The 71,575-nt window shown below is 42.9% G+C and overlaps 2 protein-coding genes across 5 annotated transcripts; one reads left to right on the top strand and one right to left on the bottom strand.

Annotated features, from left to right (window-relative positions):
* Window positions 1-24,048: 24,048 nt before the first annotated feature.
* Window positions 24,049-50,697, bottom strand: SUPT7L (SPT7 like, STAGA complex subunit gamma). 4 transcript variants are annotated; one of them, XR_012622445.1, is made up of 8 exons: window positions 50,618-50,697; window positions 49,627-50,292; window positions 42,350-42,674; window positions 40,264-40,501; window positions 36,468-36,761; window positions 31,507-31,594; window positions 26,222-26,334; window positions 24,049-25,307 (listed from the first exon to the last, which is right to left on the bottom strand). XR_012622445.1 is itself a non-coding variant. In XM_074818108.1 (6 exons), exons 2-5 carry the CDS (start codon window positions 50,037-50,039, stop codon window positions 36,499-36,501), a joined length of 1,239 nt encoding a protein of 412 aa, XP_074674209.1. In that variant the 5' UTR covers window positions 50,040-50,292; window positions 50,618-50,697; the 3' UTR covers window positions 25,851-26,334; window positions 36,468-36,498. The 4 variants fall into 4 exon arrangements, 2 of the variants coding, with proteins under 2 accessions (XP_074674209.1, XP_074674208.1); XR_012622444.1 differs by lacking the exon at window positions 24,049-25,307 and having other exon boundaries at window positions 25,850-26,334; XM_074818108.1 differs by lacking the exons at window positions 24,049-25,307; window positions 31,507-31,594 and having other exon boundaries at window positions 25,851-26,334.
* Window positions 50,698-50,806: 109 nt separating this feature from the next.
* SLC4A1AP (solute carrier family 4 member 1 adaptor protein) lies at window positions 50,807-68,292 on the top strand. Its single transcript, XM_074818106.1, has 14 exons — window positions 50,807-51,431; window positions 52,267-52,450; window positions 53,166-53,288; window positions 54,188-54,248; window positions 55,121-55,260; window positions 55,396-55,556; window positions 56,294-56,363; window positions 60,054-60,243; window positions 61,089-61,200; window positions 61,807-62,047; window positions 62,780-62,854; window positions 63,911-63,981; window positions 66,564-66,636; window positions 67,858-68,292. Exons 1-14 carry the CDS (start codon window positions 50,910-50,912, stop codon window positions 67,905-67,907), a joined length of 2,073 nt encoding a protein of 690 aa, XP_074674207.1. The 5' UTR covers window positions 50,807-50,909; the 3' UTR covers window positions 67,908-68,292.
* Window positions 68,293-71,575: the final 3,283 nt, after the last annotated feature.

Here is a 71,575-nt window from a genome sequence, read left to right as displayed (position 1 = left end):
CTGTACCACTGTTTTAGACTGTGCCTGGGAGTAGGTCTAACACATAGGCAGGTTCCAGAAACTGAATTGTTTGGCTGCAGGCTAAAGCATAAAGACAAGAAGGAAGGGGAGCAGAGCTAAAGTGAGGATGAACAATAGGAGGGACCAGGAATCAGTTTCCTAAGCCACAGATAGACTACACAGCAGAGGAGAATGCCACAGCACCAGACATCAGCATCTTTCCCATCAATCGATGGGAAAGCTTCTGCTCCCAGGAGAGGCAGAGCCAGGTCTTCCCCTGCCAGACTCGCTGCCACTGTTGGTGTGGTCTCCCCACAGGAGGAAGGGAGAGGTGACAGCAGTGACTGCTGCATTCTGCCAACAGATTTGTTGTCTCCGTCCCTACCTCCCGCTGGGCATCCACATACACCTGCACATATGCGTGCAAACACACACACGCACGCACAAATGACAAGGATAAGCTGCCATACATTAATAGCACTATTAGTAATATGTAATGGAATTGTCAAAGCCACCCAGTGCTGGCATAATAGGTAATTCTTCATCATTAACAAAAACTGCCAGCAAAACAGCTACCAGCATCCAAATGTTTAATTTTCAGACTGAGGAAGCACAAAGCTCTCCATGGGCTGCTCGACAGGGAGGTGACCCCGTGGCCAATATCTCTCAGAGTCATTAAGGAAGTGTTATTGGCGGAGATAATGGCAAACTGATATTGACCAGATCAGAGCTAATCACCAGACCCCAAAATGAGACTTTACTACCTATGAAGTAGTTACACCTTCAATAAAAATGAAAAATAATCATTTTCTTTGTCACATCTGTGTCCCCTGGTCCCAGTCAGGACAGCAGCATGGCAGCACTGGGACACCTGTAGTGTCAGCTCAGCTGCCTTGAATTCTCCATGCACTTCCAGACTGGAAAAGGAGCCAGGGAGAGTCTGTGCTTCCTACAGTTACCATTAATACTGCAACCTGGGGCCCTGGCCAGGGCTCCATTTTGCTCATTTTACAGACAGCATCTCAGCCAAAATGCTGGAGACCCAGCCAGAAGCCTCAGCAGCCAAAATCATAGGTTGCTTCTGCCTGAGCTCATGCAAGCCCCAGGAGCCTGCTCCCAGGCTGCAGCCCTGTCCGTGGGGTGCTTGGCATGCAGGGTGGCTCCCCGTTTGCAGGACATCTGTTTGACCATCAGGCGTGGGGGTTATCCTCACCGGAGACGGATCTGACGTACCTAACGGTGTCGGATTTGGGGCAGGAGTGCTGTCAGATAACAGCTGGCAGATGGCATCAGAGCAAAACAAGGACCTCTTAGCATGATGGGCAGCAATCTCAGGGTATACAGAAATATGGCTCTGAAAATTGAGATAATCAGTCAACACAAATGGTTGGAGTCCCTTAGCTGCCCAGCAGACAGTCACAAAATTGTTTCCAGTGCCCAGCTGGTGCTGTGTCATCAATCCACCATGATACATCACAGGCTTGTCTGTCTCTCTTTCTTGTCTGAAAAACCTCTAGGAGTTACATTATCCAGAGGCATGTAACAGACAACAGGATGCACTAGTTTCCCCAGGGTTTCCCAATCAGCAGCAGTTCCCCACAGCAGCATGACTCCCCTCTTCGTCCTGCCCTCCTCCAGCTCCTCTAGCAGCTGTACCACCACTGTAGACATTTTTTGTGTGCAATTAGAAATCAGCTGAACAGTGAGAGGGCAAAAACTCACCAGCTACAGTCTCATGGGCTGTACTACATGATTTTTAAAAAGCAGCATTTGCCAGGGTGCCCCTGCCCCATATTCAGTGGCCTTCTTCCCCTTTTACATCACCAGAGCATCTTCCCCAGCCCTCCTCATGGAACTCCTCTTGACACCTTCCAATGATTTTTTTTTTTCTCATCCTATCCCTCTCTGCACTCTTTCTTCTCACTTTTTACACTCTTTTCCTCTCCCCTGCCCTATTTTGCATTCTTTCCATCTTTCTCTTCACCTCACTTCCTTCCCTTCCTTCCCACTTTTCAGCTGGGAACACAGTGGATTTTCCCTGCTCTGTTTAAAGCTCTCCTGGATATGTACCAGGAAGACAGGAGACAAGGAGAGGAGAAGGTAATGCCCCTGCTTATCAGGGTTTTTTTAGTATGGTTTTTTATTTCTTCTTTTCTTAGTTCCTTCCTCCCACCCCAGATAAAGAGAACTGGTCATATTAAGACAAGCAAGGATAAAATTAAACTAAAAACGAAAAGCACAAATATATTTCCCTGACTTTTTGCAAATGCAGCTAATAACATCACAGGATCTGGAGGATGAATTCCCAGCACCTTCTGGGGAAGCTGGGGAGAGAAGATTAAAAAAAATGAAGTGGGGTAAGTTGTACTTAGCAGAGGAAATCACTAAATTATAGTACCAGCTAAATACTTTCTATAAAAGCCATTTTACAGAAAAATAGACATTTGTCCAGAGAAGTGTTCTTTTCTCTATGTTTTAAAGGTGCTATTGCAAAAAAAAAAAAAAAAACCAAACCCCAAAACCAAACCAAAAAACAACTACTGGAAAATTTCCAGAAGAGAAGGAAAAATAAAAAAGAGAAAGCAGTTGTTCTGTAAGCAAAGCATTTTCAGTTTATCGGAAAAATTTCATGGCAGATACTAAAATGCTGGAGGTTTTTTTGATTGCTTGTGAAAAACAGTTAACAGTTTCTACTCATATGCTGTCCTTTAGCTATCTATAGGACCCACTTTTGCTCCCAGGACCACACGGGTGGCTGCAGGAAGGGTGCATTCATCAGGTAAACAGCAAAAACATGCTCCTGCACACTCGCCTGCCCACCTCTGTGTGCCAGTGGCTTTTCACTGAGTCAGTAAGATACAGGATCAAAACCTACTGGTGAGGAAAAGTAGAAGGACATGGTGTATGGAAGACATGAGATGTCAGACGAAGGAGTTACGAGGGCAGCTGCAGGACAGGTGAGTGGCCTGTACACGCTTGGGGAACATAAGAGATAGTGAGGAAGAATGTGAGCTCCTAATAGGCAGTTACAGAACAGGTCACTGATGATGGAGTACCACTGGGATGTTGGAATGGAAAAGTACAGACTGCCCAGGAAAAGACTGGCAGAATAAAAACAGATGGAAGGTTGCACATAACCTGACTCTGAAGTCAAAAAAAAAAAAAAAAAAAAAAAGAAAGAAGCCAGTCTATTAATTTCCTTAAGTGAAGCAAAGACAAAACTAAGGCTGAGATTAAGATACAGTGCTACAGCATCCCATCTCACCAAGGAGAAGCTGAAGCTTGGCTCTTTTGTGTTTATAAATTAACAGAGGCAGCAAAAGGGCAGAACTGTGGCTGGCAGCAAGCAACAATATTCATCTGGCATTAGAAACATTAGAAAAGGAGTAGAGCAGGAACAGACATTATGACAGGTTGTTCAAATGTTTGGGGGATTTGTTTCAAACAGTGAAGGAAGATGCTGGTGGAGTCACTTTTCTAGGCTTGATTGCAATCAGTAGGTATCTACTAGTTAAAAATCTCAGCTGGGAATTCATTTGGGTGCAGTCATTCTGACATGCTGGCTCACTCTTGTTTGAAAGAGAGGCAGAATTAGCAGTAGCCCAAGGAAAATACAGACTCTCCCTCCCAGACTCCAACAAACTCAGCAACATGGCAGATAAGGTCTCCTGAGAAGGGAATTTAAGCATAGAGAGCAAAGAAATTGGCAGTTACTGAGAAAGACCATGTTAAAGAACAATGGCAACCTATCCTATTGTGATAGAAAGATAGGAAGCAGAATAAGAGACCATTATAGCTGTGTCAAGAGCTCTTTAGGGACTTGAAAATCAAAAAGAAATTACAGAAAAAGTGAAAACTAGACCACAAAGCTAAGGACCAGCATAAAAGAACAGCATAAAAATCAGAAACACTAAAGCACAAAATTAATTACAATTAGTAATGGACATAAGGCCACAAGTAAAAGTGCTAGGGTATCAGCAAAGGCAGAAAACGACAACATACAGGCTATTATTTAATGGGAAAAGAAGAAACAATGGTTGATACAGAGAAGGTTGAAGTAGCCTAATCCATCTCTGCTTCAGGCTTCATAACATACTTAAAAAATTAATTTGAACAAGGGGACAGAAATGTAAGCCAGAGCACAAAAAGAAAAAAATCTTGAGATAAATGAGATATGGTCAAATTATCAGTGCCTTCTGAAACCCACCTTCAAGGATTGAAAGGTACCAGCTGTAGAAATCTCTGATCTGTTCAGAAATCATTCCTGAAATTCATGGAATATCTTTATTTAAAGTAAGGGAAAAAGAGAACAGGGAAAAATGTAGACCAGTCAGTCTCCCTGGAAAAACACTAGAACAGACTATTACCTGATCAATATATAAAAGCCTAAACGAAAACCAGCTGATAAAAAACAGCTCAGCATAATGAATTTATCAAGAAAAAAATCATTTCAGTTGTTTATTTCAATGAAAAGTATGTCAAATCAGTTGTTCATTCCAGAGAAAACGAATTTTCTTCTTTGATAAGGTAACTAGCTTTGTGGGTAAGGAAGAAATAGTTGAAATATATGTTTTCTCAAAACTCTCAATATTGTCCCATGTGGCCATAAGCAAACCAAGGAATTACAGTCTAGCTTAGCAGTTCTTTAGCTTTTTGGACCCTTGAGCATAGCTGGCCATAAATTCCCTTGCTGTCTGGTCTTACCATCAAACTTTTAATAGGAAAACATTCATAAGAAAAAACACTTCCTTGGCTTGACTGCAGGCCATGGCTTTGTGGCTCATCAGCAATTCAGAGATGATAGCATGGGAGTCACTGGCCTACATGAAATTGCCTGTAAGTGCAACTAGGTAGAAAAAAACCTAAACAGACAAAGCGTCCGTGATTAACTACCAGTGTGAGATTTCATCTGGATCCCAAAAGAGTCTGTCCCAGTCCTGGATCTGTTCCAGTTCTTCATCAGTAACTTGAACAACGGAAGAGAGTGTGCATTATAAAATCTGCAGATCACTCCGATTTAAGAGCACATTTGTGGAACAGGACCTGAATTCAAAATAATCTCAATAAATTTAAGAAATGGTCTGAAATCAACAACCACAATAAAGCCTTCAGCAAAATATGAAACTAGGAAAAAAGAAAGCAAATGCTGAGACATCAGACAAGGAATAACTGAGAAGTTAAAAACATGTATTTCAGGATACAGTGAAATGCAAATTCAAGGTGAATCCAGTCTCACTTTCGCAACTCTTGCTCAATGTCATCTGCAAAAATCATGAGGAAATCTCTCTGAGCTATCCCACCCCAGTGAGGGCTGGGCTGGTGTCTGGTATCCAGGAGTGTGGACCAGACGTGAAGATCAAAGCAGATGAAAATGTAGAAGACAGCTGCAAGAAAGACAAAAGCTAAAGATGGCACAAAAGGCACATGGCACAAAAGGAGATGGTGAAGAACCATTGTTTGGCCTGGAAAACAGGAAAGGTATTTTTAAAAAAAAATGGTTGTTAGAAAAAGGTTTCCAATTGAAATTGACCTTTTTTCCTTTTGGGGGGTTTTGATGTTTAAAAAATAAATTTAAAAAATACACATTCTTTCATCATATCTGTTTCAGAGCTTAGTAGAGGGTTGGATTCACTCCTTTATTATTTTCACTCCACTCTACTGAGGAAAAAATAGGATGATGAAAATGAAAAGAGCAGGTGAGCAGGATAAAGAAAAGTCAAAAAGTTAGAACTAAAAACTTGCTTTCTTTGTCAATTTTCAAAGATGGCAGTTAAACAAGAAAAGATAAAATCAAAATAATTGATGTTATTTCCTCTTAATTAAAAAAATATGAAAGAAATAAGAATACTTCCTATTATTTTCTATTTCTAAGTATAACTGGATATTTTTCACCAACTCTGGATGCTTTAGCCCTCCAGCTGCCTCAAGAGCTGAGATTATCCACCTCTGTCACGAAAGACAAGTGCAGATATCACAGGTCCCTCTCCATGACACTCTCCTCTTGGCTTCCTCCCAACACAGGCTGAGACTTTATCAGCAGTACCACAGTATGGATTTTTTTCTGTCATTCTGTATTGGTTTGGCCACCCTATTAGCAACAACACAGTTCTTCATCAGAGCTAATGCATCATCTTTGATCATCCTCCTAGTTTACATTTCTCATGCCTTTTATTCACATCTCACAACCCTCATTATTATACACATTTCCAAACTTTCATCTCCCAAAGGGCAGAGTGGGAATAACAGGGAAGTTGGAATTTAACAAGATTTGGCACTAAGCTTTGATTTATTGAATCAAAGGCCAGGGGGAAGGAGCACAGAGAAAAGAAAGGGCAGGAGAGGAGCAGCGCACAACAATAATTTGCAAAGATCTTAGGTGCCAGAAAAACCTTGATTGTTAAAGACCGTCTGCTTTCTGGAAGGCAGGTGGTGAGGAGAAATCTCTTCAGCCTCCCAGCCCCAAACTTCCCCCAGCACGTAGAGCCAGGAAGGCAGATGAGATGGAGCCCAGCCAGCAGCTCCAGGGCTGTCACCCTCCCCATGTGCAGATGCGGACACCCCCTGGGAAAGTGCCCCCCCCCACCCCCCCCAAGCTCAGCAAGGCTGGGCTATTGCCCAACCCACCACCACCTCTCTCTGCAGGGTGAGACCACAGGTACAGCCCAGCTCGCTCTCCCTCTCATCCCACCTCTCTACTCAGCTGTGTGGGAAAACTACTGACCTCCCGTCCCTCCTGCCACATCCCTTTTTGCCTAACAAAGCAGCTCCACTGGTCAGGGAGAGCAAGGTCAGTCCAAGGGGAGGGAGCCCTGATACACCCCAACAACAGCTGCATGTCTATGGCAGCAAAACAGGGCTGCAGGAGGGGTGCTCAGGTGGGACCAGAGAGGGTAGCTGACTCCACTACCCTTCCACCACCCAGCAAGATTGCTGCTGCTGGCCCTGAACAGCTGAAGATGGTGGTTTGGACACAAATCCATCCTCCAGAAGTATGCCAGGAGAGCAGCAATATTTAAGGTCCCATGCAAACCTCCTGCTCCTCTCCTGATAGGAGCTGCTGCTCCCCATGAAAGCTTATCTCTAGCATTGCTGACTTCAGTCACCCCTTTCACAGATTAAGGATGTGAAAAGTGAACTGCACTTGGAAACGCTGTCAGCTCAAGCTAAAAACCAACAAAACTGCCCAACAGTTTGCAGTTGTCAGGACAGAGGTAGCAGCTACCAGCAGCCCACTGTGGGGTCACAGAGGGAGACAACACTATTGCTCCTTGTTGCACAGCTATCTGTCAAGTAAAAATAATAACGACTCCATCTGCAAGAGCCCTCTAGCTGTCGGCACTGCAGATACACAAACGCTTTGCAAAAGACAGACAGACACCCTTCCCAATTTACAAGTCGTTACCCAGGACACCCGAGGTACAGGCAAAGAGCCTGCATCGTCAAAGAAGGCAGAAGCTTTGAGATCCTCTGTGCAAATGTACTAACCATGTGCAAAACAGAGAGGATAGACTGAGCACGGGAAGAGACGGCATTACCACTGCTTGTGTTGTCCCTGTTTACTGGATAAACAAAGGACTCCTGTAGATAAACAAAAGATTGTGAGTCTAGCACTTTTCCCAGTACCAGATTAAGAGATAAACACACAGATGAAAAGGGTTTCTTAAAATAAACTGCACTCTTTTGGCTTTTGGCACTGGAGATGGCAGAGACTTGTGTCAGTGGGGCTCTGGAGTACATTAATCCTTTATAAATGTTTTTTAAATAATACATGTGCCCTGAAAGAACATGTGAGGACTGCCTTATTAAACTGAGATCCAAATTTAAAGGCTTATTTGGGAAAGGCATCACTATATTAAGATATTCCTGTGACTTTTGCCATGGCTTTTATATTCATCAGCTTTGGCTTCTGAACTTCTGAGCTAGCAAACTCTGTAAAACATGCTTTTTTTAAGCACCTGGACAATTTCCATCATTAAGGCAAAGCACACAGTAAGTGTTTTGCTCTGTCAGGGACCTGTTCACCTACCTTCAGAACATCTAGGTCCAGAAGCTGAGTTCTCCAGACAGACCCTATCATCCATCCTGGTCCCCAAGTAGGCACTGGGCTGGTCTCTTGTAGTTGACTCCAAAACCAAAGTTTGGTCCTGACAGCACTGTGCTGCCCAGATGAGTTCATTGACGCCTGACTTCATCTCTTCCAGGGTACATGTACGTACACCTGGAGCTGTGTCTGTGCACCTCAGGCCTGGTCTGCAGCAACGTCTGCTTTTCAGGTATGGAGTCTTCCTCTTCCCCACTGTGCTTGTGGGGTCCTTTAGCAGTGGGCAAATGGGGATGAGGACTACCTGCAAACATCTTTAATCCGCTTGTGCTTTACAGAAGTCTCAGGCCAGCAAAGATTAAGAGCTTGTACCTCTGGGAATTAATCTAGATAAAGACATAGCATGGATGGATCTTCTAGCCACCACTAAGCCATACTGGTGATTCCCCTTTAGTTCTGGTACAACCAGCAGGAACACCAGCCTCCTTTTCCTAGAGAAGCAGCCTCTGGTCAGAGGGTGCGTTTGGGAATCTCCAAGTGCTTGAGCTTTAACCTCCCTGTACTGGAGGAAGCACTATCCCTGTTTTAGTCTCGAGAGGAGACTGGAGCAATTAGAACCCAGCCTCCTGCCATGAGGCCATGGCAGATTGGGGATCAGAGCATCAGAGATCTAAGCTGCAGACCTGAACCCCTTCCTCTTCCCCTTGGACCAACGCAGTGTCCGCCTGTCATGGGGCTTGCTGCCAGCACCTGGCATCCTAGTTTACCTGCCCAGCAGCTACAGTTTGACAGCGTTTATTATCAGGTGAGCAATCCTGTGCCCAACAAAAGCATCAAAAAATAGAGACAGAAAAAGAGCAATTCCTGACATGGCCTAATTTGAGGTCTAACACCAAACAGGTCCGCAATAAATTGGAAATTTTCTTCACATAGCAGAGATCAATAAATGTAATTATTTGGACTTAAACCTCATGAATTCTGAAGAGCTTCTCGGATTACTTGGAGAATAAGTGCTATTTTATACGATGTCAAAGCTGATCAGAATAACAACACTCACAGCAAAGACCCCATCAGCAGGAATGAAAGCTTACAGTATCTCACTATGCCTTGCTCTTCTTAAAGGAATATTACCAGGGTAGAAATCATGTTAAAAGAATTGATGTCTTCTCTCTTGAGCTATTAACAAAGCGAGCTGGGCTTGTAAACCTCTCATCATTCCAGTCTCCATCTCTGATCTTAAACCTAACTTCAAATTTCATTTGTTTTCCTCGGTGACACTGGTTGTTCAGGCTTATGCTTTCTTTAAGATGGATGGTGAAGTTAGACAAGACTGGCTGTCAAAGATGGGACCCAAATCCAAACCATATTTCCATGGACCTGCATTCTGGGATTTGAGAAAAAGTAAGTTTGGCATCCAAATCACCCTTGATATTAGAAAATTAAGATGTGAGCAGCAAGCTAAGTCAGATGCAAAACCCACCCCGGTTTGGTCTGTTTCTAGGACCTCTGTGTACACTGCTATGAATCAGAGGTAATTCCACTAAAGTCAAGGTACTGCTCAGCTGGAAAACTGGCATTAGACGAGAATTTCTCGGGCCCTAGGGTTGAATCACTTTCACTTCCCATTAATCCTCCCCAGTTTTCTGGCACTGCACAATGTGGCTGCACTGAGCTCACAACAGTACACAACAAAGTCTGAACAAATTCGTTCCCAGCAGCAGCCTACCAGCCCAGAAGTCTATGCATTTTAACCAAGGCTATGTGCTGGAGCTGAAATGCCATCCTTAGAGATCAGAGTATTTAGGCTGCACTTGCCCCAGTTGCAGTAAACAGAATTTTAACCAATTTAGATGGTGCATGACCTTGTCTAAGCAGAAAAAACAAGTCAGGCTCTCCTGTGAACCCTGTGGCTGAGCAGCCCCTTTCTTGCTGCCAAACCCACATGTCCATCTCTGTGCACCACTCCTGGGCCCTGGCACCCACAACCTGCCTGCATACAACCTGATAGTCACTGTTAGTGCTCTGGTGTAGATTTCTGTATATTCCAAGTCAGCATCTGAAACACTCAAGCAGAGACAGACCCCAATCCCTGGCTTTTATAGTTCCTGCAAGACAGATCTCGTGCCACACTATGTGCAGAGAAGGCTGTTCTTTTCCACTTAACTAAAATGTGGGGGAAAATTCCATCCCAGTCCTTTGGCTAGAGGCCAAAGAAGCTGTCACTCCACATGTTTGAAAGTTGCATGTGCAGTGAAAGGGGCTGGTCAGTATACATGCAGAGCTGTAATTACGCCAGCAAGTCTTCCTGCTAAAAATACAAATATCTTTGTTATTGTCAACCTGGTTCAGAGCAGCTCCCAAACTGAAATAAGCAGCAAAGTCCACAATACAAGTTTTTTAACTGGTAGAACAGTGTTGTTGGTTTGATTCACCCACCCCACCTGGCTGCAAGGCCAGAGCCAATAGGCAAAGAACAGGTCCCTCTGAGATGATGAAAAAAGATAAAATGCTTGGAATTTCCCATACTTCAGGAAACAAGCTGGAAAAATCTTCAAAGCAGGAATAAACCTGAAAGAGTAAACTAAGTAGTGCCCTTCCTTTGCATTTCCAGCCACTGCAGGACAGGCTACCTTACAAGGCTGCTACTGAAGGTGGACCCATATTGGGATGTGAATCCTACCACTTTACAGTGCCATGGAATTTTTTACAGAGGCAGGAAGAAAAAACAAGCAGGACCAAGTCAGGCAGAAGACACGGAATTGATTTACTTTGTGCCAGAGCCTTTATCTACCCTCAAGAAGTCCAAAACAGGTAAGATATCAGGCTAGCTGATGGTTACCCTAGCCTCCCTTCCTTGGGACTGGACGTATCTGTGCACGTGTGGTTTACTTCTTGGACCCAGCTCTCTAGACATCACCCACTGTTTGCAAAGTACCGAGGCTGTACGCAGGCTACCAGTGCACAGAGACTTAGCTGGCAGCTCCTGGCAATAAGCTCTGCAAAGCGCCCCTCTTTGTCCTCTGACACACTGCACTGGGACGCCTGGCACTATATTCACCTCAGCTCAGGTTTCTCATCTGAGAAGTGGTCCTGAGGATGCTTTATGGTGTTAACTGAAAGACTTCTGTTGCCCGTCTACCTGGGCACACCTACTGCACTGACACTCTCAGCACAGGTGGAGGTGGGGACGGCCCCTGCACAGAAAGACACAAAGATCAGGGATTTTAGAAGAATAAAAAAAACCCCCAGATTCAAAATAAATATTAAAACAAGCTCAGGAAACACCGGTTTCTAAGTAGATAACATTGCTCCATTAACCACTGTGGCAAAACCATGCTGTGCCTTCTGTCTCTGCTGGTTGCACTAATTGCTCTTATAAGTCATCAGCTTATCACCTGCAACTGCATCTGATAAGTCAAAGAGGCTGTAAGGCTTGGTTACAAAAGCCCTCAGGAAGCAGGAAAACAAACAGGATAAGGCTAAATTAGTAGAGGAAAATGTTGCTGATTTTGTTTGTTTTTAAAACAGGATCCCAAAAATGCCACAGGTGACCAAATGAGGAACCTCCAACCTTCTGCATGGCACCAATCTTACCCCACTGATCATATTCACTCCAGACATGGGCAAATGTCTCCTGAAATCAGAGAAATGGGAAAGATGATACATGACCTGGCTGACTGTGGTGGTTTAGTCCCTGCCGGGGTCCGAGACCACGTGGCCGCTGCCCTTCCCCGACAAAGGGAGTGAAATACAAAGCCCTGGGGCTGAGATAAGGAGAGGTTTAATACAACAGTGCAACAGCAACAAAACAAACAACAACAATAACAATAACAATAATAACAATGAACAGAGCAAGATATGTACCGATACAGCAGTGAGAGAGAGAGAACGCATAACACACATGCTCACTGATTCTCCCGCACTCCTGCGCTTTGGTACCAGGAGGTGAGGTCAGCATGGTATTGAATAACCCGGCTAGAGCTTCCCCCCCACTGCTGGGGAAACTTAACCCTATCCTAGCTAAACCAGGACACTGACCAAAGTACACCACGTTCTGTCCTTGGCAGCCCCAGAGAAGATGCAGGTCAAGCGCCTGACTTCACTGGTGTAACTGTGGTAGGAGTTGGGTTCAAGAGCTGACAAAACCAATAATATCAACAGTCTGATAAAATGTAAAAATGTCAACTGCTACCTGTCATTAGGAGTTATACATTTTTAGATACCCACAACGGTGTCCAGCTGTGTGAAAGGGATCAGCTTTCCAAAAACCTTGGAGATGATGGGAGGGAAGAAGAACATTTCGCTTCTTCAGCCATACAGTTCTTTGTTTCTGGGTTTTGGGTTTCTTTTCTTTTTTTCATCCCCAAACAAGTAAATTGAGTTTTTTGGCAAATAATGACAGAGGATCATTGGGGGACAGATGTCAGAAGCATCTCTGTATGTGTGTGTCACGTTTCTATTATTCTTCTACATCTTCTGTTTCAACCTGTCTGCATTACAGACAGATATTGCTTTCTGTTCTGCGGAGATCATTACATTTGTAATTGGAAACCTCAAGAAATTTTTCTTCCCTCATCCCCTCTCAGGAACAACTGACAATAGAAACTTTGGTGTCAAATTGTCATTCAGATTATGGGAAAGGAGATATAGCTATGGAAATGACCTAGAATTTTTTCTCCTCTCTCTTCCTTCAAGTACAGTTAAGAGCTGATAAAGACGTGGCATTAAAAGCCCTGAGTAACTGGGACCAAGGTGAGCACAGCAATGGTAGGTAGAGACAGATGCTCTAATCGAGTGCGATCCAATTTTAAAACCATACAACTTTTATATGCTGCTGATTTTCTCTTCCAGTCCATTATGAGCTGATTCTGCTCCAGGTTTCAGCTAAGAAGGAGAAATGCCCTTCCATAGGGGAAGGTGCTGAAACCACGCTGACCATATCTGCTTCATCATGCCACCTCTCTCTGTTTTGTACCACATAGTATAAACTGAGATTTTTTTGCATCCGGGAGCAATAACTGCCATTTTGCCCTATGTCTGTGCAAAGCTTGCCCAAAGTGACCTTGGCCACAGACAGGATCTCCTCAATGCTCTTGCTCTGCCAAAAGCTGTATTTTGTCATCCCAAGAAATTGCAGTAACCATTAATAATAGTGATTCATATTTGATGTTCCTTCTTTTACTGGTTTCACCACCTTGTGCTAAAAGTCTCTGAGGCTGTGAATGGAAAAACAGAGCAAGAGTGGAACCTGGAGTGCATCCTAATGAAAAGGTCAGCCCAAAGGGAGGTATGGCAAAGAAATTTTCCTGGGTAAAAAGGAAGAGATGAAGTGGAAAAAAAGGTAGAGGAAGGGTTTTCCACTTCTATCAAAAAAATATTAAATTGGGGCTTAAACACCTCGTTGTATGCAAACACCAAAAACTGAGGCAAAAGAGCTTTCTGTCGTTGTGGTGGAAGAGCAGTGGAAATACTTAAATATATTTTTTCTATATAGTTGAAACATAGAATAAGGATTACATTGAAGAAATGTAATGTAATAAGGATTACAAATGAGGAAAGCATTATGTAATAGTGGAGAAATTTCTAACGGGAAAAAAATTATGAGAGTTTCATCAAGATACAAGAGAGGGGTAGTGAGGAAATCTCCCTGCATCACTAGTCAGCTTAGAAATCTTCTGCAGTACCTTTTGTATTGATAATTTCTCATTAAAAGTTCTGTCCTCTTGAAAGATAAGGAGCCCTGAGCTGGACATTGTGTCCACTGTCTCTTCAAACCAGTTCCAAGCCCAAGCTGTAACCCATCGTGCTGTACTTATTTATCACGTTTACCGCAGCCTGCCATGCATGCTGAGCAGTTTCCAAACACTGAAGAAGAATGGAGCCAGAGCTCAAGATCTTATACTCTGAGAGAAAATGACAGAGGTTAAGAGAAGAACAACAATTTGCAATTTAGGTTTTAAGACTCATTTTACAGTCAGGACAATTTTCATTGCTTTGGCAGTGTAAAGAGGACAACTCCACATAGTAAAAAATGTGATTTATTATTATTTTACGGCTCCTTTATATTTTCAAGATAGCAAAAAGGACCTTTCTAAAACTAAAAATCAATCTCCAATGTACAGATCCGTTCAGAGTAAACAACCCAGGAGAAACATGTCTCTAAAAGGACAAAAAGTGGAAAGGGAAATGCTACCATACATCAATGCTACAGGAAATGCTACCATACATGGAGACCAGTGACAAATGGCATTCCTCAGGAGTTGGTATTGGGATCAGTGTTTAACATCTTTGTTGGTGACATGGACAGTGGGATGGAGTGCACCCTCAGCAAGTTCACTGACGATACCAAGCTGTATGGTGCGGTCGACACACTGGACGGAAGGGATGTGCCATCCAGAGGGACCTGGGCATGCTGGAGAGGTGGGCCATGCAAACCTCCTGAAGTTAACAAGGCCAACTGCAAGGTCCTGTACATGGGTCAGGGCAATCCCAAGAACAAACACAGGCTGGGCAATGAGTGGATTGAGAGTAGCCCTGTGGAGAAGGACTTGAGGGTAGTAGTGGATGGAAAACTGACTATGAGCCCACAATGTGTGCTCACAGCCCCGAAAGCCAACCGTATCCTGAATGCATCAAGAGAAGTGTGGCCAGCAGATCAAGAGAGGTGATTCTCCCCTCTACTCCCATCTCGTGAGACCCCACCTGGAGTATTGCATTCAGCTCTGGGGCCCCCAACATAAGAAGGACATGAACCTCCTGGAACGGGTCCAGAGGAGGCCACAAAGATGATCAGGGGACTGGAGCACCTCTCATATGAAGACAGGCTGAGAGAGTTGGGGTTGTTCAGCCTGGAGAAGAGAAGGCTTCAGGGAGACCTTATAGCAGCCTTCCAGTACCTAAAGGGGGCCTATGGGAAAGATGGGGAGGGACTTTTTGTAAGGACATGTAGTGAAAGTACAAGGGGTAATGGCTTTAAACTGAAAGAGTGTAGATTTAGATTAGATGTAAGGAAGAAATTCTTCACTGCAAGGGTGGTGACACACTGGAACAGGTTGCCCAGAGAAGTTGTGGCTGCCCCCTCCCTGGAAGTGTTCAAGGCCAGGTTGGACAGGCCTTTGAGCAACCTGGTCTAGTGGAAGGTGTCCCTGCCCATGGCAGGGGGGTTGGAACTAGATTATCTTTATGGTCCCTTCCAACCCAAACTATTCTATGATTCTATGATCCAATGTTTTCCACACACCTTTGGCTTTTTCTGCTTTTAGGTGTGCTCTGGGCAGACTTTCTATCCATTTAACAGGGATTTGCTGGCAAAGCCAAGACATGCACTCTCTGCTCAGCATCTGCACTATACGTTAGTCTGTCTGCGGTCAGCGCACAGAGAGCTCAAGCCGCAGGCAGTGAAATGAACTGCATTATGCATGCAACCTGCTGTGGTCTGTGGGCTCCCATGTGGACAAAAAACTGAGGACAAATGCATCCTAATGTGAGCATGCAGGATGATGCCTGCTTGTACACCCTGGGGGACACATGGTTGGCTCTGGGCAGCACCTAGAACCAGCCAGAGCAGGCAGGTGTGCAGAGCTCCACCTACAGCTGCTGGCAAGTCTACAGACAGCCCATTCATTTTCCTGTGGAAAACGCTGGGAAAACATTTCTCTGTTCAATTACCTGTGCAGATCTAGTGATCAGAAGTTGGTCTTTTCCATGATTGACAACCCTGGTCATCACAGGCCCCCCTTTGTAACACCAGTCTCTCCAAAATCCTTCCCATACACCTTGTTCCATCCCTCCCAGGACCAGACACACCATCACCATGTAGCCAAGCCATGCTCTACCCCTGCAAAGATACACAGCTTGCTCCATGGCTCAGCAAGCTGTGCAGAGCAAGGTTTATCACTGATTCATGAGACTGTCATGCTGCGGGCCAGATTCCCATCACCTAGTTTGTAAGTCTGTGTAACCAAGCCCTGCCTCAGCGCATTTCTCCAGCATATGCTGCTGCAGTAGATGTAGTTGTCAGCATAGGATTCTTGACAAGAAACAAAAGATTTTTACTGGGTTCTCTAATGCAGTGATTCATCTTTTTTCAGGTTTCATCTATTATTAATTGTTATTATTATTTTTATAATTTGTTAAGCACTTGCAGCATATTTCTCCACACAGAAGACTAAATTATGGTCCTGATCTTTGAGAGGCTGTATTTTAAGTAGACAGATTTTTCTCACAAACTGCTATGAGCTCATCATAACTTCTGCAATATTTACAGTATGTCTTAAAGGCCTACCACCTAGATCTTCAGCTTTCTTTTTATTTTTACATACATTTCTTCTCCTTCTGTTTGCAATGAGATAAAACAGATTTAGAAACTTAACAGATCTTAAAAAAAACCCCAACACTTTCAGTATTTTCTTATTAATCATACGATTTCTCAGCCAATCCCAAGATTTTTCAAGAACTACAGAAAAATCATGAGAAAACCAAATGAAAGCCAATGGTGGTAAAATTACAGCAAAAGGAGATACCCCATGTTTCATACATGTGACCGTGTTTCTGATACTGTGGCTTGTGCTACATGAGGGTATATGGAAGAAATGTTCTTTGACCTCTTCCAGATACAGTTTATGCATCTGCTGTGTTGCCTCTGATCTGGGGGGTCTGGATTCGGTGTGTATCCTGCCCACCCTCTCCGTCTGACTGTGGTATCTCAGGACATGTGTAGTCCCTGTGCACTGTAAAGCAAGAAATGATCCAAGCTTTGAGGCAAGGACTGTGCTCACTAGGAGATATTTTTACTTATTGCCTTCACAGTCCTTGCACCAAGCATTGGAGTTTCTGGTTCAGACACTTCTTTTAGATGTAATGAATAGAGAAAATAATTTCCATGGCTGTGGACTGGGGCAGTGAATGCTGGGACCCACTATGCTAAAATGACTAGAACAGAAAAAGCAGCTTGCAGCTTGGAGTAATGATGGATGTGAAAGCTCAGGTCAAAGAATGGTATTGCAGCTGCTCCGTGCATCACCTTTGAGAAGCGTGATCTCTTTCCAGTGCCTGGAGGCAGGAAAAGAGTTCAGAGAGCACTGTAGTGCCTGATTCTGCTAGCCAAACAGCACAGCACTGCACCTTTCACTCTCCCAGCCAAGAGCAATACTATAAATGAGGCAGGAGAGAGACCTGTGGTTATTTATCGTTTTAAAATGAACTGGACATATTGATTATTTCTCCCCTATTCTTTCTGAAAAGACGATTAAGTTGGTATAACAAACAGCTCCACTAATGGACTGTGTCAGTAACTGATGCCCAACCTGAGCTGAAGTGAACTGCATCCTTCTCTGATTGTTTGACCCTGGTGTTCCCTGCTCCGGCAGTGGTCCACATACTGACTCATGAAATCCTTCCAGACCCACCACACATGACTCCACTCTCAAACCGAGGAGAGCCCTGCAGTGGGTCTGGAAGGACTTTTCCCCCCAAAGAGCTTCAGTGTGTGCAATGAGCAGATGCAGTTCCTTCATCTGACACTGACTCCTTATCCCATTTAAACAGTGCAGGACAGCCAGCACCAGCCAGAGGCTCAAGAGAGTGTTCCATGTCCATTTGGAAGTTTTCTGCTGGGGAGGCACAGGGAGGCAACCAGCCCCCTCCTGCTACCTCTCCCACTCCCACACAGAAAACATACCGGGAGTGGAAGACACCTCTCGCAAAGGTAAATCAGAAAGAGGACAATGGAAGACATCCAGCCACCCAGCCGGTGCCCCAGCCACTGGCTCTCTGGGACTCATCCCAGAAACCAGCCCCTGTTTCCTGAGTCCAGAAATGAGACTGAATTGAGTGGTAATGTCCCAGCAAAGCTCCTGCAGGCAAGGAGGGACACTCCTTCCCTTCCTGCTGTTGGATACTTCTGGGACCACATCCCCACGTTTCCATCACCAAAGCGTCACGGTGCTCTGCCTTCAAGCCTATCTTGGGGGTTAGCAGCTGTTGGGCTCATGACAGGCCACAGGATGCCCTCTGCGCTTACAGCCAGTGTGTCCAAGCAGTGCTTGAACAACAACAGCATCGGCATGGACTGGCTTTGCATGGAGCCGTGCACTGTGGCTGCCCAAAAGTCTTCTGCTGGTCCACGATGTGAGTTTGGTGGAAACGGCCGCATCCATCAACTGAACCACAAACTGGTGGGGCTGCTTGCATGCCTAAGATTCAGCACATGATTCAAAGTGCCATTGAATCAAGGGCCTGTAAGACATGGGGAGTGCCACAGCTGAAAGCACCCCCACCCCATGCTGTTTAGGGGGATGGAAGTACCTTCTGCAGAGAAATGAGTGGCAGGCTGAGCTGGCAGGGCTGAAGGCGTCAGTCATCTCTCTGAAAGGATTACAGAGAGTGGCCTTGCATATAAATAACAGAAACGCACAACCCAGGACTTTCTGTCTCTGTCAGACAACCCTTGATAAGCAGTTGCTGAGAAATACAGCAGCCACATGGTAAAAAAACAGGCTTCCATTTGTCACCTCATTGAATTCAAAACAAGAAATATAAAATATGATACATCTTTCTCCAGCAGACAATGTGTTCCATATCACCTGTGGGCCAGGTTCAGACCCACTGAGGAGGTTCAGGTCCCTGAAGGTTCAGGCCGCTGAAGGAAGGGATAAATTACACCCACACACGTATGCACAGGGGTACCTCCACAAGCACCAAACACGGTGAATTCACCACCTGCCTGTAGGGAAAACTACTGCACAGAGTATTAAATAGCCTGTCCCACTCCACTTTTCTGCCTATTTCTTTCTACTGCCTTCAGTGAGAACCATGGATGTGTACTTACATATAGGTTGGCCTATAACTCTCCACCTTACCTGTCTAATGAAGGAAAAACCTGTATTTCAAACAAGCCGACTGTCATGCAGCATTGCCTTCTCATCACACTAACAGCCCAGATACTAGCAGAGCTACTGGTGTGAATGAAACTAGACTTGTACACAGTGACTTTGCCAGAAGAGCCATTCAGTGTTTCTGCACGGACAAGGCACTGACAGGGAAGATGCACCTATTAGTAACACTATGCTTTTCAGATATTTTTCTACCAAATTATGTCAGGAATAGGGCAGTTCTTCCTGAACCACAGTGGGGCTGCAGAGCTGTGAGAGCACAGCTCCATACTCCTATACCTCCGACCACTGTAGCCACACAACCAAAACCCTACAAACACAAATATTTGTCAAGGAAGGCACAGTTTAAGTCCCAAATTTATAACTGAAGATCTGATGCTCAGAACCTAGAAAGCATGGATACTTTCCCCAGATCACCAAAAGAATATTTCTCCTGGATATCCTAGGCTCTGCCAACACTGCAAAAACGTGCACGGCTGGAATCATGCTTACTGGATTGAGTTACATGGCTAGTTGATCTTCTTTACATCAGGACAGTGTGACTGCCTCAGAGGACTGATCATCTCTGATTTGTACTTAAGAACCTCCTGTGAGTGTCTAAGGTTGGTTTCATACAGGTAATGCTTCACGCAGTTATCGCAGTCAGTCTGATGCTACAGTTCCCCTCAAAGAAATACAATGGAGATGTGAAAGTGGTTTGCGAGGGACTGGGTTACACTGCCCACCTTGTAGGTGGATGACAGGGTTCCAAAATCTTGAGCTGCACTCTTTGAATCCAGCCAGAACAACTGTTATAGTATGTAACTGGGCGTTTTACTCTTCTGTTATCTATGTAACTGGTCATTTTACTCTTCTGTTATCTTTGTTTTCTTGTTTCAAGAGCAAAAAGAAGATGGAGCAAAAGCAAGCTAAGAATCAACCCACTTCCACACTTTGGTTTGAATGAAGTCAAACCTTTTCACTTTCATCACATTTTTCATGGAAAAGAATTTTAATTCATTGACCATCTATTTTAACCATGTAGTTGCAAATGCAATGAGATTAGATGGAGAGATATGACTTAAAATTATCTTTAAATAAAAGTCCAAGGCTATCCAAGAGTACCCTGAGACTGATAGATGACTTCCATTGAACTCAACACCCATTCCCCACACTACCAGGACCCTGAAAGTCTCCAGTGCTTCCGTGCCCTATGATGGGACCTGTGAGTCCCGAACCTGAGCCAGGCATCCTCTGAAGGGCCTGCTGAGGAAGGAGAGAAAAGCAGTACTCTGGGGAAGAGGGCCATTGGCACAGGTCAAGGCCAGGAAGGCAGGTAGTGCCAGGCAGGTATTCCTAGAAATTGTTCTGAAAGTCCAGCTTTCAGTTTGAACAAATATTTGTGTTGGTACCGAACCACAGTCACCTCTCTCAAGTGCTCCCTGGTAATGCCTTCATTCATATTCCTCTGTACTGTTCTGTGTTTGTGGTTAAGAGCCTCCACAGACTCTTCTGCACGTACCACTGAAATGGGGTTACTTCATGCTTTTGCAGATAGATGGGATTGTACTGTGTATATTTACATTTTTTAAAAAGATATCGCTAATGCATTTCAGTAATGATAATAAAAAAAGTCTTTCTCGCCATTACAGTAATGGCTTTGAGCTAATTGCTTGCATTTGCACTCAAATATGGTTCTCCCCTCTCTGACTCATTTCCATTTTTATGTAAATCAGCCTGCTTCCTAGACTTTTAACTCACAGCCCTTGAGGACCAGCTGTTGCCTGACTTCCTCACTCAGGTAGGAATTTACTCCACTGATTGCAGTAGGGACATTTATGGAGGAAGATGCTACTTAGCATAGGTAAAATTGCCAGAACCCAGTTTACAGTTCATAGGCTGTGCTGGGAGATGCTGGGTGCTTTCAGTGCCTGAGAAGGTACGCCCTGAGGGATGCAGACAGTCAGAGCCATCTCCCCTGGAAATTAGCTTTCCTGCAGCTCTGTCTATTGCCCAATGGCATTAGAAAATAAATAGGGGAGCTCTTAGCAACTTTCTCATATCATGGGCACTACAACTGCTACAGACTACTACTACTTCACAGTGTAGTGGTCCGTATCCCTTCAGCCTCCTGGCTGATTGCTGGCACAATGTGCCTGGTGGCTAATTAATCTCCATGTTAACAGGCCATCGTTCTCCACAAGGGTCTATGCTATGCTTGGCACAAGTCAAAAAAGGTGACCAAGGTTGCTTTAAATTCCTTTGAATTTCCTGTTGGACAAGTTATTGGAGCCATGGGGAAAGACAAAGGAGTATGAAGTTGGAAACTTGCTTTGGCCAACCTACAGATAAGACAGCCAGTTCCACAATGGATAAGCTGAGGCCGTGGTCTGACAGAATCCACAGCAGCTGGCAGTCCTGCTCCAGTAACTACGGGATGGCTTCTTTTCTCTTGAGCACCAAGGCAAGAAAAATGTACCTAGAACATGCATTTGGAGTCACCTTCAGGCATTTGCTGACGAACACAGTGACTGACTCTGGTCAAGGATTGTTACACTTCTCACAGAGGAGCACAAAGTCTATCAGAAAGTGTCTGCTGCCTAAGTGCTGCAAGGCTGCCTCTGCTTGGAGCACACCCAAACTAGCTCGGAAAAACTGAGAACCACGAGCAACAGACCCTGAACACATGGAATGAGAACTCTGGCTCTGAAACATGTGTTGGACACTGACCTGCAAAGGAGGGGAAGATATTCCACTGCCTCCCTGATGTTCCACACACAATCTAGTCACAAAGAATCAGAAGATAGGAAGGGAGAGTTGCCTGAAAGACATTTGTATGCTGTGCCAGTGTCTTTTCTTCTCCAGGATGATTGAGAGACTCATTAACACCTGCTGAGCACCTGTGTTTCATTTCTGCTCGGCCATTGTGAAGTCCTAGTAACTAGCATGGGGAGGGGAGCTGTTCCTGAAACACCTATTCATGTTGCAGTCAGACTCAAGTTTGGGCTTGAGTTCCCAGAGCTAAATGACTATACTCAGGGGCAACTCTAGCACGATATTGGTGATATTGGTCGTGTTGGGTGAATTTCCCTAGGTGCCTGTGCCAGAAGAGCAGGGTCTGCTCTGGTCACCTTCCCTTTCCATTCAGCAGCTCAGCTGTTTGGAGTACCACCATTATATTCCCTACATCCCACTTTGCACAGATCCACGTACTCATTGTCCCCATCTCTTTGCATGTTATTTACCAGTTCTTTCCACCATTTCATTCATTCAAGACTTCCAGTCCTGCTTCAGGCAAAGCATCTACAGTTGTCCCCAGGAACTTGGTCCAAAGGCTGCTGTGTCGACTTCAATGCTGGACATAAATGATGTGTCTGTACTCCTGAAAACTGAATTACTGTGTCCTACTGCATAGATGTGGCCCTTTTTTCTCACTTGTGAACCAGCTGAGTGAAAAATTAAATGAGTATCTTATAGATCTACATTCCCAACACAGAGTTTGTTGCTCTGTCCCTAAATCTATCTGTCAGCTTTTATCACACATCAGGGCCCTTGCTGGAACAATGGCTCCACCATTCTTAAATTAGCTTTCCTTGTTGGTGTTTAAATGAAAAGAGACATCTAATTTGTGAGTGAAAACGTTTGTCATTTCTTAGGGGGATCCAGACACACAAAATACAATTAACATCTCTGAAGAATGTGGCACAGAGGTTCAGCAGCAGCTGACAGGGAAAATGAAATGAAAACAAATAAAATCAGTTGTTCTAATACCATAACTCGAGTGGCAAGTGTAATCTTCTCCTTTTATCTGAGGTCGGAATTGCTTTCCTGAAACAGCTTTCATTATGAAAATGTGGCACTTCTCAGCACCAGAATATTAAGACAACACATGCCCACAGGGACCCAGATCATTTTAACAAGGAACAAACAATCCAGAATGCAGCTTTTATGTTTTTTTCTGAGCTAACACCTGCTTTGCAGCAAATGAACAATGGTAATGATAAGCACGACAGCTCACACATATCTGAGCTGAGATGTTCGTTGCCAGCATCTTTTTCTTCCTAACAGCTAAAGAAGGGCCCGGTGGCCAGTATTCCTTTTAGGGTTGTCAATACCCTTGGCCACAGGCTGGGGAAAAGGTCTGTGTTTCATCGAGCTGTTGATCTTGCGGGATGGTCCTGAACTCCTCAGGAGACTGTAAAGCTACTGAAGGTCTCCCAGTCTCTCAAGTAATTTACTGAGGGCTGGCCGGATCTTTACCCCTATTTTAGTTCTGGGGCTCAGGATTCATAAGAATTTGCTTATAGTCACAGACTGAATTAATGACCCAGGTAGAGGAGAAACCAGAAGGTCTGATCCCTGCTTTGTGGCAATTCCCCCAGGGGTCCCTAGCTGCATATTTTCCCTGCCTCAAGTTGGGAGTAGGAAGAGATGGACAAAGAAGGAAGCTGCATACCTACCTGTAGTTTTCTGCAAGTAGTTATTTCAGATACCTTTCTTAAGGACTGAGTGAATGACATCAGCAGCCAGGGAAAAAAGAAAAATTCCTTGTGAATTTACTAATTCTTAAATCCAAGTTTATTCTCTGAATGAGCAGGTATCAGCTATGGCTGTGAAATTTATGTGCCAGAGCTCCTCAAAGTGGAATCTCCCATCCAGACCAGATTTGTTATCTTGGGGCTGAACCCCACCAAGATTTACACTGTGGCATATTTCCCATCTTCCTGGGAAGACCCTGTGTTTTTCACCACTGCCATCTGTCTCTCGGAGAAGAGCTGCCATCCGCTGTTCCAGTTGTGGCTGGTGAAGGCAGCACAACATGGGCTGGCACAGCCAACCTGGAGCCAGTGCAATGCTTCCTCAGAGAGATGCAGCACACTTCAGGGACAGATAAACCACCTGCACTGAAGTGACCCAAGGGCTGATCCAGTCTATGAGTTGAGCCATGCTGTCGTGTGCAATAATTTAAGAATAGTAAAATGTAACCTGGTGATTGAGATCCAAGTGGTATGACAGCTAGTTAAAATATTAATAATAAACATCTTTAATTCAAACAGGGATTTCCCAGATAAAAGCATCCTGGCACTTACTGGAAAAACAAAAAGTATTAGCTTTGAGAAACATACAACCTGCCTTCAGTTATTTGCCATCATTGTTTTTCCAAAACTGTTCTGCATGTCTTGTCCTCGGTTTGCCTTTATCCAGATTTTTCCACTACAGACTGGATGATGGAAGAGAGATCATACTTATTAAATTTTCTAGTACTAAGCTGCAAGGAACTGCATGTACAATGGAGGACAGGGTCAGGATTCAGAATGACCCTAACAGCCTGTAGAAATGGTCTGGGGAAGGAACAGGTTAGAGAAGGGGTATGCATGAGACTTTACGCTGTTGAATAACCAGCAGCACAAAAACAGGAGGGAGAGGTATGGGTTGGGTAGGAGTTTTACAGAAAATCAGCAACAGACCCTATGATACCTTAACCTGCAGCAAGAAGCACACAGGCTGCTCATTAGAAAATACTTTTTAAAAGGTAAGGAAAGCAGCTTGGTCACATAGATTGCCTGGGAGTCTCTCACCTGTAGAGTGTCCCATCACTCAAGAGCTTCAAGGAGAGATTTGGACAAATGTTGGTCAGGAATGATTTGCGTACCAGTGATCCTGGATGAGACAAAGGCAATGGACTACAGGACCTTCTACACCTCTTCCAGCTCTATATTTCTATGGAGCTATGAGGTAGACCTGCTGCAGGATGGCTCTGTTGCTGCAAAGGGAACATGGGAGAAGGAGTACCCAGTTCATCCAAGGCCAGGAGATAGCCAGAGGCTTGAGATTTGGGACAGCCACGGGCACAATTAACCTTTTAACCATGGCAGAATCATTACCATAGAACAAACCGGTGAATTTGCCAGTAGCATCTGCAGAGAATCTAAGACTAACTTGACCTAAGGATTATTTTTCTCTAGTTTAGGACCAAATGGCAGTTTCTAGTATGGCCAGTAAGATGACTGTCATCACTTAGGTACTGACTTGCACAAGATTTGCAACGCTGTAAAGCCCAGACACTTGGAAAGAGTTCATTTTCAGAGGAAACCCATGTAACTGAGCAGCCAGTCTGTGATCTAGCTCTCCCTCTGCACGTCCAGTCCCTAGAGCTTACAGGCTTCTTACAGACCTCCTACCTTCAGCTCAGGTTATAAAGTGGGTTACACTTTTAAGCTCTGGAAGTTCACCAGTTCAGTCCCTGGTGTTAGCCAGCATAGGCATCATCCCAGTCACATTGCTGCTGCATTATTTTTGCTTTGTGGATGAGAAGAGGATTAAAGTCTTCAGAGACGCCAATCCAGATTCTTTTGGTAGCAGTCCGCTCATTTATGCAAACAAAACCTGCAAAGCTGGAAGGAGACTGACACGTAAAACTTAGAATGGAGTATGGAATAGTGATGATACCATAATCATCACTATAGCGTTTTTGCCAGATAGCAAATCTATGTGCATCTCATCAGGAAACCAAGCGGAGACCTTAAAGAAGATGGACAAGAGCAGAAAGGATGTCACAATTCACCCACACACATTGAAAGAAAAAGGACAGGAAGACCCCCAGGGCCTGGAACTGATAAGATAAAGAGAAAATGTAAATAGCTTCGACTGAGAACAGGCTTTGAAAGCATGTGAAATTATTTCTGTGCCTTCTAGTTACTTCTTTTTCCCTTAGGGACTCCACCGTAGTTAGTGGGATGGCATCAGAAGTGACAGAGTACAAAGAGCACTGTTTCTCCTGGCAGGACTCTGGTTTTCCTCCCTTATTTTCCTTGGAACAAAATCATGACACTTCCATTCTCCACAGCTCGCTCAATTTCTCCTTTCTCAGAAGCAGATCTCAAAATTTTCTGGCTATATAAATAATGGAATGCAATTCTGATACATGAACTACAGATGTCAGCTCTGCTTCTCCCCTTCTCCCTCTGTCTTGTCCTTATTAGGATGAGAAGCTCATTGCTCTATTTGAAAAGGATAGAAAAATTTCTTTGCAAGACAAAGGATGTATTTTTACTTGGTCTTCAAAGAATTATTGCTCAAAAATGAAGATCTGTTGCAGGATTACACAATGAACATCTACATGTAAAACAGAGAATTTCCAGGACAATTAGGAATTTCTCAGAAGGGTTCTGAAAGAGAAATTTTTGTAAAAAGACCTACTCCTGCATGAGCTTTGTTCAGTCTGCCAGAAAATTACTAGCTTTGTCTTATCCATCAGAAAGCATGACACAGCTTAAATGAAGGGTGGTATTTTGTAAAAGCAACTCACCTCATGCCAACATCCATCTGCATTCCCACTCCGCTCACATCCCCGTTTTGTTTCTCCTGTTTACCAGGGGCTGGAGCCAGCCCAGAGCACCAGACTGCACACACAGGCATCCACTAGCAGAAAAATATGATTGAAAGCAAACGATTACTAGTGGCTAGTATGCTTTAACTTCTGTGTGGACAAACTCAGTCCTGACAGAAAATGGTGAGAGTAACAGACCTGGCTTTTGAAAGCCTCTCTGTAGAGAGACAAGGGAGCAGAAGTTGTTATACATTCACAGGTTATCCCAGTGCCATTCTGTGGGGAGATGGGCCTTCAGCTTCCATTCAGACTTTTCATGCTCCTCTGAGGTTACAGCAAGGGAGCCAATTAGCACTAACGATGGCAGAGGTGATTTAGTGATATGGACACTTGTGTATAAGAAAATGACAGGTGCTGTCAGATCAGTGGAATAAAAAATCATTCCTGGAGCAGCCCAGTCATGCCAGTTAGCTAGAGGCATCAAGTGTCCAGAGACATGAACTGCAGATCCTGACCTAAATTTAGCCTGATGAGCTTTTTTTTTTTTAAAGTTTGCTCATTACTCTCTTGTACTGCTCTTACCCAGCAAAGCATTGAGGTATATGCGTAATTCAAAGCACATCCACACCCTGTTGTTCATATACTTAAAGTTACAGATGTGCTTATCTGAATTGCTAGGTGAAAGACTAGGAGCATTACATGGTTATCTCAAGCACTCAAAACTCTTCTGGTAACACATCCGACAAAGCCAAAATGCTGACAGAAGGACGAAGCCAAAATGCTGACAGAAGTAGCATGGAACCACTCATAATACTTTGGGAACTGTAAATGATGTGATGGTAACTGCATAGCCACATATATAACTGTTCTGTACCTCTTTGCATAGATAAAAGCATATACAAATACTAACTACATCAGTATTTCCCAAATACATATCTACATAGATTGCCCTCTCCATCTCTTCAGCCTTTCCTAAGTCACTTTGAATCACTGAAATCTCATGGAGGCAGCAGGATTCAGGGCAGGGGGAGAGGGAGGAATCAAGACTTGTAATTTTTAACTCTTGCACTTCCTAGAAGAATTTGTCTCATCTTTGTCTTCTCTCTGCCCTTTCTTTCACTTTTAGATCCTTCAGCCCAGTACGAATTTTCAGCAGACACTCCAAGAGCTCACACTTTCCCTCTGGGTGAGGCTGCTCACAGATTTTCTGGGCAGACTGTCACTGTCTCTTCCATCTGCCTTTCCAAAAAGAAACTTCATTTCTTTCACAGTCCCACGCTGGCACTCACGGGTGCACATCTACTTGCAGCATGACTCTGCAAAATTACCTCTGTGCCTCATTAAAGCACCCTAGAAACTCCCCTGAACAGCATCAGCATCTGCATCTATAAGCTCTGAAACTGCTTAAGACTCTGGAAGGTGCAAGACTCATGAAGAATTTATGAAACAGAGTAGACAGAGTCTATGCATAAGGGTCTGTGCCAAGCCAACAAGCAATCTCCTTTCTGTCCCGCAATTACAAGACTAGGCATCTTTAATTCCCACTTGCTTCAGAAGTACTCGGTAGGACCGGGCCATTAGTTAGTACCTTTTCAAGGGGTGATTCTGTCTAATTAGATGCCCTATAAGATAGGCATCTTACAGTGTACCTTATTAGATGCTGTATAAGGAGAAGTACATACATTCATTATGGAAGTACATTTTGCACCCAACCCAAGAAGAACACAGCTTATCAAAACTGAGCATGCAGACAGAATTGCAAGACACAGAGAGAAAAGGAACAGAAATCACTGCTGAGAGCTGTAGGGCTCCCCCTGATCTATTGTGCAAAGCTCATTTTTTTAAAGACTGGAAATGGTGCAGGAAGGTCTCTGAGCTTTGGGCTAGAGGATCTGAGTACATGAAGGAGAGTGTCTTCTTACTGATTTAATTTCTTTGGTTTCTTTGAAGTTGTTGTGGAAGATTTGGATATACTGAGATGTAACTGGTTTGCTCGCTCTTTCCCATAGAAAAATCTATTCATGAGACAATTATATTTTAACCTACCTGCCTCTTTAAAAATACATTGTATTACAGAGCATCTGTAGTTAATAGGGCTGTGACATCTCAGCCATATCAGACAAATTTAATTCAGATACCACAATATAAATGCAACTACTTTGCTTTCAATGTGACCATCAAAGAAGCTGGGAAGTGGAGGTGTGCCTTTGTTTCTTTAGAGGGTATGAAGAAGTCTTAGGAGGGTTTTAGATACTAAAGCTTTTTAGATTAGAATTGTTTCATGTCATTCTCTTTAGGCATCAAGAGTTACCAGCAATTGGCTTCCTTGCTTCTTTTCTTTACTAGAGAAATACAGGACTGCTGTACAATAGAAGAGTTTATATCGACCCGAATAATAGCAAAATTATGGTATTACAGGAGTCAAGAGAATGACAATGGGGGAAGATGGAGAGTGTTAAACTGGTCTGGTTACATTCATTTAAGTCCATTCACTACTGGGCATTGCAGATGAAAAAGAATGGTTTTGCTAAACATTCAGCATCACTGTCTTCAAAAGAGCTGCAGCAGCAGCAGACATGTCACGTTTACCAAGCACACTAAATCTCCTCCAGCAAAATCAGGAACACCAAAACCAACACTGTGGCTGCTCCATGCTTGGAAAATGTAATGAAAGGGGGGAGGGGGAGGGGAGGGGGGGGTGGGAAGCCTGCTTTTCTTGTTTGTTTTGGCAAACACTGTTTTTTCAGCCTTTCTCAAAATACTCTGAAATTGATACCCAGAAAGGGTAAGCTTCTGTAGTTCACAAAATCTTTCCCGGTGTTACCTTTTAACAAACACCAGCTCTGGCAAAGCAGGGCAACACAGACCCCAGAGCATGCTCCATGCCCGGCCCAGGCTGCTGCAGCGACCCCCAGCCTGATCTTCTACTGTGCAAGTCCTGCCTCTCACTCCTTCAGCCTGAAGGCATCAGGGATGGAGGAGCTTTATGCCAGAAATGGAATCCAGCACACCTTCCATGCTGGGCCACTCGTTTATCCAGCAGCAACAAGATGGAGCAGCTGAGAAGAGCCGTCAGCATTTACACCAGAGACAAGATGTTCATTTCTCACCAACCTCCACAGCTTCTCAGAGGAACAGAGTCATTAGCACTCGCTCTACATTAATAACAGCCCAGATTATCTCAGCACATGACCTAAAAATCCATAGTTTCCCCACAATCCAGTATCTTACCTCTCCCTTGCCTCCCAGTCAGATGAACTCCATGTGCAAGGGGACAGGTTAGCCCAGGGGGCTGTATAATGCTCTTAACAAATGGACAGAGGGTCACCTCCCCAAGGTCTCATCACAACCGAAGTTGGCCTTTTTAGAGAGCAACCTTCCTTCAAAGCATATCCAAGTTCCAACTTCCTTTCTTCCACCAAAGAAAGAGAAAACTGGCTAAAACTAAGATAAATAATCTTATCAGATTTTTTTTTTCACTTGGGAGAAAAAAGTTGCTTCCTAAATCTGCTTTACAATTCAAGACGAGCAGCAACAGTGTGCTGCAAGAAGATGGCACAGAAACACCAGCAGGAGCTTGAGAGGAGAATGAGCGATGCGGATCAAGGCAGGGATGGGGGCAAACCTGGGTGAAGAGCCAGGGGTGGCACAGGACGAGCAGAGGCAGCGGGATGCTTGGATGGGGCATAAAGCTGAGAGTGAGGCACAGCTACAGAGACAGTTCAGACTCAGAGGTGGCAGCCCAGATTTGAGGGAAAAGCACACAGAGTGGATGCCAGGGCCCTGACAGACACCAGAAGCAAAGACAACCCCTCACGACATGCAAGCCTTTCATCCAGCTTGCTGTCGGGGCCCCGCTGCCTATTGCAATGACACCCCCCACACACCCCAGAATAAGGGCACATGCAGCCCAGGCGCAGAAGTGATGCAGCCACGACTCCGGAGGCAGTTCCCTAGGGGAAGGTCTGGTCCAGGGGCAGGGGCTGTTTCTGGCCTGCTGAGCCCAGAGGAAAAGACCCATGACCTCTGCAAACCGCTGAGCATCAGTGCAAAAGGGGCGACCGCCCTGCCACCCCCTGGCCACAGATCCCCCCAACTCTTCCCGCTGCAAGGGTGCTGGGTGCTGAGCCCACCCCAAAGAAGATTTCATCATAACTCATAATGAGGTCATCTTCTTTCATGCGAGCGTTTCCATAGCAACAAAGAGGCGATTTTAATCTCCAATGTAAAAGACGCAGCGAAAATGACATGGTTTGGAGTTTGGGGTTTTTTTGGAAGGGGGAGAGGTTGTTGTTGCAGCTGCAAGCAGCGGCCCCTGGGCTGCAGCAGCCCCCTGGCCGGCAGCCCCCCATCAGCGGCGTGGGGCCAGCACCACCACGTGGCCAGAGCCACCCTGCGGACCACTGGCCCCCACCGCATCCGCAGCAGGGCAGGGGGCAAAAGTCAGGGGCAGAGGAGAGTCCCCAGGCCAGTGCAGGGAAGCAGGGTCCCCCCCCCCGCTGAGATTGTCTCACTCATCGAGGCTCCTAGCAGCCGCAGCACAGGCCTCTCAGGTTGCTGGAGCAGAGGGAACCAAAACTGGGATGCAAGTGGGCTCGTGCTTTAACCTGGTGGGGTGCAATCTGAACGGGTGATCGCTGTCCTCTTCCTCCAGGCCCTGCCAGGGAAGTGGAAAGAACAACCCCAGACTCACCCACAGAGTGGGGAATTATTTCAGTAGTATATGCTTCAGAGGACAGACTGCTCTCACGTACAGTGGTGATGGGAAGCACTGTGATTATTATTCCCTCTCTCCTGGCACGCAACACAGGCCTATATCTTAATTCATGGTGTGCTGTTTGCAGTTGCTTAGTAGGGCTATCAAGCATCAAACATCCTCCCTCAGGTCTACTATGACAGGCAGAGCAGAGGGGAAAATACGCTGTGCCTCATTCACTGCAGTCTAAAGCAGTCCCTGAGAAAAAAGCAGTATGTAGAACAAGTAGACCAACATATAAAAGAGCAAAGCACAAGGCCTGGAGCAGGGCTCCTAGGTATCCTAGTAATATAAGTAGTAGAAATATATATAAGTAGTCCTATCAGAAATAGCAACCTGTGTATGCTAGATGAATACCAATACTAGCACTGCAGTACTAATATCACTTCTGGGGCTCACTAGCACTGGCACCCATGAAGGATTAGACTTCCATTTTCTCCGGCCACATCCTGGAATAACATCTCTTCTCTCCCTAGTTGTGACATTAACACTGATATCATCTCAGTACCTTATTCAGACCTGCAAAAGGTCTACTGCAGATCCCATGTAAGGGTAGACAGAACGCCGAGACCAGGATTTGCATTCACAGCACCATTCTTCAAAAAACAAAAAAAAATACAACACCTTTAGGATTTTTATTTCTGAATAATTTTTTAATTTTATTTTCTTAGAAGTTACAAAGAAACTCTCTCCAGGAGAGCAAGGAAAAAAACAACCCTGAAATATTTCCCAGCAATTTTGTTCCATATAAACACAAGCAAAGCTACATATTTCATTCACATGCATGTACAAAAACATTTTAAGTAAAACATCCTTCACACATAACATATGTATTAGTCTCAGAATTGAGCCCATAATCAGATTAACGTCACCTACCCTACCTAATCTTATTTTCTTGTTTTCTTTTTAAATTGTAAGTTTCTATGCAGGAATCATCTCTTTTTCTGCACAGTATTATGCATATTCAAATTAGTAAGGATGGTCTTGGAATTAAATCACTAGGTAGCACAGCCTGACATAGAGCTGTATACTAAAGTTGTTACACTGCCGTTTCTACAGTGAACTTTGTTGGATACCAGGCAAAACTCTTCAAAAGGAATAAAAAGGTATTGCTAGAGGGAAAAAGGAATATGATACACAGCGTGCTCTCAACTACAATCCTCTATGATTCCCATGCAAAACACTTCAAAAGCCAAGTAATTCACAGATCTTGCTCTCCAAATTGATATCATAGTTCCCACCAGTTTCAATCATGGCAAAGTAAATCACTAAAGACATCAATGCTACTGGATATGGACATGGTCAATACTCAATATTCCAATTTGCCATCCACCCACCTTTGGAAAGAGAAGGGAGAAAGATGAAAGAACCAACAAAACTGCAGACTGCTGAAGCAGGTGGATCAGCAGAGCACTTTACCAGCGACTAGGAAAAAATTACAACTGCGAGAGCTGAGCTTCATTCCAGCCCACTGCATAATCTGTGTCTTGAAATTTGGGGATTACATGGTCAATGAAATCCTCACTAGTTGCCCAAGGCTGTATTAACACCTAGCAAAATCTTATTTGATTCATAAAAAGCATATTGTCTGTACCTGACTCTGTGAGCTAGATTTGAAATGTCACTATTTCATGCGTGATGAACACCACTGTAAATCTAAGGATGGTAAATATTCAGAGGGGAAGGCTCACCCAGACAGTAAAGCTTTCACGTGCAAGAAAGGAAACATCAAGCACACAAATGTCAGAAGCAACACCTGGCATAATGGGGGAACGGGACGTACAGATTTTACTCTGCCATCATTTTTAAATGTACAAGCAATGCTGATGCACTTCTCATCTCTGCATAAACACGCATCCTAAAGAAAATCAGTAACACCTCTCTCTTACACTGCAATGACACAGCTGAATCAATGGAGGGTGATTTTCCACTGTATTTAAATACACTTGAAGCACTCAGACCTGGCTTGTTGCAGTGTGTTACAGGGTGAAATGGGTGTGCAAAACGGATGTGAAATACAAGAATACAATTAAAAGTAAGACAGAACATCTGTACATGAGCAATACAAAGGAAGCACTTAAGATTGACACTTAGGAGGTTTAACCAAAGCCCTGGAGAACAGCAGATTTTCATTTTTAGCCCACTTGAAATCTTGCAAATGAGCAAGCGATGCTGGCAGCAGCCACTCTGTCCTCTAGGTCCTGAGAATAGTGCAAGGGACTTTACTCAGGTGCCCCAGCCTCAAGAATACTTTACAACAGTTTGGCAAAGCATTTACAGAGAAAGGCCCAACGACAGGTGTTCTCACACAGTATCAAAGACACAAGGGCCAAAACAAGCTCTACAAAATGTGTAGAAGAGAAGAAGCACCAACCCAGCAGGAGGAAGTCTCCTCTGATTCCCAGACAGGAAGGGTAAAGTCAGGTCACTTAACTCAGACATTGATGGTGTGGATGTCTTCAGCTGAGGTAGTCAAGTCCAACTCACTTTATGGGCACACAAAGGAAAAATAGCCATTTCTAAAAATACCATTCATCTGACCTGCTTTACACTTCTACTTCAAGGCCAGATGAATGGTGACCTAAGAATGACTATTTCTCTTCAGCTGCAAATGGGGCCCAGAGGAACAAATTTAGCTGCAGACATCTAAAGCTGAGTGAGAAGATACCACCCCAAATACCCTCCTTGTACCTGGGCAGTTGAACAGCACAACTGTGCTGCATTTCTTCATGATAAGCAGTTTTGCTTAAAACCAGTATCATACAGGTCAGTAACATTGCTCTGTCCAGCATTCTCCAGCTAGCAACGGTCCTAACCAAATGGAAGAAAAGCTCACAACTCTCACAAAACTCTCTGAAGGATCCTAGTGCCTTCTTTGAATAGTAACCAAATCTCAAACACACTTCTAAGAGGCAAATACTACTATTCTCTTTTTACAGCTGAGAAAACAGGGACAATGCAGCATGCCTAATGGTGACTCAAAGGGAATAAAAATAAAGATTTCATGATACACTGGTCCACTGCTCTACTACTGACTAGGCTTCAAATAACTAGAATTTACCCCCCAGGAGAAACCTTTAAAACTGTGATGGACAATTTTAACTCCAATGTCCATAAAAGCCTGTGGCCACACATTCTTATTAGACATTGAGGAATTTTATGTTTGGCTTCCACTTCTATAAAGTGGAAGAGAAATACAGTTAAGGAAAAAGAATTAAGGCTAGGCATGTTATACAGAAACAAAAATACTATCCCTGGAGCTCATTCTTTCAAAAGATAAAGTTGCAATTGTAAGGACAAATGGGAGGTTTGGTAAATCTCCCTCAAACATCCCAATGGGTTACAGGTATAAAGCCAGTTTAAGTGGCTGTTCATTCTTGATTCATGTTCATTCTAGCTTTTTTGAGAGAGATACTCACTGAATCAAGTTAAAGACTGAGTTGATCAGCTGAGGATTGTGCAGAACAAAAAAAATGCCATCAGTCAGCTGAGCCATAAAAGCAAGCAGCAAAATAGATTCTGTTTCAGACTAAGTTGTCAAGATAACAACTTTGAATAGGAAACTTCAGCCAGCCTGAAGTTGCTGCACTCAATCCAATGAGAGCAAAGGAGAAGTTTGCATTGCCAGTACTGGCTCACATCGATAGTAAAAGCTGCTTCATTCTCTCCAGAAAACCACATCAACTTCCCTGACTAGATGATCAAGAAATCAACTAAAGAAGAAGCTCTGCTGGACTCGTTACTAACAACGAAGAATCGGTGCAGAATGTGAAGGTCTCGGCAGCAGCCGACATGGAATTGTAGCATTTAAAATCCTGAGAAATGTGTACGAGACAGAGTCCTGGAACTTTAGGACAACATCTTTCAGTTTATTCAAGGAACACCTTGGCAGGATCTCATGAGGGATTGCCCTGTCCTCCCAAAGGGGCCCAGAAGTGCTGTCTTATCTTCAAAGACAGCTTTCTCGAAGTAGAAGAACAGTTCTTTCTGATGAGCAGAAAGTAAAGCAGGCATGACAGAAGGCCAGCACAGACAATAAAGGAACTCCTGACTGAGCTCAAACACACAGAAAAAAGTACAGAGAAGTGGAAGTGAGGATGGGCTGGCCAGCAGGGATATAGAAACACAGCCGAAGCATGCAGGGACAGTTAGGAAAAGCCAAAGCTCAGCCGGAGTTGAAACTGGTAAGCAATGTGAAGGGCTTTTTTAAGTGCACTGGGAGTAAAAAGAAAGGTTAAAGAAAACATGGGTTTACTGTTCAACGATGCAGGCAACCTGGTGACAAAGTATGCACTTTGTACTTTGAGGCTGATGTACCTAACACCTTTTTTGCCTGTCTTCACTGGTAAGGTCTGCCTTCAGGCCTGCCAAGTCCCTGGGTCTACTAGCAGAGCGTTACCTACAGTAGAGAAAGATTGAGATAGCAAGAACTTAAGGCAATTGGACATACCTAAGTCCATGAAACCAGACAGGATGCATCTGAAGGCACTGAAGGAGCTGGCTGATGGCGCTGTGAGGCCACTCCATAGCATCTGTGCAAGGTCAGCAGCAGCAGCAGCAACAGCTCCCCAACCAGTGAAATACCCTGACTTAAGACTGTCTTGTTGCCTACAACAGTTAGCAAGAATGCAGCCAGCACATTGAGGGAAATTATTATTTATCCCTATTCAGCACTGGTGAGACTGTATCCGGAGGATTGCATCCACTTTTGTGCTCCCCCTTACAAGAAGGGCATTGCAGCAATTTCAGTGGAAGGCCACAAAGCTGGTTAGGGGGCTAGAGCACAGGAGGTACAAGGAGAGGCTGAGGGAGCTTGGTTTCTTCAGACTTAAGAAGAGAAAAGGCTAAAGAGAGATCTCATTGTATACAACCACTTAATGGGCGAGTTAGAGAAGACATAGTCGGACTCTTTTTGGAGATGAACAATGATAGAACAGAGGCAATGAACACAAGCTGGAACATGGGAAATTCCAACTGGATGCAAGAATATATTTTTTCTTACTATGAGGGTAGTCAAATATGGGAAAATTCCCAAAGAGGTTTGGCATCACCATCCTTGGAGATATTCAAAACTCAAGTGGACAAGGCCCTGAGCAATCTGACCTAATTGGCTGTGCTTCAAGCAGGGGGCTGGACTAGAGGCTAGAAACCTCAAGATGTCCCTTCAACCCAAATTATTCAATGATTCTATGACTTAGCAATTCTCCTCACAACTTATTTCCACTGTTAACTTCCTCATTAATCTGCCAAAGCAAGCCATGATACCATCAAATGTATAGGGTGATCTTCAATCTCCTGAGTCAGGATGGAGTCCAGAAGCCAGCAAAGACTGCCAGCAGCTGAAGTGCACTACACACCAAATGTCTCATAGTAATTTTATGCAATGTCCCTCATACCCCAGGGCCAGCCCTGTTTATGAATCATAGCCATTATAGTGCTCTCTTAGTTCGTTTCAAGTCTATTACATACCATCAGGATTAAATAAAAAGACTGTCTCTTTTCACATCTTCTTCAGCTTTTTCTTGCAACGCTGGTTGAAGACAGGTGAGGATCCCATCAGACTGTCAGCAGAATGAGAGCCATAGCTGCTTTCAGAGCCATTGGGGCTCTGTGGCATCCCAGCTTCACTCATGCCTGACATCGGTTCCTCAAAGACATCGCTGCCTAGGACCCCGTGGCCATGTACATTAGCCTCCTCATTTTCCTGTGGCTCCATCTTTACCTGTGCTAAGTTCCAGAGCGGGGAAGCATTCACCTCAGCACCTAGAGAAAGAAAAAGCACACAGTAGTAACTGAGCAAAAAGACAAATCATAAATGGCATGCAGATGCAAGGGACAGCAGCACTGGTAAAGAAGGAGCAAAAGCAAAGCTGCAGGTGAACTAGGCTGGGGGAAAAACAAAGAAAACACACCAAGCACTGTGAAACAATAAATAATCTATTGGCTTTATTTTTTTAATAGCCCAGTAACTGCCGCTCCAAAAAATACAATGCTATCCTTTCACAGAAATCCTCCACGTGGTTTTCTCCATGAGAAACAACAACTTAAAGAGCCCACATCACCCTCCAGGAGTGTCTCAGCAGCAGTGAGCACACCAACAGCACATGGACTAGACCCTGCATAAGCAGTCCAGAAGTCATTCATGATGATGAGATCCTTGCAACATCAGCAACTTTCTTTAAGCTGTCAGATAGACTGGACTTCTGCAGGGGAGGTGAAGTGAGAGGGCAGAGGAGCGGGTAGATGTACAATCTCAAATACTACTTCCAGCACTGAAACTCAGAGACATCAGAGCTGCGGTCAGCCACCCAACTGACTGCCTGCCTCCTTGTAATCAAAACCCGCAGGTCTCATCCCATCCTTCAGCAGAACAGAAAGAAATCCTCTTGGCTCAACCTCACAGACACTCTGCTGGGAAATAGCTTCCCCCTGCCTGCCCCCCCCCCCTTTTTAAAAAAAAAAAAACACTTTTGGACTAGTATGCAATCTGAGCACATTGAGGATTATCTGTACAAGATTATGAAACCATATTTCTTGATAACAGCAAATGTTTTCCTCCCCAAAAGCTGTAATTACAGATTGCATTATTTCTGCTTATTTACAGTTTTAAGAGAGACAAAAATCCTATTAAAAATACACTAATTGGGCCCCTTGCTGAGCTGGGCATAAACAGCCCAGAACTGAACAAAGCCTGAAATCTTCTCAATTTTAAATCTGGTCCCTCTTGTGTGGGGTTAAATTCACATGGAAAATAAAAAAAAAAAAAAACTATGAAAACAGTTTTAGTAAGTTTTCCAAACCCTGTGTCTCAAGAAGCTTGGCCACAGTTTGAAAGCTCAACCAACCCTCTTGTACTGAGCCAAACTTACTACTATTCCCTATTAACAATACACTACTAACAATAGTCCCTTATTACTAGCAATTAGACAGAGAACATATCTTTCACCACATATTTGTACCGAGAATTGTCCCTTATGAAGGGGTCAGAAATCTTTTCCAGAGCAGCTTAGCCAAAAACAGGTTTTAGGAGACCTCTGTGGTAACACAGCCTACATAAGCTCAGCAGTTAGACAGCAAGCCAAAATGGAAGTGCTTGCTGGTGTCCAGCTGCCTTAATGAAATGTCCTTTTTATGTTAATTATAAGTAAATGCGTTCCTCTCAACAACAATGGACACATCATTAAAATGCTATCAGATCCACAGAGTTGTAGCTTCAGTCTACACAATAATCAAAGATGCTCACTAAATTTACTGTGTCTTTCATCAATTGCTCTTCATTGCTCAGCCTTATTCCTTTCAGCTCTATCACCTGTCATTGAGAGTGTCACTAATGACTAACAGTACTTAAGCATCCACACAGGACCTTTCATCTTCAAAGCACTCTAACTTCAAAGTACCTTACAAATGAGCTAATCCTCATGTTACCCTGCTGGGTAGAGGAACAAGATCCCCAATTTTGCCTCCATTTCCCCAACTGCAATGAAATTAAGCAGCTAGCCCACAACTGCAACGGCAGGCATAAGCAGAAACACAAGAAGAACATGGAAGGCTGTAACGAGAGTTTTGCCTTCAGACACTGAAGCCTTGCTGCCCTCTCTACAGACCTCCCACTTGTATTTTCAAGATGGTGGTGTCCTAATTGCAGTAGCTTTTTCTCTCTCCTTATGATATTATGCTCTCCAGCCTGCCCAGCTCTAGACTGGGAGTTCTCGCAGTGATGAGATTTCCAAAGGCTCTTGTGAAGTGAAGAGGGATTTTCAGGGAGGAACAGAGCTCTTGTATTCTTAATTAGAAAACATCAATTCGGTATCAGAGAGGCAAGAGGCATTTAATATACAGCTAGCACGCTAACCTCTGGGTCTCAAGTGGTAGATGCTAATACAAAGCTTTCCAGATGAATCACTTGCAACCCCAGATGGGCCAGAGGAGTCTGCTGTTCCCTCTTCCACAAAAATGCGAGCACTTCACATTTCAGAGGTACTAAGGAAAACAACATGAGCTTCCAGAAAAACATCAGATGGATTTGTGCTTTTTTAAAACTCAGCAGAATGTGCTATTTAAAAAAAAAACAAACCAAAGGACTCAGAGGTATACTCTAACCTCACTACATATGCTACTTAGTTTAGGGTTGATAGGAGAACAGGCTTCGTTGTTTTTTAACCATATTGTTAAGTGAAACAGTTATTATTGCAGCGATTTCCAGAGTTCAGAAGGTTGTATACAAAAATCAAAACTCCCTTTTTTTGGGAGAAGATTGTCTTCTTCATTTTCCAGAAAATTTGGCACTACTACACAGTGCATAGAATAAAACTTGTATATAGATATAGAAAAGGCACAGCAGTAGCAGATTCTCCCATGCTGGCCACCAGTGTGCTTCAACACCAACATCAAGGGATGACACTGAGGAAAAGAGCGCAGTCTCCATAACCCCAGTACTTCACCCACCATTTCACTTTCCATGGCCTCAGCTTACTACAGCAGGCTTTGGGGTAGAGATGCTAGAATAAGAGAGACTCCCACAAGCCCATTTCACATAAGTCACTGATAAGCTTTCATAAAACAACAATTGTCACTACCAGGGTGACTTCTGAATATGGAGGACTGCACCAAATATCATCAGTATTTCCATAACTCATTCAGTGCCTAAACTATGTAGGGTCTTGAATTTACTCCAGTCACAAGGAACTTTTCAGTAACAGGAATCTCTGGACAAGAATCCAAAACTACCCGGAAAAATAAAGGCAAAAAAAAAAAAAATATCCAGTACTCCCCTTACTAGAAATAAGGACAAAACTCTGGTCTCTTTTAAACTAATATATATATATATATAAACCCAAAAGTTATTTTTGTCTTTGTTACATCAGACTGGAAAAAAACCCCAGTACTCACATCTGCAGCAAATACCCTAGTTCACAAAACAACAATAAAGCCCTTGGGCCATCACTGTAGAAAAACAATCTACCTCACACCAATGACAAAGCCAAGAACTTTAACAATCTTCTAAAAATAAACACCATATAAAGCACTTTGTATTCTACAGGGTCCACAAATGGATTTAACAAATGTTCATAATTGATACCTTTGATTCTTTGGTTTTGTATTTAGAAAGCAAGCAAGGGTTTCTCTCCCATCCAAATCTTTTTATTAAAACATAAAAATTTTTTCTCCTTCTCCTTCCTCACATTGGGATCTGCTTTTAAAAACGGAAACAAGATCACACAGAATAGCTGATAGACTGTTTCCAGCAGTAGCAAGAAACCCCTACCTGAAGTCTGTGGGGAAGCTTCTACTTCCAAGTTGGCAGAGAAGCGCTCGCTTTGAGCTCCAAGGACTCCAACGGGCAAAGACTGGTCACCAGAAGCCAGATCTCCTTCCAGCTCCTCACTTATGGGGAAAGTAATATCACTAACAGGTTCCTCCTTAATCTTCACAGGCTTTGTGTCTTCTGCTGCCTTTTCAGGGTTGACAATCTTCTCATACTCTTCAGAGAGCTGCTTGCTAACCTGTCAAAGATCAGTGGGGGTGAAAAAGAGGCCAGAAAGGTCAGAGTGACTTCAGAGGCCCTGATGGCAATTACATTGCAGTGCACTCTGTTCCCAGAATATTATTAACATCTGACCTGCATGAACAAGTAAACAGGTTATCAGCTACACAGGAAAGATTTTTTTTTCCCCTTTAAGAACACCTTCTGTCCTGTAACAAGGGACTTTAATAAGAGGTTTAATCCATTAACACATCTGCTTGATAAATATGAGCACCTTTATTTCACAGACAGTGATGATGAGGCACAGAAATTTAAACAGAGCACGAAACAAAAGCAAAGTGTCTCAGCCTTACTGTTTAGTTTTACCTATGAGACTATCCGCCATCTGCCAGTAACAAATTTACTCCAGCATTAAAAAACAAGCAGCTCAGATATTCATCAGCTCTGTAGTCACTGGGCAAAGCCTGGGTACCTTCTGTCAGATTCACAGCAAAAAAACACAGAAGTTTTCTCCAGTCAGAGAAGTGAAACAAATACAGGAATGATATTTAGAACTACCCTGTACTTCTAGAAACTTAAAACCAGTAACCAATTAAATTAAAAATTTCAGATTTCATCTGCTTCTAACAAATGCTTGTTTATACTACTGAACCCCAATGATCAGTGAACTGTGCTCAGAAAAAGTCCAAGGCTTTTTAACAGCAGAAGCAAGAAGAAAAAAGAATAGCAAAGCCTATTTCCCCCTTCTAGATATACTTCCAAATACTACTGTGGACCTCAGTCTTGCACTAAGAACTGAACAAAATAAGACAATGACCAGCTGCAGGATGAGAGTGAACTGCATCAACCGAACAATGTAGGATACCTAAATTCTAAAAGGACACATCTGAACAAAAACATCTGAACAAAAAATGAACTGGTTTTTTGAACAAAAATGTTTTTAATGAAGACAGATCTTGATGATGTTATTTTTATGCACAAACCTCAGAGTCCTTCACAATTTACATACTAAATGCGCTTACAGGTGTTTCTGATTTATACTGCCTCTGTAAGTGTCCTGGTTTAACCAGGATAGGGTTAAGTTTCCCCAGCAGAGGGGGGGAGCTCTAGCCGGGTTATTCAGATACCAGATACCATGCAGAGGTCACATCCTGGCAGGTCACATTTTCCTGGCTTCTCACTGCTGTATTTGGTAGCTATTTTGCTCTGTTCATTGCTGTCACTATTACTGTTATTGTTATTGTTGTTGTTTGTTGTGTTGCTATTGCACTGTTGTATTAAACCTTTCCTTATTTCAGTCTTGGGGCTTTGTATTTCACTCCCTTTGTGGGGGAGGGGCAGCGGCCGTGTGGTCTCAGACCCCAGCAGGGGCTAAACCACCACAGTAAGCCACAAGGTGCCAACCCCTGGGAAAAGAAGGAGCACAAGGTAGCTGCTCCAAGACGAGTCAACTGGCACCCTGATAACGTAACAAGGAGGAAGGGATAATCTGCTTTTTTGTTCATCTGCTTGTTTTGTGAAATAGTAAGCAGCCAAATATCCCATTAAAACAGAAAATTCAGTTAATCAGTCAGTACTGATTTTACCTCTACTCGGTATTTTTGTCCAGGCCATTCAAGACCTGGAGGCCTCTTAAACCCAGACAAACCATCAGTAGAACATTCTTAGCCTCAGTAGGGACACAAATAAGGGGCTCTGTCTTCCAGTCAAAAAAATCCTTTCTCTTTTTCTTGATGACTCCCCTCCACAACCAAGAGGTCTTTTAATTAGATTTTACTTCAGTAAGACCCAGGACTTGCTACAGGAATAAGCAATTGTACTGGGGGTACATTTGTTGGTGTCATCAGTTCCCTACTGTTCTTCTCACCTGAAGCATGTAGCTGTGATAATCCTTAATGCGGTGTTGCCAGAACTTCTGCAGTGAGAGCACACTGCCAATGCCCACTTCATGGAAGACCTGCTCCATGACATCAGGGAAAGGGGTGTGCCCAAGTCGAGCTTCTCGATCCACAGCAAAGCGCAGCAGTTTGGTGAACTTCAAGCAGTACTCATGGGCGATGTCTGTCAGGGTCTCCAGGACACTCTCATTGGCACACTCAAAGCCTGTGTGAGCCAGGATGGTGGCCATTGACTGGTAGAGAAGCTGCCGGCAGGAAGACCAACTCAGCTCAGTCACTGGCTCCCCTTTTCCTCTAAAAAACAGAAAATACAAAAATTGCACACCTCCAAAAACTGAAAGGAATGTATCAGTTGAAGAGATACTGTTAATAATAAGGTGATGTACAAAGGGAAAGCAGATTATTTGGGGTTCTCCACAGCTTCTCCATTACATATGAACACCACCTAGTAAGGGTTTATCTGCTTTCCTTTCTTTCTTGCCTCCAAATCAGCACTGCCAATTCTCATTTTCCCTTCTAATGCCAGAAGATTCCTTGGGTGATGCATGAACGTGGGACTGCAAATCTTCTGAACGCTTAAGCAACTCCCTTCCCACCCAAGAGTTTTTCTCTTGGAGATGTGAATTAAATGGGTCCTTGACACAAACAAAAAAAGGCATTTTAAATAACATGAATGCAAATCATTTCCCCTCTCAGTTAATTATGTTTCTCTTCCTTATTATCTCTGATGCCACAGTCCTAATAGTCAGATACAAAGTCTTCTGGAATAGACAAGATCTGAATTTATAATGCCAAAGACACACATAAAAAGCAAGAAACAGGATTTACATACATTTCATAAAGGTACACCATAGCCACAAAGACCATTCCCCCACCCTCATTTCCAGTATTCACTCAGCACGACACTGAAAGAAGTATCCCTGTATGCAACCTAAGAAGTGAACACCAGGCCTGGAGAGGTTCTGCCGTAGAGCAGCATTCCCCAGCCCTGTGTTCAAGACCTCTCTTCTCGGTATTGCTAAGCAGGAAGAAGTGACCACCCAGGATGGAGAAGATGGAGAACAACTGACATGAACACTTCAGACATCATTCATTTACAGTCAGGCAACTGAATTTTTCATCAAGATGAGTTAACAAATAGAAATTCCACATAGGAAGAAGATGAGATAAGGAAAGGCCTCTGAAAGGTAAACATATTTCTACCAGATTTCTCAATTCACAATTAAATGCATGCAATGTGTTTGCCCATATCAGTAACACGGTCTTCAAATGCTGATGTTGAAAAATCAAATTTCCTTTCTGCTAAATATGCTATTTATATACTTTTTTACACTTCATTCAGCACCAATGGCAGAATTAAGCTAACAATTTCACCCTTCATTTGTTTCTGATCAATTCCTCCTAACACCTTCTGCAGCCCACCCCGAGATTCGCCTCACTCTCACCCTACATTACTTGCGTATCACCACACACTCTTTCCAGTAACAAGACCTGATTAAACAGTACACAGACAGCATTGATGCCTTGATAATTCTCACTACTCTTGTGTCTCCACCAAGTGCATTAGGTACCCTTCAGTCTTGCCAAGACGCTGGGTCACAGAGCCTCAGCACCCCCTGATCCTCAGAACTGACCCATAGAAAACCACCGAAACACGGCAGTAAAAGAAGGTAACATTTCGGGGGAGTGAAAGTGGAAGGTTAAACGCAGAGCTATCAGGACCAAAATCCTTCATTTTCAAGAACACTAGCTCAGCACTTTCTGATTATTCAAAAAAAGGAGGGGATCACACTATATTAAGAGCTGCGGATGATGATATTTCTAAGTGGATATTAAGAACAGCATGTGGATCCCAGGTCATGGATTCATCCCAGTTATTAATTGCTGGAAAATGACTTACATCCCAATTCCAACTCAATTATGTAACTACTCTGTAGAGAAGACAGCAGGTGCTCTGACAAGATGAATTAAAAGTTCATCAGTTCCCATATAAACCAACTGTCCCCCATACTGGTTTTACATCTCCCTCACCCCTCCCTCCACCTCCCAGCAACAGATTTCTGAAGTTCGCACAGCCATATGTCTCACACAACACTGGGACTAGGAGGTTACAACAGAAAAAAACAACTACTGAACAAAACCAGCCAGAAAACAACCATCAAAATTTATGCCTAGAAAAAAGAATCTCTTCTTTTTCAGCATATATAAAGGACATACCTAGCTGTCCATCAGCCATCAGTTGAGAGCATCTTATGCTACCAAAACCACTGAACACCAAACTACTATTAATACAGAGACAAATAAAGATCCATTATTGACACTCTGCCATTCATGCAAAACACTATGGGCAAACTTAAACCAGACAGATTTTGGCAAGCCCAAGCAGGATACTCAGCCACTTGTAAAGTAGAGCACAACATGTTCAGCAATGCATATCACTGCTCAGAAGCAGCAGAGAATGTTGTATCTCTTTTAAACTCCTAGAGGAAAAGAAACTAATTGCCAGCATTAAAATGCACCTAGGTCACTATGCTGAAAGGCATATAATCAACTTGAAATCTAATCAGTTAAAGACAGAAAGAAAAGAAATTGCAGGTACTGTACTCAAATCCCCACCTCTCGTTCTTGGTAAGATAAATCAATTTTGGTTTTTCTTATGTTTTCTCCTCTTGTTTTTCTGTTTCCCACAATAAACAATAGAGGAAGATAATTAAAAGCCTGATTAGACAGCAAAATTTGAAATAGTTGTAGATGTTAATAGAAACCAACAAATGAGAAAATACCTTTTTTTCTTCATCTCCTTTAACTTTCAGGTACTGTCCTACAAGAATGCACAAAACCAAAACCAGCCATATAGACACATTTAAGACAAGAGCTGCTACTGAATGTCAAGCCTTCCCAAAAAGGACCAGTAGACTTCTTTTCCCTCATGATCAGCTAAAGAGCCTTGGTCTTAGATCTCATCCAGATACTGAGCACCTACAAAAGCACCCTTCCAGGTACTGTCATTATGCAGAATGCCACTCTGTGCAGCACTTATGGCTTTCCCAAAAGCTCCCCATCCAGCAACCATCTAAAGCCAAACCTACTTAACATATTACCAGGGTCACATAGCTGCAAGTAAACAAGAGCACTTTAATCCCTAAAATTCCATCACCAGAGATTAACAAAACTGGCAATTAGGTCTGTGACTTGGAGGTGATCATCTCTACAGAATATATAGTGTGAAATCTATCACAAATACTGGCCAACTTGTTACTCTTCAGTTTTGTATTTCCAGTGGAGTTCTGTATTTTTACATATGGGCAACAAACACTAGATGATGTTCCAGGCAGAAATCTACCTGCCAAGCCATGAATTCATCAGACCCAAAACCCAGCCTTCTCCCACTGCTACCAGCAAATCTGTAACACGCAGAACTTCACAACAGAACACATGAAAAAAGTGTCCGTTTATACCAGTCAGACTTATTTTCAGCATTAATAAGGTTTCAGAACTGGCAAAAGGCCCATTTTCTGTGTCAGGCAGTTAACATGACAACATGCTATCCCCCAAAGGCACCACAATCCATTCACCCAAGCTCCTCTCCTGTAAGGCTGTTTTTCTTAGAGGGAAGGAGATCTTCTGGTTCATTTCCCATGCAGTACCTTCAGGGGAAAGTGTTTGGGCTAAGTCAGTACAAGGATCGACAGCCGAGGTTCACTCAACTGCAGCAACAGATTGAAGCGCTCTGCTCCCTCCTAGGTGAGCATAAGCTAGCAGCAGATGGAGGGAGGAGGGATTGTTTTTCCTATGAACACATCAAATTTATGAAACATTACACTGTGGAGTTGAATTTCTACCAAATGAGGTGCAACAAGGTCACTTCAGAGACATTTTCCCCAAAACAATAAAATAAAGGAGAATATTGGAAAAACGAGATTATACTAGTCAGAGAGTGCTTCAAAGAACACAGCACACTAACTCAAACCACAAAGTTGTTTCCTTTTGAAAAAGGGCTTCTTTCCACCTCATCCTTAGTAAGTCTCTTTTTAAATCTCTCTGCTATGTCTACAGAAGGCTGCACAGGTGTAAAAAGAAGCTGCTCAATACATAATGGCAAAAGGTAGCACACAACATTTGGAAAATATATTGGGTCCCAGTGGCCCAACCCAGAAGACCAGTTTAGGGGCTAAGCCAGAGTGCTTAGTCCAGCAAGGGAGGTACATTCTGCCTGGTCTAATTTCCACTGCTCCAAATCCTTCCCAACATTAAACCTGCTATCCCACCGACACGTGCTTCCCTACTTCTGTACAGGCATTTCTTAACTACAAGCCCTTCTGCCATGAGCTGTCTTCCCATTGCAACCTCCCAGTTTCATTCACAGATTATTTTTCAATGCAAAGCACACATTCGATGTGGTCAGGAACGCAAATGAGAGAATGGCAGAGAAATCTGTTAAGAAACCAACCATGCACACACAAGAAAAAGCATCTGAAGAGGCACATAATGAGTAGGTTAGGTTTCTTTTGAAGATGGATCCATGCTAATCAGAGGAAGCTGCACACAGAAGGAAAAGCTAGCAGCCTTATTATGGTAAGACTCTCCTGTTCAAATGGTAGTTTCAAGTCTATAGTTCCTTACTCATTCTTCACTGATTATGCTTTAAGCTTACATTCTGTTTCTGTACCAACCCAAACCAAATGTTAATCCCTTACTGTGTATTCCAAGAACTGTAACATCAACAGTTGCAAATCACCAAGACCAAATGGTAATTCATCCAGGAATACTAAAGGAATAAAAGCATGAAATAGCTGAATAGCTGTGGTGAGTCACCTCTTGCTTTAAACTGCCTTGACCCATGAGGACCAGAAGACAGAAAACGTGAAAATATTTTCTTTTAATAGCTTCAGAAGAAATATGAAGAACTGCGGGCTGGGAAGCCTGATATATTCTAGTGCATCAGGGAAATTCAAAGAAATGATAAGAACAAAATTAGAGGACACATGGCTAAATATGTCACACTCAGAAAGAGTCCAGACAGCTTTTGTAAATGAAAAACCTGCTTCACAAACCTACCAGAGTCCTCCAAATCCATCAACAAACAAGTATGTAAGAGATCTCCACTGTGGAGTCCGGGTCTTCGCTCGGGCATCTGTGCCAGAATCAAGGTTTGTTTCAATGTATTTATAAACAGTCAGGAAAAATGGAGGAGAGGAATAGCATCATGATTAAAACTGCTTATGATACAGATTTTGGGGGGTTGAAATGACCAAAACAGTTGAAAAATAACAGTAAATTAGGTTCTGCCTCTTCCTCATCTCAAAAGGGACAAGAAGGCAGGGGTTACAGGTACAGGGCAGGGCGGACAGAGGGGCAGAAAAACAAAATAAAAGTCAAGGGTGTGGGGTCAGAGGATGAAAATCAATAACAAGAAAAACAGAAGATGACATGTCTCTGTTAAAGAAACTTGTGGTCTGATTCAGACTGGTCACTCTTATCTTCATTTCTTCCTATGTCTACATATACCTATACGCTGCTTCTCAGATCCAGGTTACTGCCAAAGAAAATTAAATTAAAATATGGATTTAGTCGAATACTGTAACTCTGGCAATGGCACTTCAGAAGGCAGCATAAAATTAAGCACTACCATGTTTTATCAAGAGGATGGTCTTTCTTTAATTTGTTTTTACACACTAAGATAAGCGTCGGTAAATCATATAACTTTATTTTTACTACTATAACAGCACCTGCTATTCTTAATTCAAGTGTCTTAAAACAGTTAAGAACAAACATGCAACAACAAACTCAAAGCTTTCCTCCTGGAAAAGCATAAATGTGTATGGTTTAGCAAGCACACAATTAAATTAGAGTCCCCACTGCAGCTCATTATAAATCCACTCTCTGCCAGCCACAAAACATTTAATTTCAAAACTGTATATCCAATTTTTACAATCTAGTCCTTAAACTCCCCCATGTGGTTGACTGCTAAAATAACATTTCTTTACTTGGACCCCAGAAACTCGCAAGGGACAACAAAAAGACAAAGCAGCCCCCAAAACATGGAGCCACAGAAAACTGAACTTACAGCTGAAGCCACTGGGGAGGACAGCAGAACACTGCTCAGTCCTAGAAACCAAAGGGCCAGAAAGAGCAGGAGTCACAGGGCTCAGACTTTATTCTCACAGGACTCTATTTCCCTTCACATCTCTTGGCTAATTATTTCTTCTGAGAAGAACGATGGTGTTCCTCCACAAACAGCACTAAGAATCACTCTACTGTTCAGAGAGACTGTTACCAAAAGCAACATTTTTCTATAAAATGTATTTTATACAGCCTAAGGCCATTAAAGATCTTAGTGGCATTTAACTGATAAATTATATTTCATTGATGCACATTTTCCCCATTTTAAAAAATAAAATGTATTGTCATCTCCCACATCACATTCATTGGTGCACTGTCTTTAAGAACAAAAGGTTAGAGCAATGAGGATTAATCCCTGAATTTAAATGCACATAACCTACAAAGTATCATGAGATGCTGCAAGAAATGCAACACCTCCTTGTGAATTTAGTGCTTGTCAGAGGGGTAGACAGGGAAGTAGCAGCAATACTATTTAATCAAACATTGGCTGCAGAGGTAGAAGCAACGCAACCTTCCTTTACACTTTCTCCAGCTTTGGCTAGTGGAGCCAGTAACAGAGACAAGAATTCCCTCCACCCGTACTCATCGCCACCTCTGACCAGAATAACACCAACAAACAGGGTGAAATGCGATTGTTGCTACGTCACAGGTCCTTGGCCACTGAAATCTTACAAATATGTTATCAAACCATCTTTTCAGAACCTACAACTAAACAGCCAAAACCTAGTCATGCATCTTCTGCATTTTCAGTTACAATAAGGCAAGCTTAGTTGTAAGTGACCTAAATAGAAGAGACTTCACATCCTACAACTAAACTTGTCAAAATACCATTGAAGATAGCAAAACCATTCACAAACATTTAGTGTAGCACTAACAAGACAGAAATCAAAACTACACATCCACGTTTCATAGACAGGAAGCAAAAGCATATTTATTTTAAACAATGTGTGTGTTATCCATGCAAAAGAAATCTAAATCTTTCCTTTTCAAAGCCTGTTTTATACTTTACATATAACTCTTTGACCCTTCAGCCTAAGGGAATCGACATACCAACATATATATATTTAAAAACACTCAGCTTTCCTTCAGACAAAGAAGGAAACCCAAAGAAATACCAACACACCTGTAGAAATCACTCTCTGGGTCACTGTGCCTCAGCTGAAATGGCATTTTGGGGGTTTTGCTATCCAGAGGGAGCAGGTCATCAGGGAGAGGTGGAGAGGCCGGACAAGATGGCAGAGGTTCGTTGTCTTCAGTTTTTATGCCCTCTGCTTGCTGCTGGTTTTGAGCCTGAGCCATGGCGATCAGGCTGCGCAGGCGTCTGTTGTGCTGGATGAGCTGAATGGTGTGAATTGTGAGGCTGCAGGGCTCCGAGGGGATGTCCAGCATGGTGGTCGGCCGGGGTTTGTTTGCAGACGGCTGGTGCAGTGGAGGATCTTGGACTTCCACAGTCCGAAACTCACGCTGAAGCAGGTCAAAGGAGCTGCGGTTGGCCTGGTTAGATGACACCGGAATCTCACCCCAATATCGCAACATTTTTACACAGGTCACGTCTTGCCCTCAGAGCCCACAAGAAGGCTACCAAATACTGTAGTACAAAGGAGCCTTGTCGCAGGCAGAAGCGCTAGGCTTTGGGCAGCAGCAGGAACTGGAGCTGAGATGACGCTCTGAACAAAGCCGATGCTGAGTGTCAAGGAAGCTGTCGCTCAGTGCCCCACTGAGCTGCGTGCTTTTCACGACGGCATCAGGGCGCAACGCTGGCATTTAGCGGATTACATTGCTGCTTCTCCTGAGGGGGGGGAGAAGAAAGAAACGCACCCGTGAGGCGGTAATTATTTCTGTTTGTAACAGGGGCTGGTGTGGCTCCAACTGGGCCACGCCAGCACCTCGCTGAGCGGGACGCGCGGCGCGCCCACATTTGCATGGAGAAACTCCGGGGGCCGCACTCGGCTCGCCCGCCCCCGCCGGGCCCAGCTCCGGGCCCGCGGCTGTCCCGCACCCCGGACCCGCCCCCCAGCCGGCGGCTCCCCACGGCGGCGCCAAACTCGCCCGCCCGCCCGGCGCGGAGCCGCCCCCGCCGTACCCGGCGACCCCCCCGCCGAACCCCGCCATACCCCGCAGCGGCCCCGCCGCGCCGCTCCCAGCCGCCGAGCCGGAAGTGGGCCCCGGTCCGCCACCAGAAGCGGCCCCCCCCGCTACCAGCGCTGCTTCACGCCGGGAGGAGGGAAGCGATCGCCGCCGCTCCCGCCTCCCCTGCCGCTGCCCCCGTCCCTGTCGCACCCTCACGCTACCCTGGGCCGTGGTGAGGCGGCGGCGCGACACCCTGGAGCTGCGCCCTACCCCCAGTACTGCAACCGCAACGGTGCTCGTCCCCGGGGGACTCTATTTAGGATCGGACCCGGGAAGATGGCGGAGGCCGTGGAGACGGAGGCAGTCGCTGAGCCCGCCGCCTTCAAGCGCCCGAGCCGCCCGCTGCCCGCCGCGCCCCGCGCCGCTGAGGGCGGCGAGCCGGGGCCCAGCCCGCCGCCCGCCCGCCCCGCCACGCCGGCGGCGCCGCGCTACGAGGAGCCGCCGTGGGGCAGCCGCCCGCCGGCCGACGCCGGCTACGGACTGGAGGTGCTGAAGGGCGGCGTGGCGCTGGGCTCGGTGCGGCTGGAGGGCGGCAGCTGGTTCCTAGTGGGGCGGCTGCCCAGCTGCGCCCTGGCCCTGGAGCACCCCTCGGTGTCGCGGCACCACGCCGTGCTGCAGTACCGCGGCGCTGGCTGCTCCCCCTACGGCCCCGACGCCGCCGGCTTCTACGTGTACGACCTGGGCAGCACCCACGGCACCTTCCTCAACAAGACGCGGGTGCCGCCCCGCACCTACTGCCGGGTGCGGGTGGGCCACGGGCTCCGCTTCGGCGGCAGCTCCCGCCTCTTCCTCCTGCAGGTGGGTCGGGGCGGGGCCCGCCCCGGGTAACCCGCGTGGTAGAGGCTTCCCCGGCTCACGCTCCGGGATTTACCCGGCTCCATCTACATCCTCCTGGCATCTCGGGGGTGAAAGCCGCGCCTGAGGGGTGAGGTGGTTTGGATGCTCTGGAAGCTGCCCAGCGCCGCCGGGGTGCCTCTCCTGGGGAAGAGTGGTCAGCTGTAGGTACCGGCTGCCAGCTCTGCGGTGAGGTCTGGGGCTGAAGGACAGAGCAGGGCCGTGGGGTCCCCCCGCTGCCGCATCGCCCTGGGGCACTGGGCAGCTGCCGAGGGCTCAGCGTGAGAACAGGTCTGGCAGCTTCTGGCGACACAGTGAGTGCAGAAGGCATTTCTCTCCAGTGGTATGATGTGTTGGGAAAGTCTCTCCGACCGTGTGATGCATCAGGAAAGTAAAGCGCTAGTAGTCCTTTGTGAATAAGGAGAACTTTTATTAGTAGGAACTTAGAGAGCGCTCGGTGTGCCCTACGTGTGCTTCTGGAGCTGCTCGTTCCTCAAATTCTCCCATGTGCCACTGACAGAAATTTTTGGCTTCTGCCTTTACAATAAAGTTCTATTTGAGATTGATCTGACTACAGGTACACAATAATGCTTGTTTCTTTTTTCTTTCCCTTTGGTAAGGGCATTAAAACTAATATATTTGGGAATGCAAACCATAACAATTGGTCTAATATTTCCTTTTTGTAGAATACTGTAATGATTTGTTTATGTTATTGTACATAATCTGCACGTGTGTTGAAATGAATTTTTTTTTTAATCTTTTAAAAAACACTTTTGCTAAGTTACTGTTTGTGACACAGGGACCCAAAGAGGACCAGGAGTCTGAGTCGGAACTAACTGTGACTCAACTGAAGGCACTGCGTAAGCAGCAGCAAGCAAAATTAGAAAAGACAATGTTGGGAGAGGACTCAGATGAGGAAGATGAAAAAGAGGAGAGAAGTGAGAAGAGTCAGAGCACTGATATGAGCTGCTCATGGGGAATGGGTAAGTGATGATGTATAAATCAGCTGATACACCTTGGAAGGTCTTTAAGCCAGTTTTCAGTGAACACTAGGGTTGAAATTCCAGCTGGATGCCAAGTGTTCCAATCCTGTGGAAGTTCTTGAGTACAAGTTAATCCTTTTCCTTTTAAAAAAAGAGTGCTGTGACAAAGCAAGTTTATATCTGGTGAGAAGTATGCTAGAGCTCATTTTAAAATGGAGAAGGTAATTTGCCTACACCTTTAAAGGACCATGAAACAGAGTTTAGGTTAATCCTATGTGTTTTGTTCTTGTCATGGTGTCAACACTTTTGCCCAAGAGCTGAAATTTAATTGCTTGAGACTTATATGCAATATAGCTGTCTTTAAATTAAAACAGGAAGTCCACATCTTAAAGCTAGATAAATTGTACATTAATTAGCTTTTCAGTAAAAAATTAGTTGTTTTTTTTAATGGAAATGTATAAGCACATAAACCTTTGAAAGTGCAGTGATGTTCATCTGCAAAACTGTATCTTGTGATGGAATAACTGATAGCAAAAAAGAAGCAGGGTTGGTTTGGGATTTTTTTTTTTTTGATTGGATGCAGAAATATTATTCAAGTTAAGGGAAATGATTTTAGGATGATATAGCTGCTGCTTTTAATCTGACAAAAGTTGAAATATACTGGCATTCTCTTTCTGACATTTCACCATTTTTTTGCGCTTTTTATGTCTTGTAGGGGAGGATGCTGAGGAGGATGAGGTTGAAGAAAACCCTATTGCTATTGATTTTCAGGATGTACAAGATGCCTTCTATATGAAAGATCCTAGGAAGGCCTTACAGGGCTTTTTTGACAGAGAAGGTACTTTTTTTTTTTCCTTTCTCTTTTTTTAATTAAATGTAATTTTTTCTGTTTAGCGAAGTGTGACATTTGTGCTCATGTGTTTTTTCTTTGGGAATTCAGGTCCGAGAGCTAACTTTTGTATTATATTGTGGGTAAGGTTTTTCATTTGGTCAAGTTTTGGGGGTGGGGGGGGTTTAGTGTGGTTCAGTTTTTTGGTTTGTTTTTTTTTTTTTTTTTTAGTAAAACTTAGCTCACCATTGTATATCTGAGACTTAGTTACTAAGACCTAAACTGGAAGTTGCAGAGAGCACCTTGTATTCCTCTGGAGTGACACTCAAACCACACCCATGCTTTGAAGCTATGCTGAAAAATCCAAACCCATAAAATTCCAGACTGTTCTGTATGGAGATAGCTCTGATTGTGAGGTAGAATTGGAAGGTATAAAAAGACAAAAGGCAATAATTAATTGGTCTAGACTTTTAGTGATTGCTAGCAGAACTTATAGATGACTCGCTGATTTGCTAAAGTGAAAAATAAATCTTCAAGATAAACAGTGTCTGTGAATCCAGTTTGCAAACTGTTGTTATTTCCATGTCATTTTAATACATACGGAGGCAAGATTGTTTTTTCTTTGAACTACATATTCCTGAACAGGCCACTTAGATTTATTTTTTTTTTTTAATTATTATTATTATTTTTTTAATCAGAAAAAGCCTTGATTGTGAAAAACAACCAAAAAAGCATAATACCAACTGAAAATCCCAGGGCTTAAAAAAAAAAAAAAAAGCAAATTCAGTTCTTTAATATGTAACTGGGGAATTTTATCTCTTTTGGTTAACCATGATGTTCTTTGCTGTAAAGATTATTCCTGCTTATTTCAATTTTGGTTACTACATCAACTTTCTTTTCCCTTCTAGGAGAAGAGTTAGAATATGAATATGATGATCGTGGGCACAATAGCTGGCTGTGCAGGATCAAGTATGTATATCTCCATTCACTTTTGTACGTAGAAGCTAACTTCATTGGATTCATGAACAAAAGCTGAAGGAATTACTTGTTTTGTCACACTAGACAAGGAGGCCAGCTGGAATTGGACCTAAGCCCTGATAATGATACAGAAGTTCAAGGATCAGTGCCTAGTTCAGCATCTGTGCTCCTGTGCTTCTGGTCTGGCAGCATTTGGTTTTCCTTAGAGATGAAAATCAGGAAAGAAAGAGTCTAGGTTCTTTCAGTTCCCCTTGTTTTGACAATATGTGGAATTGAGGAAACAATATCTTTCAGTTCCTAATGAGAGAGAGAAAAAAATCATTCATTCTATTGTGTACCCAATTTCAGTTCATTTATGGTAGAAGGCAGTTTTTGATGGATTCCTGCAAGAGGCCACTAATGTCATTCTTTTATAAGACAAGAGAAGGTGAGGTGGAAATTAAGTCGACAGGATAGGTCTCAAATGGATAGGTACAACATTGCAGCAATTGTACTGCTTAAGAAACCTTTGCTTCAGCGTGGAAATTATTTGTAACTGGTGTTGCATGGATGCAAAATACTGGTGCTTGAAATGATTTGGGGATTGACATTTAGTCTTTTAACTTCCTGTATTTCCAATGGAATGAATATAGGAATAATTATTGTTTGGACTAGTGAAATATAAATTTGCTTGCATGCTTTAGGAAATCCATGCTTGTGTTTTGTTTGGTACTGTATGAAATGCAAAGTGAAAATATTTAACCCACGAAAAAAGACTAGAGTGAAATGGAAAGAACAATGCCAACATGATAAAATATCTGAGTAGCATCCATGAAAAGCTGTGTTTGTATCTGAGCTGTTCTCTGGTCCTTCAAACTGAACAGGTTGCCTGTGGATGATGCATCAGGGAAGCAGCTGGTGGCAGAGGTTCTCCATTCAGGAAAGAAGAAGGAAGCAATGATACAGTGCGCACTGGAAGCTTGCAGGCTACTTGATGCTCGGGGAGTACTGAGGCAAGAAGCAGGTGAATAACTAGTCAGATGTGATCGTTCTAATAGCCCCTAAACTAGGGATTTGAGATTGCTATCTTGAATTTGTTTTTATTGCTCAGTGGTATGCCAATCCTTTTGTTTCTTGCCTTCACCCTTACCTTTCCCAGTATCCCGAAAAAGGAAATCAAAAAACTGGGAAGATGAGGATTTTTATGACAGTGATGATGACACCTTCCTTGACCGAACTGGTGCTGTAGAAAAGAAACGACTGAACAGAATGAAAAAAGCTGGTAAAATAGAAGAAAAACCAGAGACTTATGATTCCCTGGTAAGAAGAGATTATGACATGCCAGGCTTATTCTCTCATGCATGTATTATTACTAAGAAGGAAAATCAAAAATATTTCCTGATCTTTCTCTGTTAGCTTGAACTCTGATGTTATTTCCGACCTTTAGCTGTCAGTTGGCCAAGTTAGAGTAAAATAGTGGGGTTTTTTCATTTGTGGACAATATCTATAAATACCTGAAAATATTGCTTACTTTATTCTAGTGGAAGCATACTACCTTGCTTTTGCCTGTGTGGTATTGCCTTCTACTTGGTGGATCATGGCAGTGGGTGAATGACGTACCAGAACAGGATACTTTTAAAATACTTATAAAGCATCAGAAAATAGTGACAAGCTTTCAAGTGCATGGGGCACATCCCAAAGAAGGATCTCGTTCTGCTTCAAAGAATAAACAGCCTGGACTGGCGGGCGTGTGACAACTAAAACTCCTACACAGACAATAAGGTGTGGGGGAGCAAGCATAGGGAGGGTTGGAGGATCACAGTGGTTTTATAACATTACTGCAGAAGCATTATACATATTTTTGTGATTTGAACAGTATGTGAAAGGACTGATAAGTTGTTTAGGAACAATCTAGACTATAATTTTTTCAGCCTAGAAACTCCTGGTCAAAGATCAGAAGTAAAAAAATTGAGGTAATTTGGTAGGATATTTGAGTAACTCTTAAAAGGGATTTTAAGAAGATAAAAAGATCTTCTAAGCATGTTGTTCTTTCATAGGTCACAAAGCTAAATGAAGCTGAAAATGAGCTTTCTGAGATAACAGAGAAGCTGAAGGCTTCAGGGAAAGGTAAGACATGAAGTTTATTTGATCGTAGTGCTTTCCATAAAGAACAATAAAGAGGTGAGAAAGTTGTCTTATGGATTTTTATCTTAAGTGCCTTTTTTTAGTGTCCACTTTTCACAAAGGGGTAGGGAGATTTGCAGGTCACTGAGTTAGCTGGAGAGGATACTTATGCTCTTCATCCAGTAGTTTATGTACTCTGTGTGTATAGTTGCTTGCTAATGAATGCAACTTTTTCCAGAGCAAGCAACATCTAAGTTAAGGTAAGGAGGTGAGTGTACAAGCTCCTGGAGCTTCAGAGGGTGAGCTTTATTACTGTCTATCTGCCCATGTTAGTGAAACTGACCCAATTTGAGGAACAATTTTTTCCACTCCCTCCAAAACCGTTTATAAGGGAAGAGCAAACAACAGAAGAGACAGTATCTTTTATTTCACTTTTCTCATTGTGAATGCACCTGAAAAAGGAAAGGTGGGAAAAGAGAAATGTGGAGTCAAAGCAGTTCACATTTAGCCCATATGTTCAGCAAACTTGCTAGCTTGTGAGGGTCCCACTCAGATTCTAGGATTATGCCTTTGTGTACGAAGGCAGAGCCTTTCTGAAGTGGTGATTGTAATTGGTACTGAGATAGATTTAAAAGCATACTATACAAATAGCTTCATTTTGCTTTCTGTTGCTGGTGGTGTCTTGTGGGATAAAAGGAAGGCATGAAGGAAATGTGTTTAGGCTGGTTCTTCATAAAGAAACCTTTTTAACAGAGTTGGCATTAATCAAGGTTGCAACATCAGTTTGTCAGAATTGTTTCTCTCCAAGAAGCCTAGCAGCAATCTGACAGCTGGGCTATCTTTTGTGCGTTATATGGGTATGTTTCTTTATAGTAACTCAGCTCCACACCAAAACTCATTTGTATCAACATATTTGTTGGTGATTGATTATACCCAATCACTGTTCAGAAAACAGTACTGTTCCACTGAGCATTCTAACTGATGGGTCGGTTCAGCGTGTTTGAAGGAATTGTTTTCAGCATGACTGTTCTGATAAGTAGTTAATGACTGACTAGCAAGAGAAGCTAATGCCTCATATTGTCTGAGACATGTAATTCCAAACTTTCATATGTTATGATGCCTTTGTTTCTGCTGATACTGTTTCTCAACAAGACTTTTAAATCATATTGTAGTAGATGCTGGGACAAGGAAGAATCAGTTCATTTATAGACTTCTACTAACACCATATAATTCTGATATATGTTATCATGGTTTGGTAAATTGTAAGTGGTTACACAGCTAGTTTAGAGCCTTGGAGAAACTGCAGTCTCAGTGTTTATTGCAATACAGAGTAATTCAGTATTGTATGGGAACTTCCTAGAACTAGGTCAGGATAAAACATAGCAAATATTGCATCATCAGTTATTCTGTGTGTGTGTGTTCTAGATACTTAGGTTTTCTCTTATTTCTTTGGATGCTTCAGGTTAATCACAGGTGTTGAGTACAGGTGTAAGCCAGGAGCATGCATATTGAACATGAACCACTGTCATGAGCTGTCTGCCAAAGCTGCTGCATTACACACACTTCTGAAACCTTAATGCACTTTTGCTTGCTCTAAATGATTTTGTAGCCTAAGGGCAAGAGTGTAGAGACCAGTAAGTGAACGACAGGCTAAATTGAACTTATCAAGCACTTGGAGAAATTAAGTGGTTGTGTAAAAAAAAAAAAAAAAAAAAAAAAAAAAAAAAAAAATCACAGAAGTTGTTCACAAATTGTTCTCTGGAGTTCTTCAGAACTAATTACTGATGGACTGACTTGGTATCTCTCATTCAGTGATGTAGCTGAATGAAAATCAAATGTCTAGAGCTATTCAGTCCCATCTTTGGTTGCCTATACAGAAGAAAATCATCAATAAGTTGATGGTGCAGTAAATAGCCCTATAGCTTTTTTCACTGGCATATAAAGTGTAATACCCATGACTGATTCACCTCCTAGCAATGTCAAATTTTACTTCAGTAATGTAGAAAACTGCTGCAACAGATACCAAATGCAAACAGTAACCCTGTAAGCTGAACTGCCTGATCTTAGGCACTGTTGGTGGAATCAATGAGAGAATCCTCTTTGCAGGAAGGGGTGATCTGACTTGCTGAAGATTACTCACTGCCTGAAGCACACACGCTGTCCTGCAGCTAAAGAAGAGAGCTTTAATTTAATTGTTCTGAATTACCTGACTAGAGACTAAACCGTATCTTTGAAATTTGGTGTTTAAATTAAATGATTGTTCTGCTCTGCTCCTCCTTGCTAGGAGTTTCAGACTGTTGTTAACAGTACCTTTTCCTTGCTGTTTTTTATCTTGGCTCGTATAAATAGTTACGAGGAAAAAGGAAGAGTATTTCTATCTGAATTTCTTTTATGACATGTTTTGTCATCATTTATATTTGTGTGGAGGTGGATGCTACAACTGTTTCTTATGTTTTGAAGCCTCTTAATTCTGTATATCTTGGAACAGTTACTGTTGTAGCTTTCAATTATTTGCAAATTGTAAATTGTATTTTGTTCTAGAACAGAAATATACTCTTCAATTGAGTCCATTTATCAACATGAGTCTTACTAGACTTTTCTCTAAATATTTAAGTCATGTAAAACTGCTTGAATATGTACTCTTTGCAATAACATACTATTTTATTTGTACACATTTAAGATTTCAAGTGTTACTTAATTAGCTCAAGCTGAACTGAAAGTAACTCATTGGTCACATAATTATGCTTGTGCATATATGCATAAATGCTTATAGTACAGCAAATAAATACCGGATTTACCACTTTTCATATAATATTAAAAGGCAAAAGACTGCCTGGCAAAAGGCTTTTAAAAATTCTAGCAACAACATTATTCTTTGTTTGCCTCCGGGTTCTTTTTGAACACCATATAAAAACTTCTGAAGCACTGTTCAAGCCTAAGAAGGGAGTTTTCCTGGGTTTTTTTGTTTGGTTATTTGAAATCCATGTGTCAGAACTCAGTATTTATTTTTCTTAGCCATTAGAGCTTTAGTTTTTCCTCCTGAGTTTTAATTAGTCAAATATGCATAGAATTATTAATAGTTGAAATCAGGTAGAGTAGAAACACTGTTGTTACTATTTTTCAAGTACAGAGCAGTGTTTTGTTAGAAAATCCAGTCAAAGATAAATTTTGTGTGATTGGCCTAACAGATGAAACTATTCCTATATGCACTCAGTCATCCAGAGGTAGGAGGCAGCATTATGTGTTGATTCATTTAGAGCTTTGCAAATGTTACTATATAAACATTCCAGGAAACCCAAAATGGGATTCCCCATGCAGTGGTTGGGATTCTTTGTAGCTGTGTTTATTTTAGTCTGTGACTACAAAAACAACCCATAAGCCACTTTTTTAGGGACAGCAGATCTTGAAGTGAGATGAGCAACCTAGAACAGGGACACTTATTCATAAAGAAACATTCATTTTTGAGAGAGGCTTTGTTATGTATATGGATTAAAGTTTACTGTCAGGCTTTTGTTAGGAGAAATGCTTTCATCTTTCCAGGGATAACAACCTCAATTATTTCATCGTTCAACAGAAACTTGCACAGACGATAGTTGTTCCTGTATACCTTATTCTCTAAAGGTAGGACTTAAATGAGTACAGCTCTCATCTCCCCACCAGTAACAATATGTATCTTCCCTTTATCTTGCCTAGTCCCATCCCAGCCAGCAGCTCAAGATTCCTTGGATGAATTCATGACTGAAATGAAATCAGGAAGTACTTTAGACAGTGTGGCACGAAAGAAGCTTCACTTGCGGTCCTTTGAACTGAAGAAGGAGCAACAGAGACTGAAGGGGTTAATAAAGCTTGTCAAGCCTGCAGAACTGCCTGAGCTGAAGCCCCAGTAAGTTTTGGCTAAAGTGTAAAACTATTACTTTTATCACAGTTGTTGTCCATGGGCAGTTGTGCAAGCCCAGTAAATAGACAGCTTTCCAAACACAGAAGCAGGACAGCCTTCCCCTCCAAACTGCCTGGCTCACCTCTTTAAAGAGCCGCTGTGCCTTTTGGCTCTTGCGGCATCTATGGTTGAGGCAGATGCACCACTGGAGTGCATCTGGAGTAAGATAAGCCCACGCTGGGAGGATGTGAGGAGGAAGGGATTGGAATCATAGTGTCAGCTTTTAAAATTTTTTTTCCCCAACCTGCATCCAGAAGGAACTGAAGAATTTTACAGGTATTATGTACAACATGTAAACCACTTTCACTCTGTGAAATGTACTTGGAAGTCGAGTGTAGTGGCTGTTCAACTACTGCCTAGCAGCGCTACTGCAATTCAAGAGGGCATGTGCTGGGTTCACCATTTGCTAGTGGCAGCTTGATTAGAGTTTTAATTACTTAATTAATTTACTCAAATTGACGTTTAGCCTCTGAGTGTGTTTTTATACATGTATTATATACAAATGCAAGTATGTGTGTGCAATTGAATTTGAGGATTCTGTGTGATATAGTGGGTTTTCTTATTTTTTTTTTCTTTGCTTCCTGTTACAGCAAGTGTCTGAATCCTACAATACGTGTGTAGGATGGAGGAGTCATCTCCTGCAGCTTCCTCCTTGGATGCTGCAAGTGAAAGAGAAATAAAAGGAATTTTATATATCCACTTCTAACTTGCAGATTTTTTTGCATTTCTAAATATAAGATTTGTTTGATACTGTGTATACACTGTTTTCCTTTGTATCTAATTTTTATTAGGAGTGGGAGTTACAGTCTGGAAGCAGAGAGCAAGCCTAAAAAGATTACCCTGCCTCTCTTTGGTGCAATGAAAGGGGGGAGCAAATTCAAGCTGAAAACTGGAAGCCTGGGGGTAAGTTGGACTCGTAAGTGCTGCAAGTCAGAGGCTATTTCTCAGACACCTTCTCAAGCTATGGAGACTGTAGGTGGCAACCGTGTCTCCTCACAGGCATGGGAACAGCACTGAGGCACAAGCCTGCGGCAGTGGAGGGCGCACAGGGCAGCAAGCAGTGGCTGCTGGATGTTGTTTGCTGCCAGCAGTTGCCATTCTGTGCCCCTGTACAGTCAGACTCCTGGGGCACAGCTGCGGTCAAAAGGCAGCGGATCAAGTAGAGGCAGTCTGGGGACATCAAGCTGAACCACTGCTGTACCTCAGCAGCTGGTCCTTGACTTTCTTTTGTTTTTCTTGATCTTATAGCTAAGATCGTATCCAAGATTGATTCAGTTGCCAGTGTCCCTCTTACAAAAAGATTGCACTCCTTGTCTGTGAGCTGGACATATCTCTTCATCTTCCATCTCTACTAATAACTTTTCCTTAAAACCTAACTATTCTTCATCCTGAGAGTGTTTTCTTACCAGCTGTCTCTGACAGTAATGTGTGTGCTTTTTCCTGCAATGAATATCTGTGACCTCTACCTTCATTTACCTTGGCACTGATGCACAAGTCTTTCTCCTGCAGAAGTTGCCTGTTAAGCGTCCAGACATCCCTGAAAGCTTGTTAAAAATGAAAGATGATGGACCGGAGGAGGAGGAAGAGGAAGAAGAGGAAGAAATGGAGGAGGAGCAAGTAGTAGATGCAATAAACAGCAGAGCATCAAACCTGGAAATGAAAATGACAACACAGGAAGAAACAGGAAAAGAAACTAATGCTCCTGATGGTTCTCCTTGCAATAACAGGAATCTGGAATACCTTCAGGATGGTAAACCATTGGTCCTGATTTTTCCAGTAATGCAGCTGAGTCCGTTAATGCTGAATTTTTCAGAGCTATGTGAATCTCATAAGGTTTGAGTCACAGGTTCTACAGCAGATTTCTTTTCCATAGATTTTTGCCATGAATCCAGAGTCTGTGTGCCAGCGGTTGAGTTTCACATCGTTCCAGTTGAAACTCTCCTTGGCAATCAGTTTTTCATGCTTTTGGTGAAACAGAAGAAATCTGGACTCAAGAAAGGTTCTATTTTGATAAGCTCTTTGATAAGCTTTCATTAGATTGGGTGTCCATATGAAAACAACTACAATGTGGTGTTGGCAGGGAGTGACTTAATAAGAAAACAAATGTCTGTGTAAAGCTTCAGATTGGTTTGTAAGGAGGAAAAATAATTTTAGAAGTGGTAATAGAGAGATATCTTCCTTGTATCTGTGTGGTTTATATCCAGTCCCTCCTTTTCTATATCATCTTGATGCATTTGAAAAGTCAGTAATGATGTTTCTCAGTAAAGGATGTGTTTGACAACTGATCACAAGTTTTTCTTTAATATTGTATTGTGATGGACTTGGTGGATGAAATACTTTGGAGGACTTTTGAGAGAAGAGTTCTTCCTGAGACAAATGTAGCAAAGAGTTCCCTTTTGTACTTTGTCTCAGGGATGGTACCGCTCTACTTGTCAGCATTACTGCAGAGTGCTCACCTAGCTCTTTCATTTTTCTTCTACAGGGGTTCATTTTCTGCCTGAGCCAAAGATACTGAGGAATAAATCTCAGATGGGACCCTCACAAGAGAAATCTCAAGGTAAGCAGTACAATTTAGACTCTATTGTACAGTAGCATGTGGGTTTAGAAACTGTCTAAAGGACTTACTGTCTTCTGGCAGTAGAAGGAAACTAAGCCTAATCTAGAGCCTAAAGAATCTAGAATTGAAATGAAGGATTGTGTTTTGCTTGGGAAGTAGTAAGTGTATGGTGAAGACAGATCACTTCAACTGTGTTTCCGTTCTCCTTGCTTTTCATAGTCGTTAACTGCTTTGAGATCCTTTGTTTTAAAGAAATAGCAAGAGAAGAGAAGAAAAACTATTTTAATTTAGGAGCATAAACATAATGCTTTTTTCTCCCCTTAATCTCTTGCAGTAGCTCTTAATACTACAGGACAGAACTTTCTTTTATAAAGTGACAAATACTGCATAACGTTAGCTAACAATCTGTTAATGACTTAGATGACCCTTCTACATGTACACACACAAAAAAAATCATATTCTCAAAATTAAGACTGTTGGGTGTACTGAACATGGAGAAGATATGTATTAATTTCTTATTTTTTTTCATAACTCACACTTAAGAATGTCGTCCTGTCCTCCTCATCCACAGACTTAAGCAACAAGAGTCTCAATATTTCACAGATTAAGTGACAGAAAAACAAGACATACTTCTATCTCTTCTGTATTCCTCTCACCTATATTACTGTAAAGTTGGGGTTTTTTTTAAAAAAAAAAGAGCAAGTTGGTCCTGTGCATTTACTACTGTTTCCTTCTAAATCAATCACTGCGGTGATTACAGATAGAGAATATCTTTTAGAAAATAAACATTGCCATTGACTAAAAGGTGTTACAGAATCCCAAATAGATGACCTTATTAAAGTGCATTCAGGTACGTGACTGACAGTGTATTAAACATAAGTTAATGTATGAAAAACAAAAAGATGTTCAGCAGTCTTAAGTATGAATTTTGTTGCAGGGAGCTGTCTTGGATGTCCTTTTGGATATATCCATTTTTATGTGAAATTCCTATAAGTTTATTTCTGATAGAATTGGGCATTTGTGATGTGTCATAAACCAAATCTTCTTTCTTCCCAGCATCTGAGGCAGTTTGTAAGGAACCTGAAGAGACCCCTGAGAAAGTTAAGAAAATCAATAGCTCAAGCAAGGTCAGTTATAAAATCATGGAATGGTTTGGGTTGGGAGAGATCTTCAAGATCATGTAGTTCCAACCCCCCTGCCACGGGCAGGGACACCTTCCACTAGACCAGGTTGCTCAAAGCCCCGTCCAACCTGGCCTTGAACACTTCCAGGGAGGGGGCAGCCACAGCTTCTCTGGGAAACCTGTTCCGGTGTGTCACCACCCTCACAGTAAAGAACTTCTTCCTTATATCTAATCTAAATCTACCCTCTGTCAGTTTAAAACCATTACCCCTTGTCCTATCACTACACTCCCTGATAGAGTCCCTCCCCATCTTTCCTGTAGCCCCCTTTAGGTACTGGAAGGCTGCTATAAGGTCTCCCTGGAGCCTTCTCTTCTCCAGGCTGAACAACCCCAACTCTCTCAGCCTGAGAGAGTTATGACACCATGACTCCTGCAGCTTAAGAGTTTCAGGAAATCATTTAGTAGGCTCTTATTTTAGTGAAATAGTAACAATTTGATTGAGTATGACTTGGGGCTTAATGCTTTTCTGCTAAGACCCAAATGTAGAACTACACACTGCCATTGGACACAAATTTTGGAGTCTCCAATGAAAAGGTAAAGCACAGCATTTCAAGCATGATAAAGGCTCTCTATTCAATCACTTTTTTTTCCACCTTTTCATTTGGCAGTTAGCCTCTGCTAATTGCTGCTTCTCCTGTGTCACACGTGTTGTAGAACATAGGCATTCTCTGGGCTTTGAAATGGCATTGCAGAACTTCCCTTGGAGCTGACGCAGAACATGCTGTACTAAAATTGTAGCTAGTCTGGATTGCCACTATCAAACCTTATCCTTCACTGTAAGATGTAGAAAGAAATGAGTCTAAGAGACTTTTGTCTTTTGCAACCAAATTATTACTAAATTTGAGTGGGTGTACCAGATAATGTTCCTCCCATGCATAAGATTTATATTAAAATGTAAAGTATATGAGCTTTTCACATTTTGGGGCAATTGTTGCCTTCCTGGAGCTGGAAGCAAACTTCTCTGACAGCATGCTCTTAGCCTAATGATTATTGTGAGGTTCTGCCCTTTAGAGTGCATCCCACCCTTCTGCTGACTGCCATCAAAGAAAATTACTGTACTTGGTAAGCCATGAGATCTGACCATTATGACAATTTCTTTGTGGTGGCCATCTAATTTTAGCCCTGCACCACTTACTTAAAGAAACTTAACTCCCTGCAGCCTGTGTGTGCTAACTGCCTCCTTGTTAGTCCTGGCAAAGGACCTAAGGATCGGGTAGACACAGCCTTTAGAATTGTCCTTTGTTGCTGGCCTATAAAGAATGTTGATAAAGAAAGCAAGAGTAAATTTATACTCTTAAAGCTCAAGTTATACCATTTCTATGAATACGGAAGAAGAAGGCAGCTTCTCATGCCGAGGCAGTCAAGTCAGCACCTCTCAACAGCACAGAGCGCAGTCTAACACTGAGCATTCTCCAAATGCCAGATGGCTTAGCTGTATTCTCTCTCCCATCACAAATCACTTTTTCCACATGCTGTCTCTGCCTTTGGGCTCAGATCTTGCATGGAAAATATCAACCAGAAGTCAGCTTTTTTTTTATTCTCTTTTAATATTTGAGGAATAACTTTGAGTCATGTAAAACTGGAAAAACAATTTTAAAGTGACTGTTTGCAAGCCGTATTTAAAAACTGTTCAGCTCTGCCGTGTAATGTTTTGAAAAACATTAGTCTTCCAGAGTAACTGTTCTAGAGGTTAATTTGGGGAAGGGAAGTTTGAGGGAATGAGAAATTGCTTCAACTGCATAACTTAAGACTGTGTCATGATACTACAGAGTAATGCAAATCAGTGCTGAGTAACTTGGCTGCATTTTGAGCTCTTAAGTTTTGTGCTCTACAGTATGAATGTTTTTTGATAGCTACCTGCAGTTGTTGAAAACAAAAGTTGTTGAGAAAATGATGCTGATGTGGTAAAACTTAAAAAAACTAGGGACGAAAACCCATAGCTGTGTCAATATTTGAATTGCAAATGAGATGTTTTGGTTTGCTTTAAACATCTTGGTGATGCCAGTGAGACCTGAAAAAATTGGGTTTTCTTTTCTTTTGAAAATCTAAGTTTTATATAACAGTTGAACTTTTATACTCCAGTTTGAAAGTCACCTTAAACCTGAAGTTTTCAGTGGGATTGCACATTAAAATCTTTCTTGAAAATCCTACTCTAAAGTTTTCCCTGCATAAAGAAATTCTTGTCAAACGACACTACCAAATATTAGGATGACAAGATTAAACTGTCTGGAAGTGGACAGTTGGCAATGGTTCTGTTTTGAGGGGGAGATTGGACTGGATGACCTCCAGAGTCCCATCTAACCAGCATTTATTTCTATTATTCTGTGACTTTTACTGGGAATAAACTGGATTTATCTGAGGTGTTTATATTTATTCTTTCCTCTGTGTTATTGTTTCCATCCGTGACTCTTGTAGAAAAAACCCTCATCTTTCAGTATTTTGTCTCTGAAATAATAAGAGGTTTAGTGCCTGTGACACATTGCTGGAGGGGTGCAGCACCTTAAAAATCTTTTTTTCCTTTTGCAGGTCCAACAACCTTTTTTTTCCTCACAGTATCCAGATGATGACCCAGACTACTGCATATGGATTCCTCCTGCAGGTATCAACCATTTCCTTACCATTTTTAGTCTTATAACTCAAGAATCTACCTAATAAGTAGTCAGGGTGTCCTTGTAACTTCTTGAGGGAAAAAGTAATTCAGGAACACTTTACCCAGAACCTGATGTTTTCTGACATGTTATGCCCCATATTTTTTTGTATGGCCATGCAAGTCTTGCAGTGAAATACAGACCATATCTGTAGTAGCTTCTTCTCAATGGACAGATACACCTGAAGCTTGTTTTTCAGTTTTGTAACACCTGAGAGAGCTAACTCCATTCACACATAGCGATATGATGGTCTAGCTGAAAGACAAGCTCAGACCTTCACTAGGGATAAATGCTTCAAGAACCTTACTATTCACAGTTTTCATAGAACTCTGTGAAATCTGAAAATCTTTGCAGACTTTTGCAAAAATCATTGGAATACAAACTTTGGGTCATGTGTTTTGGAGAGAAGTCTTGGTAATGCTTTGCTGAAGGCACTGTAGAATTGATGCGCGATGTGTTAAAGTTGAACAATTTTTTTTTACTTTAGCTCCAGAGTGTTTTTAGGTAAGTGAGGTTATTCTATGCATTTTCAGTTTCTCTAAAATGGAAAATTCATTTTCATGCATTGAAGTTTTCATTCTAAGTTCAAAGCTTAGCTTTCATTTGGTAGATTCATTACTATAATTTTTATAAGGCTGTTGCAGGCTTATAATATAGATAGGCTCCAAAGGGAATAAGAAAAATGAGAATAAATTTCACTGAAGAAAACTATAATCTGGTGAATCATCTTTCAGTGAAAAGACTGCAGTTCTCTGACATAGGAATCCAGTGGAACAAAATACCCAATTGAGTAACTCTGAGGGCTGATCTGGGATAGCCAAGCAAGCTGTGTCCATAAGGGGGAGCTCCTTTTCCTGTTTCTGCCTGCTAATAATCAGACTTACCTTCTAAACTGGCATAATGAGGACACCAGGAAAAAAAAAAGAAAACAAAAAAACCCCAAAAAATCCCCAAACAACAGGAATATGTGATGTAATCTTGACACTATTAGTAAGGTTAAGAGGAATTATAAGGATAAATCAAAAGATGATTTGAATTGTAATATCCAGTCTGACTTTTTATCCTCTTCGTGCTTGTCTGTCTGGTGACTTGGATACATACTTATCTTGGATGAGGGGGGGGAAAAATAATTCAACTCTTCCTGAATGCAGCTCTTCCTGTTTGTCCATTAGGTCAAAGTGGTGATGGCAAGACTCATCTCAATGAAAAATACGGCTACTAAGCTTCAAACGCCCCAGAGTACGTTTGAAGGACTGCTCTATTTTGGACTCTTTCACCACACGTTAAGTGAGGGCTTAAAGAGTTGATTTTTCAAATGCTGTTCCAAATTCAAGGGCATCAGCAGCCACTCTGGCTGTTAGCTCTCCCTCTGTGTCCTCTGTCTGTCTTTCAGATACTTTTAAAAAAGTAAAAGCCCACACACTCTTCTGCTGCTTCTTCCACTTCTAGCCTTGTCTGTTTTATTTGGCTTGAAACTGTAAGTTCATTTTTCCTTTTGTAAATAAAAGTATACAAAAAGTTTAAAAAAAAAACAAAACCTCTGTATACTTACAGACTTGATAAAATTTATTCATGTTGGTTTTATGCAATTAAAATGAGAAACACTACTGGTTTGCTTCTGTGGCTGCTGTTTGAAAATACTGTCATGGTAAACACAACCTAAAACTTGAGGGTGGGATTTTTTTTCTTTCCTATGGAAAAGAACTATTTTGAAAAGAAGACTGTGTTCACTTCTCCCTCATGCAGTTGCTGAAATACTTGGTACAGAGCAAATTGGAAATGGTGAGCATACAATGGTGAGCATACAATAAAGGTGTAAAAATGCCAAAGAACCGAAGGGCTGGCACTGCTTATCTTGAATTAGAGGGTCACAGTAGAAACGATGGAAGGATATCCTGGGAAAGCTTATAATGAAGCCTGTTCTTCTGTCAACACAAGAGCAAAGTGCCATCTTAATAAAATTTAAGGCGTGCCTGCTTAATATAGTTTTGAATATCTATATAATTAGGCTATGAACTTCTTTGCCATCAAAGGTTATTAGAGCTATGAATAAAGTAAGGCTCAAAGAGCAAACAGGCATCTTTTTATAAAGAGGTGACAGTTAGTGCTGCAAATGTTTATTGGAAGGACCTAATGTCCCCCGCGGTACATCAGTGCAGGAAGCCCCCTCCCGCTACAGCAATGGGCAGCCTCCTTATAGCATGAGCTCAGGCCCCACCTGTTTTCATACTGCTCAGTGATTGGCTGCTTGCCATTTTATTTCTGAGACTGTCCTACTCATGTGATCTTAGAACACCCTCTGATTGGCTGCCTATTTCCTTTGGACCAGGAAGGGCTCAAGTATAACAATACAGGCTTTTCTGTCTCATATATGAATATATATATCTGAAGGAGGCTACAGTTATTTACAAATATTTATGTTATTTATTTGTGGATCCACTTCCTCTATTTATATATATACCTGGTTAGTGTGTATATGCTATATATTAAAAAAATTATCATTTAAATATACATCCATAAAAAGGCAGGTATAAATTGGATAAACACTCTTTCATAAGAGCTAGTGATATGAATAACAGAAGTTTAAATGTGAATGGAAATAATTAAACAAAGGCAAAGGGCAGGTTCATGCCCCCCACTTTCCAAGGCTGCAGATCGAGCCCTGTTTGGAGTGTGGGGGAAGTTAAAGAAGTCAGGGGGGTGTTATTAGGCAGGTATTGCCCCAAGGTTTGGACCCCTCCAAGGATGCCACCAAGGGCCTGCCAGGGCCCTGGGGCACTGCTAGGCCTGTCTGTCCCTGCCCAGCCCCCCTGGGCTCTTAGGGAAAAATGGATCTTTTTCTGTTTGTTGCACTTGGAGTCAAGCCTTTAACTTTTAAGCAGTGCTTTCCTCCAAACTGTAAGTAGTGGTAGGATTTGGGACCTCAAGACCCCAACTTGGTAACATGGTCAGCTCACCTAAATAGTCACCAACTGGGGGAATCTGGTCCCCTGGATGATTCACAATTGTCCCAGAGCCTGTGTTGTGGTAAAGGCAAGTGTCATGCAGGGCATCTGCAGCATTGTAAAGCTCTAGACACAAGCATACAGTGGCAAGAAAAGCTGTAGAAATGGCAGTGTTGCACTCCAGGGTCACACGTCCTTTGGCGTGCTTCCCCTGAACAGTGGCCACATCCTCATGGATAAATCGCAGGAGGGTGTGTCAGAAGCTGGGGGGAAGGGATAACCATACAACTCCTCTGGTTCTTGCAATGGTAGTGGAGCAGTGGAGCTCGCTCCAATTTTACCCCTCAGAGAATATAGAACAGTTTGGCAGCTTGGCATTTTGTAGGGTTTTACTCAATATGCTCAAGCTGCAAAACAGCATCTTCTTTCTGCCTGTAATCTTCAACATATTTAGCTTTTTTTTTTTGTCAGCATCTGTGCACCAGGCTGGGCAGCCTGAAGCTTCCTGCTTCTGGCAGAGGCATATCTTTATGTAATCCCTGGAAAGGCTGTTGCCCCTCCATTAAAAATGCCAGACCTCATAGGTTTCACAGACTCTGTAGCCCTTTTCCAGAGCCTTGTTCAGTTCCAGAGTGCACCGGGCATCTGCAAGGGACTTCTGTTGATCACTGTGGGTGCAGAGGGCCAGGCAGATTTCAGACAAAGTGCAGCACAAGGGAAACAATAGTTTGCCATTTATGCTTGTGAGAAGCACAGGGAAAAAGAACCCACAAGGTGGGTACACCTTTAATTTGACCATCCCAAAATAGGTGGGCAGTGTGTCAAAATGCTCAAAAAAAAAAGGACTTCTGGGTTCCCAAGACAATATTTTTAAATTTTGCTGATGAAAGGAGAGAGGCTAGCAAAATCATAGTGATAGATCTTTTCATCAGGGGCTGCTTTGTAGTACAGACAAATGGTACTTGTCCTGCTGCCAAAAAGCACATCTCGGGATCAGGGACTGGACAGTTTGGTCCTGCCTAAGACCATGAGCTTCCCATCTGCTTCTTTACATAGTGGCTCACTTGTGCTCCCATACAGACCTGCTCTCTAAGCAGTCCATCTTTTGTTGCATTGTGTAATATGAATACCCAAAGGTGGTCCCCACTGGATAGTTCCAGTCATTTTCATGGTAGCATTCAATACAACCATGGAAAAAGCACCCATTATATTTGAAAGTTGTTGTCATCCCATCAATGCAGCAATGATCACTTAGCCATCCCAGAAGTGGGTTCCCACTCACAGCCATGTAACACATGACAAGTTTGAATATTTTACTTTTTGGCCAGATATATATGTCATCAGTCAAATATCTCTTTTTCTTCCAACGATAGCCATAAACCAGTTTGTGGACATGCAAGTAGAGGCCACCTTATTATACAGAAAGGGATCTACACAGCATAAACCTTCACTTTTTCATCTCTCTCATTCGCTGTGTGATAGGCCATCACCATAATCTTATTTCTGTATGATCTGCAGGCCTCTCAAAATTTTTACCCCTTGCTGGCAATAGTAATTCAGTTCTCACTGCAAGTCAAAGATCTCCTGTTGGTCTGTGTACATGTCAATAATTGCTTTTTTTTCCTCAAGCACCATGCTGTGCACCTGGTCATAATCCCATTGTGGAAAAGGGACTACATAACTGATTTTCAGCAGCACTGAAAAAATAGGGAAGACTGCTTAGTTTCATGGGTACAAAATTTAAAGAGTGTCTGAAAACGAAAACTCTAGTTGCACATCAGTTTAGCACCCTGGGTGATTGATTACACACCCATTTTTTCTTTCAGAAGCTGTCTGACAACTGAGCAGCCATCGTAGCCTTTGGTGTTAGAGAAGCAGGGCCCTGAAACTTGGTGTCATTAAGCAGCTGACTAAAGTCCACGTGTCCCCTTAAGCTCCTGTTCTC

This window comes from Strix aluco, chromosome 3 (assembly GCF_031877795.1).
Source record: "Strix aluco isolate bStrAlu1 chromosome 3, bStrAlu1.hap1, whole genome shotgun sequence".
Taxonomy (NCBI): domain Eukaryota; kingdom Metazoa; phylum Chordata; class Aves; order Strigiformes; family Strigidae; genus Strix; species Strix aluco.
This window is presented reverse-complemented; position numbering and strand designations above follow the sequence as displayed.

What these genes read in the sequence shown, in the direction of transcription:
- SUPT7L (XM_074818108.1), bottom strand. Translation starts at nt 50,039, where the DNA reads ATGTTGCGATATTGGGGTGAGATTCCGGTGTCATCTAACCAGGCCAAC. An exon ending in ATCACAGCTACATGCTTCAG is followed by an intron (nt 40,502 to 42,349) that starts GTGAGAAGAACA and finishes GATCTTTGACAG; the next exon opens with GTTAGCAAGCAGCTCTCTGA. An exon ending in AGCTTCCCCACAGACTTCAG is followed by an intron (nt 36,762 to 40,263) that starts GTAGGGGTTTCT and finishes TTCTTTCTCTAG; the next exon opens with GTGCTGAGGTGAATGCTTCC.
- SLC4A1AP (XM_074818106.1), top strand. Translation starts at nt 50,910, where the DNA reads ATGGCGGAGGCCGTGGAGACGGAGGCAGTCGCTGAGCCCGCCGCCTTC. An exon ending in GAGCTGCTCATGGGGAATGG is followed by an intron (nt 52,451 to 53,165) that starts GTAAGTGATGAT and finishes TATGTCTTGTAG; the next exon opens with GGGAGGATGCTGAGGAGGAT. An exon ending in AAATCAATAGCTCAAGCAAG is followed by an intron (nt 63,982 to 66,563) that starts GTCAGTTATAAA and finishes TTCCTTTTGCAG; the next exon opens with GTCCAACAACCTTTTTTTTC.